The sequence below is a fragment of the Tenrec ecaudatus genome, chromosome 9 (genome assembly GCF_050624435.1).
Source record: "Tenrec ecaudatus isolate mTenEca1 chromosome 9, mTenEca1.hap1, whole genome shotgun sequence".
Lineage (NCBI taxonomy): Eukaryota > Metazoa > Chordata > Mammalia > Afrosoricida > Tenrecidae > Tenrec > Tenrec ecaudatus.
This window is the reverse complement of record NC_134538.1, coordinates 103676302-103748390: the sequence shown is the minus strand read 5'-3', so window position 1 is coordinate 103748390 and position 72089 is coordinate 103676302. Positions and strand designations below refer to the sequence as shown.

Here is a 72089-nt window from a genome sequence, read left to right as displayed (position 1 = left end):
GGAAAAAAAATATCAACTTTCTTTGATCTTTTTCTTTAAAAAGGATCTTTAAAATGCCTAGTTCTAAAGAACAAGTATGTGTTTTCCTTTGAAATTAAAATAGATATATAAGTACACACTTGTTGCATAAATTCTAAAAAGGAATTTTTTTTCTTTTTGGTAAGCATAGTCCACAAATTTTCTCAAGATTCCCTGCCAGGCCCAGGTCTCCAAGACACAGAGAGCACCTTGCTGAGGGGCTGGCGGCCACTGGGTCCTTACTTCCTGCTCACTGCTTGGACAGACTGTGTGGCTGTGGTGACTGATTCCCAGATGAAGGTTTATAATGGTTGGTTATTACTTAATGGGGCTTCTCACAGCCCTTTTCCATCCATTACCTCATTTGCCCCATTAGGAAATATATTTGTGTTTTACTTAAAATTATTTTATAATATACCACCAAATAATGGGTATGTGTGTGTGTGTGTGTGTGTGTATGTCTGAATCCACATAATAAACTCACAGTGTGGCTCTCTTAACACAGGAAGCATGCTTTTTTATTTTCTATCAGAGTTGTACATTCCACTCCTATTTTCTTCATTATTTCTATTTTCCGCACTTGTTGAAGTCATATGCGTTTAGTTCTTGATGATTTCCTTGCCACCTTTTCATCTTCTGATGATTTTCATGAAACTTTTTTATCCTTCAGTTTTCTTAATGTGCTTCCATATATATATATATCACAATGATATATAAGTATATTTCACACACGTACACACGCACACACATACATATATATACACACAATATATATATGTCTATACATATATATGAGGGGGCTTCAAAAATTCTGAGAAAATTCCTTTTTTTTTTTAAAAAAAAAAACATTTGATTAGGGGCTCATACAACTCTTATAACAATCCATACATATACATACATCAATTGTATAAAGAACATCTGTACATTCTTTGCCCTAATCATTTTCAAAGCATTTGCTCTCCACTTAAGCCCTTTGCATCAGGTCCTCTTTTTTTTCTCCCTCCCTCCCTGTTCCCGCCTCCCTCATGAGCCCTTGATAATTTATAGATTGTTATTTTGTCATATCTTGTCCTATTCGGAGTCTCCCTTCACCCCCTTCTCTGTTGTCTGATCCCTGGGGAGGAGGTCATATGTAGATCCTTGTAATCGGTTCCCCCTTTCCAAACCACTCACCCTCTACTCTCCCAGTATCGTCCCTCACAGCTCTGGTCCTAAAGGTATCATCCACCCTGGATTCCCTGTGCCTCCAGCTCCTATCTGCATCAGTGTACAGCCTCTGCTCTATCCAGACTTGCAAGGTAGAATTCAGATCATTCATTTTCCACAAACTTTTTGATGTTCCCTGGTATACTCTGCCTTACTGCTCACCCCAGCACTGTGTGATGTAAGGAATAAAGACATTATCAACCCTGCTCTACAGAGGAAAAGATGTGTGAACCCACAAATGAAGTGCCCTTCCTCAAAGTTAAAAAAAAAAAAAAGTGAGCCAGCTGCCTGTTGGGAGGCCATCCCGGTTTCCACTTCTTCCTCAATCTCCCTCATTTACCAAACACTGTACATACCAATTTTTAATCTAACTAATGGGAACCAGTTTTCAAAATCAGTTGCCTTTCCCTGGACTCCAACTCTGGAAAAGTCCATGTGTGCCCAAAGACCAGTGATCCGAAGGGTTTAGGGCTGATCTTACAGGAGTAGATTCCCATGTGTGTCGGGGTGGATTCAAACTCTGGAGTCCGCTGTATGTTTGTCCTTTGCAGGACTAGTGGGAGGAGGCAACATCATGGTGGCTATGTTAAAGGCTTTTGGAAACTGCTGGGTAGAACTTAGGAAGAGAAATTGAGAGGAGCCCAGGCCACCTCAGTTTCAGGCTGTAGGCATGTTTGAAGAGAAAGAAAGGTCCAAGCAGGGTTGTGCTATACTTTATAAAATGTTTACATTTCACAGGTAAGATGTTGGAGGGCCAGAAGACCCAAAGTTGCCAGTGTAGAACTGTGACCATCTATTTCAGAGTAAGGTTAAAAAAACATTGCTACAAAATCATAGAAACTTTGATTACCCCAAAAGAGGAAACTGTGAAGCTACTATCTCTTGATATACCCCGGGAAGTCGGGCTTTCCTCTCTAACCGTCCCTGGTCAAACAGCACTGTTGGCGTCCTCAAGGGACTCGAACCTTGGTTTTTCAACATTATTTGCACTGGGGGAGCAAAAAGAAGTCTGAAGGGCAACACCAGGGCCAGAGGGTGGGTGGAGTCAGGTTTCCCAAGGAAATTCTCAGAATTTGTTGCCCTGAAAGCATGAGCTGGGGCTTTGGCTGGAGGTGCAAACTCATCGAAGAAACTCTCCTGGTTATTTTCTCACCAATACCGTTTTCAATTTCCTGAAAACTTCTTCATAATAAGTCTCTGTGATCATGCTGTTTTTGAGAAAATCTATCAAGATGACCCCTTTGGAATGTCAAAAAGACAGTTCCTATAACCTTCCGAGCTGACCTCTCTCCCTTGAATTTAACTGGCCCAGCGTGTCTCCCTCAGAAGCAACTGTTCAGGCTGGACTGTCTGGGGCTTTTCAGGAGACACCCTAATGAGACCAGACAAGTGTAATACTGAGAGGACTTCTCTGTGGCCCCCTACGGATCGCAGAGACGTGTTTGGACATGTTTTGCTGGGAAGAAACCCATACATATTTGAACTGGGACCCCGGTAGCAACCCCCCACCCCTTACCCTTGCATTTATCTTCTATTTGTAGAGTAGCACCAAGGTGTTTGGTTTTGCCCCTTAATGAATTTGGGGTTCCGACCCAATGCCACTTTGTTTCAACATAGGACTTCCCCAATATGAACGTAGATCTTTTCTTCCCCAGACAGGTACTATTATGACCCCCCTTTTTAGGGAGGAAGGAAGAGGCAGAGAAAGAGCCAATGGGGTGCTCAGAGCTACACCAGTAGCAGGGACAGAAGCCCAGGCTGCCGGCCACCATGCCGCTTTCTCTAGAGCACAGAAAACAAAAGACTGAAGAGGCCTGTGAGTATCCTCCACTTGGAAGAGCGGCAGGTTGGCAAGACCAGCCATGCAATTCGGTTATTTGTTTCTTTTCTTTTACGCTTTGTATTGTGAATCGAGCAGGGTTCCAGAACTGATCATCATTTTCCCATTCAACCTCATGAGCAATTGCTCAACCTCCCAGGGGCTTTCCCTGCTCCCTTTCCATCTGCTACCCTCATCTCCTGCTGAAAAAAACCTAAAACAGAAACCTTTGTATTGCGGATTAGATGTGTGTATGTGGAGTGGGTGTTTCAGGTCATACCCTTATTTTCGCACTCAACAATGTAAGCAACTTATCAACCACTGAATGGCTTAACAGAGCCCCTTCTCCACCCTCTGCACATCCCTCTTACAGACCCCCCTGCACATCCCTCTTACAATACAGTATCCTCCCCTTCACCCAAGTGAGCACTGTGTGCCTTCTAGCTTAGTCCTTCCCGCCTCCCTCCACCCCTGGTCACCATCAAAGTCTGTTCCTTTGGGTCTGAAAGCATTTTTTCCTGTAGTGGTGGTCTCATTAGATATGTATACGTTTTGTGATTGACTAACTTCACTGTGCATATTGCTCTTCAACTCCATCCACATCATGTGGTGTTTCACAGATTCAACATCTTTAGCATTTCACAGCATTCCACTGTGTGCATGGACCAAGTTTATGCAATGTGCACGTGGGTCGTTTCCCTCATCTGGCTATCAGGAACACCTGCCGCAATGAACACAGGTGTGTATCTGTTTTCCAGAAACATATTTCAGTAATTTCTCCTTCCCGTGGTCTTAGGCAAACAAGGTTTATAACCGTGCCCTTATTCTCTTCTATGATGCTTCCAAATCAAAATGGAAAAGGACATTTTTCACCCACCCCATCTTCAGAATAAGGACGGTCTTGATGGGCATTCGACCTGTGTGCCTGCCTGCGATCTTGCTCTCAGAAAGCTCCCTCTCCACCTTGTACTAATGCTCTGGTGTCATCATCTGGAAAGTCTTAAACCGATTTTCTGCAAGGGACCCCACAGATCAGAGAGTCTGTGCTGGGCAACCTGCAGAAGTTTGTATCTCCTCTCTGACAGGGGAGTCGAGGCCCATTTCCCCACGAGGCCTTTGGATCCTCAGCGCTCTACATCTGCAGTTCCCTGTTAGTGGATTTGCATTTTACTGCCATGAAATGCAGTTCACACGCAAGGCAAATCGATCCCTTCTCACTAAAGGGCTGTGGCAGTGATCTGCCAAGGAGCACCTAGGTCTGTAGCCTCGATCCCAAAGGCTGGGATTGGGGTGAGGGTGGGGGAGTGCGCTCCCAATTCTGCATCAAAGTGAACGAGAAGGGACCCACTTTGTAGAATGAAGCATGCTTGACCTCAGCTGGGTTGGCAGCTAGGCCCCTAAGGAGACCTCCAGGGGAGTAACGACAGGCTTTGTTGGGACAAGTTCAGCTCTGACTGTCCTGCAAATGTTCATTTCCCGGGACCACAGAGTGTGTACGATCGCGGCACGCAAATGTGAAGTCAAGATTTGCCCAAGCTCATGGAGAAAACCAAGCTGCCTCCATACAAGGAACTCCGTATGACAACCCGACACGTCCTCTGTTTCCTGGCGCCATGCTGGAAGAGGTTGCCGTTAGAATTACAGGTTGGTGACCAGTGGCGAGCCTCCCTGGGGCTGGCTGTAGCGGAAGCCTGTGCCAAGTTGGCGTGCACTTGCTCTACCAGGGCAGTATAGACACCAGGGAGCCGAACCTTCGGGTGGGGGTGGGGTGCAAGGGAAGGAGTGGGTGGACCAGCCAACTCCTTACAGACCAAAGGATTTCGCACCTCTATCTTCCCAAGGAGCCCGAACGCCTCACCTTCATGGACCTAAGGCCTCGTCGCTGTGTTGCTTGAGTGCTGGCAGCTCACAGCTTCTGTCCTTTGCTGTGCTGCAGACACCCTTGTGAAAGGCTTTACCAGGGTCCACGACAACCCAGGGAAGTGTGCACTACGAGGGTCTCCATGTTAAAGGGCCCTAGGGCTGGGGGAGCAGGGCCTGGCTGGTGGCAGCTGGGAGTGGCTTCCTGTGCTTCCTCACAATAGATGCCCAGTCATGAGGGCAACCCAATTGGTCTCCCTCTTGTCACTCAAAAGGGCCTATAGAACACTGACACATTTGCGGTGGCTTTAATAATTTGGAGGTTCCTTTAAAAAAAAACAATCAATGGGCTAATCAACCTCTCTTGTTTTTCCGTGAGGGAAGCAGTAGCCACCCCTGTTTCTGCAGCTTAGTAACCATTGTTGGAAAGACAGAGTTAGCCGATGGGGTGCAATGGGGGGAGGGGCCCTGTGCTGTGGCCTGCCAAGTGAGGTGGGCTGGGGTGGGGTGGGGAGGGTGAAGAAGACACTGGGCGCGTTTCTTCATCTTTAGCCTTCATGACCCTCCCCTGTAGCCTCAGGCCTGGGATAAAATCATTGCAAAGATGCCTTTCAGCTTTAGCGTTCTATGAATCTTGACCTTTCTGTAAAGTTAGAGCCGTATGTGCGGTATTTGCTAAAAAAAAACAAACAAAACAAATACATCCATAATTGATTAGACCCAGGATTGGCGATCGCACGGTCAGATGGATAGTTAGTTACCTGACCTCATTTTACCTTTCAAGTGTACAACGGCGTCCTGGACTTGGCTTTTTCTTTTTTAGCGATTGAATTTCATTATTGCCACTGTTGTTTCTATTCATTTTTCCCCTTGGCTATTTATATGGACCTATTTTTCTTTATTATTGTCAAAGTAAAACAAACAAACTACATGCATGTAGCACTTAATAAGGAGCCCTGGTTGATTCTAGCCAGGATTGGCAGTTGAACCCCACTGTCTAACCCCCAGGGAGAAGAGGAGGCTGTTTGTTCCTGTGAAGATCTGCAGTCTCAGAAATCCCAGATGGGGCTGCTATGTATCAAGGTTGGTAGCCTTGAATAATGATTCGGTCATCTTTTTGTGTCACCATTTAAATTTCATGCATGTGTTTTTGTATTCTTTCAGCATTTTAAGTTATTCTAACCACAACCACTGTTCGGATTGCTTGCAGTCTGCCCCAGGTAGCATCGTCAGAGGGGGGGGGGGGACACCAGAAAAGATTATAAACATGTGGAGTGGGTCAACGTGAATTTATTACATTTCATTAAAATACCCCTGAAATTAACTTTAACAGCAAAAACTTTGTCATAAACTCAGCTTCCATGCGAAGGAGCTTCAAAAGTTCCTGCAAAAATTCCATGAACTTTTCATTCCATTTTTATGGATTTTTTGGAAGTCCCTTGTTACCTACAAGGCTAAAGCTCGATGCTCCTCTACTTATTGGGCTTCCTCCGAGACTGTGAGCCGAACTGTCACTATTGTCCAATTACCATGACGCATGGAATCGTGTGGCTTCATCAGCATCGGTTATAAGCATACAACATTTCATATTTTTTAGAGTCAATAATTTTGTCAAATTTTCTATTTTTGTCAATTTTTTGGTTAAAAGTTTTGTCAAATTTTACCTATGAAACTGTGGTCATTAGTATTTGTGAATCTATACCAAACTCTTCCCCTGCTTTTTGAGAATGAAGCAGTAATTAAAGGAAAATAAGAAAATTTTTAATATTTTTGAATTTTTAAAAGAAAATTTTAAAAATAATTTTTATTGAAGAAATGTAAAACCTTTAAAAAGAAAAAAATTTAAAGTTAAAAGACTGATCCTTTGCTCATACAATAATTAGCAATGTAATTCAATTAGAAAGATTTCACAAAACTATTTTGCTGTTAGTATCCACCTAACCTAAAAATTATTACATTTAAACAATTTACAACTATACCTACACGTACCGTTCTATCATTGAAACTGAAATGAACATTACTAAAGATTGCCAGAGGAAGAATGATTCCTGGAGGAAGTACAACCAGGGCGCTCCTTACAAAGCAATGATGTCAAGCCTCTCTCAAGTACTTTGGACATGGCGTCAGGAGAGACCAGTCCCTGGAGAAGGACATCATGCTGGTAGAGTGGAGCAGCAGCTATAAAATGAAGACCCTCGGGGAGGGAGATATATTGACACAGTGACTGTCACAATGGGCTCCAACATAACCATCGTGGGGATGGATAGGACCAGGCCATGTTCTGTCACCGGCACCTCCCAACAGTTGGTGTGGGAGGAGGTCAACTGAGGAGAGGCACTATGAGTTACCAAGCTGGGTGACACTAGCTCTAGTCTAGTGATTCACGATAACTTGTTAACATTTGTTTGTGACAGAGATTAAACAAACTTAGAAATTCATTTTTATATAACTAGATCTGTCATGTTTTTGCCAGAAAAATGGTTTGATCCCAACTAGGAATATAGTTATAAAACTTTAATGGATGGTCATGTAAGAAACAATAGTTAGGTATGAGAATCCAGGAGGCATGTTTGCTGGGTCTTTCTCAGAATTGAGGTGCTCTCCTAGGTTTGGTTTTCTCCAGCCTTTAGAGTCCATTGATGGTGGTTCTACAAATAGGGTGCTGGCTAGCAGCCTTGGCGGTTTCTCCGAGTCAGGCCGATTCTGAAACACCTTTTTGTTGGAGAGCTGTGGTTGTAGACTGCTTTGCCAGTGGATCACACGTTACAATAAATTGGTATCTTTGATGACATAATCCCTCCCCAGGCTCAGATGGATATATAAGGTTTGGAAGCAAAATCACAACTCAGGGTATTGGCTATCTACAAGGACTTCCCCCACTGTGGGGTGGATTTGACAGGAACTACTACATTTATGGGGGTCTGGAGGTGGCATGGTTGGGTCCCTAACCCCACGGTCATCAGTTTGAAATTAGAATCTGAGGGGAAAAGGCAAAGCTTTCACGCCCGGTTGTCGCGAGTTCCGTCTCGGAAACCCACAGAGGTCGTTCTGTAGGGTTGCTCCCAGTCAGAATCAACTCCGCGGCAGTGAGTCTGGTGTGGGTTTGTGGACTCCAGTTACATAAGGCTTTCCATATTTCCCAAACGATTTTCCATGTTATCTTCTACTTCTGCTGATCGTGTTCTTTATTTTAGTGAAATTAGATGACCATTCTCTTCCCTGAAACCCAGCTCCCTCCAGAGCATACATTTTAGCATGGGAAGGGCCTTTGATAATTGAGTTTTAGGGTGCATCCTGATAGATGCCACAGTTAATAAAGATACCATGTCCCCTGAGGCTTATTAGTCTCTGTCACCATTATTCTGCATACAAGGCCACTTCTATAAAAATCTCTCTCTATTCTTCAAGACGGGTGTGACTTTTGTGCTTTCTAAAGGCCCCACTCCTTTGTTCTCTCACAGTACATTGTTGTCCAGCTTGCGGTTGACTTTGGTCAGATTGGAAGTGTTTGTGATCAAAGGTTCCACTCACCTTTCTGCCTCTGCCATGCGTATCACAGTGCCAGCCAAGTCACCATAACGCAGTCAACGAATTATACGCAGCCACATCACCATAGCGCAGTGGTAATAACGCAGTCAATAGTGGTCTGCCGGAGCAGGGTTTAGAGCCAAGTCCAGTCATCAGGTATAGACGTGCACTGTACCTATCCATCCCCAGTATTCCTTGTGGGTGACCAACACTCCTTCTGTTAAATGTTGAAAGTACAAAATCCATGTAAGAGGGATCAAGACATGGAAGGAGGATCTGCCGGACAAGCCTCGCTCTTTTACTCCTCTGGGGCTATCAAGGGGTAGCACTGAAGCGCTCATTGGGTGAGCAGGCAAAAGGCAACACATCTTTGATTTCATAGCCATGTTTGCGGCCGTGACTGACAGCAGCTTCTGCTGTAGCCTCCAGCTGTGGTTTCATGCCTTTTTAGAAAGGACTCAGGAAATCGCAGTCTGGTTTTACAGGGAATATTTTCAGCCTAAGAGGACAATCGTGAGCTTGAGAAGCAAGCATGGCTTGCTTTCCCACATCCAAAAAAAACCAGAGGCTCCTAAGACAGTCACGGTCTGGGAGGAATCTGAAGGCACGAGGCACAAAAGACATTTAGTTTATTATTATGAGTGGTCTTCTTTCAACATCGCAGGGAAAGCAAACAATACATGGACCCCCTGCAAACAATGTTACATTTGAACTAATGCATCTGCTACTCCTATCTTGAAAAAAACAAAAACAAACCATGCTTGAGACACTCTGAACAGAGAAATTCACGCTAGGAAAATATGATCAGAAAGGACGTAGTTTATGTGAATTTAATCTAGATCACGCTTTATCTGTATGGACTCAGAATCCTCCTCTCACAATCCCACCCCCCACCCCCACCCCTGCGGGAACTGCAGCTGGTCTTCTGGCTCATTTCTCAAGGAACACTGCCATCAAGTGGCGGGTATGCGCAAGACAGCTCGCAAAAGGAGACTGGCCGCAGGGTTTTAAAGTTTTCTCTCTCTAGAAAAAAGGAAAAAAAAAATCCGTAGTTTCAAAATGTGCCCGATTGTTCGAGGCTGTACTTATTGCTTTCTCCTTGAAGTTGAAATCGTAGTTTCGACATGTTTGGTAAGGGATGCACGTTGGACCCTCCGCAGCATGGACAGCACTTCGCACAGACGCAATGCAACAGATCCAAAGTACGAACTGATGATGGCCGATTTTAAGTTTGTGAAGTTTTCATACATTTCTCCACTTCGAAGCTTTCTCATATACACTGTGACTGCCCATGCTTCCTTTAAACACTGATAAACCCGTTACAAAGAGGACACCGGCACAAACCACTGGGAAGAACATTAGGCAGCTATGGAGCCTGACACCAGGTTGGAGCCTCTGTTTGGCCAGAAGAACAGAGCAAGGCGAGTCAAGCGATCTGGTCTCCTCGTTGTCTTTCTAAAATGGGTAGGTTTGCTCCCACCCCCAACCTCGGAGCCCCCTTCCAGCTTGATCATTCCGTGGTTCTACATGATCAGTACACACGCTCTGAAAAACTACTCTCTGGGTGAATTCTTCCCCTGGGGTTTGCCTGAAAATATGCCCCCCCCTTCCACCCCTCTCCCCCAACTCCAATTGGGATTTTGCCCGCGTGACTCTTCAGGCAGAAGGTTCTCTAGAAGCGCCCTGAGGCTGCTTGTGTGTTGTACTTGGCAGTGCGAGGTGCACTCGTGCATTCTATACGTGCATTCTATAGGCGCTCTCCCTTTCGCTATTTCCACAGCTACCAAAGGAGGTCAGTGAAAGTTTGCAATGGCAAGCAGCCTCGCGGCGTCGAAGGACCGCGGGCTGGGTATTTGAGAACGGTCCATGAGACGCTTCAGAGCATGGTCCCGGTTTCTTTCGCGATACCCGAAAGGGGAGGCTGGTTTTCCTTCACCTTTCCTACATCTTTGGTTCCATGAATTAGGCTATAAAGTAACAAGTGGAGCATCGTGAGGCTAATGTTCTGATCAGGCAAAATTATGGCAAACCATTCCCTTGAGTTGATGTTGTGATCGGTTAACAGGGTCAAGGACAGAAAAGGCTCCAAGGAGCTGGAAACGCAGGTCAGTTGCTAGGAGACCCAGCAACTAGTGCCCCGCGCTCTCGGGGGCGCGTAAAAGGGCGGCTTTTCTCCCAAGAAACAATGTCTTTACAGTCAGGGGTGATCCCAAAGTTCGCCAAAATTCAGATGGACCAGGGCTTGGTTATTACTTGTGTCAATCTCACCACCCCTAAAGGGACCACGGATAATAGCGTGGCGCCGGTCACCACGATGGGCCAGAACCCCTCAGAGTAATTAACTGCAAATTCCGTTGAAATATAGGAAAGACAGCGGGGATGGTCGCTGAGATTGCTTCCAGACGCGTGCAGCGGCCGCTATAGCAATCCCTCCGCGTCGCAGACAGCCGGGTCGCTAAGCAGCGCTGGTGGAAGATGGGTTGCAGAGTAGCTCCAGCTCCCCCAACTGGTGCCAGGCGGAAACGACCCCGGCTCGCGAGGGCCACTGTACGACCACTTACTGCCTCGGGAAGTCTACCAGGAAACTCGCGCAAAGACTTCTGCCCTGTGGGTGTGGGGGTGGGTGTGGGGGTGAGGGGGACGCTGTCAAGTTTGGCCGACTGCCAGGACACCATATGCGACGTCAGCGAAGCTGACTGCTGAGGAGTGGCACTAGTGGGTCTCATTGCGCGAAGAGGAAACTGAGTCACTAAGCAGTGTTTCCACATATGCCCTTGACAGTAGGGACGTCTTTAGAGAAATCATTAACACTGGCATAGGAAGGTAGCCAACACAACAATATGACAGGCGATGCGGTAAACGTAAGTAAACAACGAAGGAGAAAGGGTTACTAGATCACCTTATCCTCAATTTCTCTCATAACAAGCCATCCTAATTCACCCGTCAGCAAGATCCAAAGGTTGGCCCCTGTAGGTATATTTTCGAAGCTTTGGCTTCTCATTTCTTTCTCCAGGGTTTCATTTGATAAGTCATTGTGGCTCGGTGACATCAAATTCATGCTTAAATACCATAAGGGACCAAGAATTATTTGTGCTCCAGAGAAGAGACTCCAAGCCAGCGGGCGAGTTGTTCGGTCCACAATCATGGAACCAGCAAGCTGGCGTTTGGGATCTGCGGCCTCTGCCAGTCCCCTGAGAGCACAAGAAGGTTTTGCAGGTCATTTGCCAGACATCTCTGACTTGTCCGAAGGCTCTTCATCGTATTCCAAGAACAGCAGACACGGTATTGGGCATGTCACAAAACACTAATAAAAACCCCATCTTACAGGATGGAGAGTTTTCATTTCTGCGAGCCGAAGAGACAGTGTGAAACATGGCCACAGTGTAATTTGGTCTCCTGAGAACAAGAGAGAAAGTGAATTGAGACAGTGGTCTGTGTAATTTAGGCAGGTCTCAAACCTCTTGGAATGACTTTGATGGGCAATTTAATTAAACAGCAGTTTCCTGGTTTTGTTAGTACCAATAATCATATGAATGCTTTGAACTGTGCTGCTTGCGTAAATTAGTCAAAGATCAGTTTTTAGCAGAACGATCTAGATGATTTTCTCAATTTGATATATTACTTTATGAAAACGTGTTTTGTGCTCTCAAATTATTCCACAGAATTTGGGCTAATGCACCCGCACAGCTAGGGGACAGGGCTGACATAGCTCTGAAGGTGGGGAGCGGGTGGGGGGGTGGAAGAGGGGTATGCAACCCCTTTCTTCAGGTTCCGATGTAAATTATCAATACTATTTAAAATATATTTTATATTTTACATATGCTAATAATGTGGGATTTAAAATGCATTTAAATTGTAATTTTTGATCATGTTCTCTGTAAGCTTCAATGTTCAGGGCCAACGCTGGAGGCTTGGACCAAGTCAGAAGGATTGGATCACAGAGCTCCTTCCATAGGACAGAGATGATGCCCAGTCCCTTGATGGAGGGAGAGCAACAGGCTTACAGACCCAGACCCACAGCGAAACAGGCAAAGTTAAAGATAAGTAAAGGCAAAGCAAGAAGTACATAAAGCTCTGTGACAAACTCTTGTGTAGAGAAGATGGGAGAGATACAGGGATTTCTGCCTCTACTTAAATCCACTACAATGTTCGATTCTAGATGGATGGGCATTTTCTCTGGTTTTGTTCATGGCTGTATCTCCAGGGCCTTGGGCAGTGTCAAAGCCCCTGGTCATCGTTCAAGGCACTACAGCTATAATATGAAACAGCCTCAAAAAGTTGCTCCCTGAGAACTCCAGTATGATTTCAACCACAGCAGCGAGACTGCTCTCATCCATCTGTGGTTGTCGGTCCTCTGGGAATGCTGTGCTCCATGCAGACACCAGACTTGACTCAATAAACTGAAAAGGGAATCCGGAAAAAATAGGCAGGACAAAGGAATCCCGAAACAAACAAACAAACAAACAACCCCCCCTAAGCAAACCCCATGCCCCAAGTGAGGGACGGGAGAAGTTACTAGAAGAAAATACGATTGACAACAGACTGAAGCTATACACAAATGTTAGAAAGACTCGTGGAAGCTGCGTCTGGACTAAAGGTACTGTTGTAATGAGACCATTTGGAAAGAGATTATGGATAGACACATTTTGGCCCAACATATCAAAACCACTCCAATTTTCCATTAATTGAGTAGATGGCTCTATGGTTTAATATCAGGAAACAGGTGTTTCTCCATACTCATTCACCATACTCATTCACCATACTCATTCTCCATACTCATTCACCATACTCATTCTCCATACTCATTCTCCATACTCATTCTCCATACTCATTCACCATACTCATTCACCATACTCATTCACTATACTCATTCACTATACTCATTCTCCATACTCATTCTCCATACTCATTCACCATACTCATTCTCCATACTCATTCACCATACTCATTCACCATACTCATTCTCCATACTCATTCACCATACTCATTCACCATACTCATTCTCCATATTCATTCACCATACTCATTCTCCATACTCATTCACCATACTCATTCTCCATACTCATTCACCATACTCATTCACCATACTCATTCTCCATACTCATTCTCCATACTCATTCACTATACTCATTCTCCATACTCATTCACCATACTCATTCTCCATACTCATTCACCATACTCATTCACCATACTCATTCTCCATACTCATTCACTATACTCATTCTCCATACTCATTCACCATACTCATTCTCCATACTCATTCACCATACTCATTCTCCATACTCATTCACCATACTCATTCTCCATACTCATTCTCCATACTCATTCACCATACTCATTCTCCATACTCATTCACCATACTCATTCTCCATACTCATTCTCCATACTCATTCACCATACTCATTCTCCATACTCATTCACCATACTCATTCACCATACCCATTCTTCATACTCATTCACCATACTCATTCTCCATACTCATTCACTATACTCATTCTCCATACTCATTCACCATACTCATTCTCCATACTCATTCACCATACTCATTCTCCATACTCATTCTCCATACTCATTCACCATACTCATTTACCATACTCATTCACCATACTCATTCTCCATACTCATTCTCCATACTCATTCACCATACTCATTCTCCATACTCATTCTCCATACTCATTCACCATACTCATTTACCATACTCATTCACCATACTCATTCTCCATACTCATTCTCCATACTCATTCACCATACTCATTCTCCATACTCATTCTCCATACTCATTGTCCATACTCATTCCACTTGCATCCTGAGCAAACACTATCCTTAACAATATGAACATCCATGCATTCATTTTCACTCATTTATCCATGTTTTTTTTACCAGAATGAATTTGTACATGTCGTGAAGCTTTAAAATGTACCTCCTTGCAGACTTCAACCTTGCTAGCCTATATGGAGAAGAACATCACAGGTGGGCAAGTGGAGGGAGGGGCATTGGGAAAGGGGAAGGCCCGGCAATTGTGGGCTCAACATAAGAATAACCATGAGAATGGTGCCAGGTTTTTGTTTCTGTTTCACATAAGGGTGCTAAACGTCAGAACTGACTTGACAGAACAACAACAACAACAACAACAACAACAATCAAAGAAGTCTAGGTGAATCTCTGTTTTCTTCATTCCGAAGGTTCCTGACTTGCCTAGATACCGGTTCAGGACTTAGGTATCTCAGAAGAAGTAGTATGGATAAATATTTCCAAGCGTGCTTGTAGATCAGTTTTATTTTCCTGCTGTTACTTTTTTTTTTAACAGTTCCACAATGTAAAATTGAGTAGTTTTCCCAAGGCTTTCCATCCCCCACCAGATTAAAACCATCAAATAATAAAAGCAACACTAAGATAAAATAGAAGATAAGCAAATCTTTCCGCTATCAAGAAAATGGTTATTATGGGATATAAACCCAAACTCACTGCCATCGGGCCAATTTGAACTTACAGTCACCCTATAGGCCAGGGGAGACCTGTCCTTGCTCTTTTCCAGGGCTAGAAAGCTCTGCGTTTCTCCCCTAGAGATGCTGGTGTTTTCAAACTGCTGGCCTTGTGGTTAGCAGTCCAGCTTGTCACCACTATGCTACCAGAGCTCTTATAGAATGGTATAAAGATCAGAAGGGGATTTGAAAGCGACTTCTGGAAGCTTGAGATATTCTTTCACTTGGCCTAGTGTCATAGTGGGTTATGAATTAGGCTGCCAAATACAAGGTCAGCAGTTCGAATCCACCAGCTGCTCCATGGGAGAAAGATGTAGCGTTCCACTCCTGTAAACAGTTACAGTCTTGGAAACCCACAGGGACCATTCTGCTCTGTCCCCTAGCGTCACTATGAGTTGGAACTGACTCGATGGTAGAGAGCTATTGTTTACAGGCATGCTTAATTTGTGACAAATGAACAACTGTACATTTATGATGTCTTACTTTTATTTATGTCACCCATCAATAAAAAAGTTAAAAAACATATGTTGCACTTTTCACCCATGTTTACATCCTTAAATGAATGATAAGAATCAAATGCTACGATCATTACAAGTTTTTGTTGTTGTTGTTGTTGTACGAGTTGCTAATCTTTCTGCAGACAGCATCGGTTTGGACTCCCATCAACAACAAATAAAATCCTACTTCCTTGTACTTGACTCAACTGTCTCCACGACCATGTTTCTAAACTCGAATGGTTTCAAAGTAAAAAAAAAAAAAAATGTGATTTTTTTCCCCTTCAACTTTTTATTTTGAAGATTTTCAAACTTACCGGAAAGCTGAAAGAATAATCAAATTGGCACCCATCTAGTCTTTTGCTTCGACAATATTTAACTTTTTGCCCATTTGCTTTCTCTCTCCCTCACCCTCTTTACACGCCAGATGTTTTCAGTGAGGGAGGGGGAGAAGAAAAACAAGCATTAAGAGTGTTACCAGCTTTTAAATCTTACATGATTCCTCTGACCGTGTGACAAATAATGGGGATGTTACACTCCCTTCCTGTTGACACTATTTATCCCTGAATGGATCAGTGAGCACAAACCTAATTGTAAAGACCCGGAAATGCAGTGACAGTCAGAAAGGATATTTTGACGTTTGAAATGATCCCCATATAAATAGAACGGAGCAGCATAACTTTGGGATAAAATTAGCTGCCAGTCTGTGGGCTCTCCAGCATGTGCGCCTGCTTGCTCGCTGCTGCACTCCTGATAAATCGCCACAAAGCTTCCCGGGGGAGAGGAAGCATGGAAGGCTCCGGCACCCCGAGAGCTAACTCTGCGGCTGCCAAGTTAGTTAAGAGAAATTTCTTTGAGGCGTTGAAATCAAACGACTTCGGAAAACTGAAGGCTATTTTAATCCAAAGGCTAATTGACGTGGACACAGTGTTTGAAGTTGAAGATGAGAATATGATTTTGGCATCTTACAAACAAGGTAAAGATATCTATGTAGAGGTGTAATTGTAAAGTTAATAGAAAGCGGGTTTATTTTCCCCCTTAAAATGCACTGCCGTGGCCACCCACTCAGAACCAGCCGCTTTTACTGTTTCTTTAAGTAGTTATTTGGAAACTCTTTCTTAAGTTGTTGCTTTCTTGAGGGCTGATACAGGTCTGTCTCCGCTCCTTTGCCTGGAATTTGAAATCCTGGGCAATCCTATTAAGGAATACTCTCCCCTCACTCTGCCCTGACTGTAGAATAAGGAAAACAGCTTGGAATTAGGACTAAATAGGCTGTTGTGGGCGCAGTGCCGGGCGCTGCTGGCTTGAGTACAGGCTGCTAATTCACTGTTAATAGCCACTTAGCAATATTTCATCTCCACGACCCTCGGGTTGGAAAACAGGGCTTTTCCCTCATTAGGAGGGGAAATGAACGAGCAAGGCGATGCCACAGGTACGCTGATGGTTCTTAATGCTTTTAAAGAACTTTAAGTGCAGGCACGGAAGCGGGGAAAACCCCAAATCTGAACTTTTTTGTTTCCTTGTGTATTTACCAAATAGGAATGACAGGTGTGTTTACAACAGAATACCTGCCTTCTAAAGAAAGAAGAGTAAACATTAGAACAGATCTTTTTTTCCTCCTTTTTAAAAATCACGGCGTTTTATAGGACCCGTGCTCGATAAATCAGAAGGAAATTAGAAATGTGTTGAGTCTGATTTCTCAAATTGGCTAGTTATTGGCAAACTTGAGTAGCGACGCGAATTTGTGAGCGGATGACACTCAAACACTCTGTTTAAAATCAATGTGTGTGTGTGCGTTTTCCTTAAAACGAATGTTTGGAAACTGATTGTGGGAAACTGATTGTGGTAGCAATTGCATAATTCTGCTTGATGTGATTGAACTATAGAATGATATACGAATTTACTCCCAAATAATATTAATTTTTTTTAAAAAAAGATAAGGTCTTTTGTGTAGCATCAGACAGAGAAACTGTTTCTCACCTTCAAAAATATTTTCTGTATCTATATAAATCATCAGCACCATCAATGTCCTTTTACAAATGCCAAAGGTATCTATTTCTACGCTCACTTAATATCCGTTGATTGTCAGTTCTGAACAGGTACAGGAGAGTTGCGGCCAGTTTCTGAGTTTATGGCTTGTCCTTGTGAGCTTTAGTATAAATTGCATTGATCTGTGTGAAAGAGGGAGGAGGAGTCTAGATTTCAAAAGCAGTTGATAGGAACTCCGTGAAGAAGAAAAAGTAGGTAACTGTTACTTTCGTGCAACTGGCTTTGTTGAACAAAAGAATTTCTGGATGCTAAATGAAGTTTTAAGGCTGAACTTTGGGGTGTATTTTTACCCACTGTAAGTGGCTTAGGTGTAAATCCGTGGGTTATTGATTGGTCCTCGGGTTGTGAAGACTTTCTCCTTTCATCTCCTGGGCATGTGCAGGTCATGGGCAGACTCTCAGATTATGGGCATGGACGTTTTAGGAGACAAGGTGGAAACAACGGGGTCTTTTCCTTGCTTCCAATGCCAACTTCACCCTGGAATGAGAAGACAGTGCCTTTGCAATTCCTGTTTCTGTCCTTCTGCGTGGACTCTTACGGCCTTCAGAGAGCGCCACGTTCATTCACACGCATGGGGGTTTTTATAGTGTCAGGACCATGGGATGTGGCTTTCAATGAGGGAGTCAGCAAATGACACCCTCTGGGAACGAAAAAGAGCAACTGCCTTAAGAAGCAGGCTGCGTGGGTGGATGCAGAGAAGTCATACTCTGGGGTCACACCATCGGGGTGTAAGCAGGAAACCATGTGTGTGCATCCGTAGACAGAAGCACCCCCCCACCCCCCACTGTTTCGCATGGGTAGGAGTAAGAATCTAGTTCTAGCCTCTTCCGGCTTCAACCACAGATTAAAAACTTCATCTTCCTTCAAAGAATGTTTTTGTTGTTCACCTGCCATCTAGCCTAATTATCAATCCTTTTAGTATTTCAGTTAGGAATGGAAGTGATCAATCAAATCAGAGTTTCCAGCCAAGCAAAACTGTCCTAAGTGATAATATAACATTTTCAGACGTCACAAAGGAATTCTCAGTGACCAGTGCAGGGAGCTGTCTAGTGAGTTTGATGTTGTTTTCTTAGTGAGTCCGGAAGGCAAGTCACTGCTGTGTGGCTTTGAACATACATTGTGCGAGGCTTTCTTTTATCAAAGCAGATCTTTTAGCTGTCAAATGGCATTGAACTGGGATGTCTTATGGAATTTATAAACACACTTCTGAAGGGCCCTACCCAGAAATGTGCATAACCTTAAGTGTGCGCGCAAATACTTTTCCCGGAGTAAGCAAACTTAGCACCCTTCTCAGGAAGCAGAGCATTCTTTTTTGACCTTTAAAGTATGGGGATTTTCAGGTCTTCTTTACGTTTTGGCCTACTAAAGAAGACAGTGTGTAGAACCGGTAACACATAGCACGGAGACGTCAGGCTCCCCTTCAGTGGACTTGTGTCCTCGATAGTACAATTCTATATGCAACATCTGATTGGCCTGATGGAGATCCTCTGCAGTGAGGAATGAGTACAACAAGAAGCTCAAAGCCATTTCCATTTTATTTGAGGGCATACTATTTCAGAAAGTGACCAATTTTTACCCTGAAATGTGGTAAGTCTGAGCCATGGGTCACTATGAGTTGAAGGTGACCACCAGCCCACATGAGAGCACTTTCCATCACTTCTTGACCTTTGGGGTAAGATCGAGTGAAGAGCGCTTTACAATTTGGAAAGACCACTCTGGAGTGTGTGGGTGAATAAATCAATGTGCATCCAGTCTAAAGACTGTTCATGCAAACTCGTAATGTAACTAGTACAAACACCAACCTCATAGACATATCTGGAAGGTGGATTTTTGATGAAGGTAGAACTGGATGCTTTGGTTACAATGATGCCAGGGAACTCCTTTCTGTTTGTTTGCTTGCTTTTCCGTTTTCTGCGGCCGTGGGCTTCCCCTCACTGAGGGGCTTCTCTTACCACCCCGTGACAGCTGATCAGAGGCAGCTTGTGGACCTCGTGATCAAACAGCGGGCTCTGCTTCCTGCTAGCACCAAAGGGAAGTTTTTAATGTTGCAGAAACCTCATTTTACTTTTCTGATTTAAGTTCTGACTCTAATCTCCAGGTAAAATCATGGTTTACCAATTGGAAAATATCTCTTAGAAATGTTCTGGCTGTCATTTGAGATACCTTTAAGAAGTCAGGTGAGATAGAAATCTGAAAAGCAACAGCAAATATGCAAAATGGCACCTACCGGGCAACCACTTTGATGTAGTGGTGCCAGGAAAACACACACACAAACCTGCAACTGCTGCCCAATGCAGTAAGACAAGTGAAGGGGTGCCAGTGACATCACGTGCGTTACCAACCCAAGCACCCAGTATTGAAAGTGTAAGCTGGGTCGTTTGGGGAGCTCCGAACCATTCCTAGTGGGTCTCACTGGTGACATCCGTGTTGGCTCCAGGGATGTTTCTAAAGGTATCGCTGGCTACGCACTTCAATTTTCCTTCCCATAGATGAGCCCTGCCTCGTTAATGATACAGACAGCACATCATACTTATCTCTTTGGTACGAAATCCCTACTCAGCAAGGTTAATCAGAGTCCTTTGATTAATCAGTGTAACGCACTTTAAGTACTCCATTTATGGCCCCCGGCCGCAGGTTCCTTGGTTGGTAGTCATTTTCTTAATTAAAATAATCACTGAATGATTTCACTTGAAAACTTCCTGGCTGGTACTCTCTCCTTTACTGAGTGGCAACGGCGGTCCAAATATCTTAAAAGTTCGCATTTCCACTCACTTAATGAATAAAGCCTCTGTCACCTAATTTTCCCCGTTGCCGGAATATTACTCTCCTGTTTTTCTCTCTTTGGGTCTCGCACCCCACCCACGCTCTTTTGAAAGCTTCAAACTTCACCTCTTTTAAACTTTAGATTTCAAGCTTGTGGTCCCCGGCCCCACTCCTTTGGCAAGCCTTCCCTGGGAACTCTCTGAGTGTGAGCTTGAAAATATTGGCTACTAAAAAGTAGCCAAGAAAAAAAATGGGAAAAAAAGTCGCCAAGAATTGGACTGCAGTCTATAATCCATCAGGACTGTGTAAATACGCGGATACAGGCAGAGCAGATGTCTACTAATCCAGCCGCAAGCAGCCCGTGTCACCTTTGGCTGTAAAAACAAGTGTTTTGTTGGTAGGTCTTCCCGCTCAGATAACTTTGTAGCTGATAACTGTCTCAGAGCCAGGACTTAATGGCAGGTTTACCAGAGATCCAGCCTCTGCCCAAATGCTGTGCATGGAGCGGAACCCTTTCCCCTCCGGAAGGAGGGCCCCAAGCCTCTCTATACCTGCTTTCTTCAGCTTCTGCTGCTGGTAGAGGGGCTTTCTACATCGCCACTCAGGCCTGCCTCCTTGGTCTGGTTACTCAATCGACAAGGTAAGTACAACCTGACTTATCTTTACTTACCAATCTGTAGTGAGCAGTTTCACCTCTTCTTTCACCCTATCTAAGATGTTCCTTCTAAAGGTGGCTGGCATATTTCTATTCCCTCTCCTTCCTTCAGAATCAAATTTACAATTTAAAATTACATCTTTAAAAATTTACATCTCTGCCAGGGAGAGAGTTCTCAGAAAACGAGGTACGTATGCACTTCCCCCCAAAATAAACTTAATGCTTTTCTGTTGACTCCGACTCATCCCTACGACACCCACTCCCCCCCCCCCCCCCCCCGCGTAGACGTGTGCGAACTAGCGAACCTACAGTGGATTGCTTCAACTCGTTCACGAGGGATTAATAAGTAAGCACAAGTGAACTCGTGTTTATCTTGTTGATTGGGCAATCTGCCCCTGGGTGAGTCATTCAGTGCAAACTGTTTGCTGCCACCTAGTGACCTGAGGAAGAAAGATCAAGGTAACTGGAAACGCACCGGGCAGGGCTTGAGTTAGGTGGTCCCGGGTGGGACGTGGGTTTGCAAAGGAGAAAGAAGCAGTATGGGCCGCCCTCACTGCTCAGAGCAATGACTCCAACAGCCGGGAGCCGGGTGCTGCCCCACGGACTGCACGCCAAGGCCTCCAGTGTGGGTCTGGGTGATCGTACCACGCAGCCTGCAGACCTGGGTTCAGGGCACACCTGGCTTCTCCTGGGTTCTGCTCCACAGCCGTGCGCTCTGCGTGACCAGCGGGAGGGCGAAGTCTAGCACCGAGACGCTCCTGCTAAGGGGAGCCAGGCACCGTCGTGTAGATTCACCTGTCTCCATCAGGCTGCAGGTGTGCGTCGAGGCTGATTTACGGGAGTAGAAAGCCAGGCGTTTCTCCCGCGGTTTCAAACTGCGGACCTTGCGGATGGCTGTCCAACGCGTCGCCACTGCGCCACCAGGTCGGCAGTTCGAAAGACAGACCAGGCTTTCAGCTCCCGTTAACGAGTACAGTCTCGGAAACTCGCAGGGGGGGGGGCAGTTCTACCCTGTCCTAGAGGGTCGCTGTGAGCGGGCGTCAACTCGATGGTAGTAATTCCCTTGTTGAGTTGATCCTGATCGCCTGAGCTCGCTACCTGTACACCCATGTGTGGTTTTCAGGATGGGTAGGTGTGGTGGAAAGGCTTCCCCTGCTCGTTGACTTCCTTGCTGCTCGGTAGCCTGTGGCCACGTTGCTCTGAGGCTGCCAGGACTTTGCTCAGAGCGGCAGGCTTTCCTGCTGTGCTCTGGGCAGAATGACTCCGAACTCACCACCCCAGAAGTGGACCGCGCTGAGCGCGGGTTGCGGTTGGGTTGGCTCACGGCGACCCCTGGTGTTGTAGCGTAGAACTGCACCCGCAGGTGACCTCTGGGGGCCGACGGCAAGACTGCTCATTCAGGGCACCTGGGGGTGCCTTCCGATGACTTCCAGGTAGCCGCCGAGCTCCTCATCATCATTGGTGTCCTCTCCCTTGGCCGCCTCCTCCCTAACCCCAACTCTGTGTGCAACAGCTGCACCGCACACTTCAGCGTACCACGTTCATAGCCTGCGGCCTGCCCTCTGCCATTTCTTGAGCTTTCCCCGCTCCAGTCCCCGGTCCGCAATGCGAGTGGCCTGAGGCTACCACCTCTCAAACAGACCCACCTACAGAAAGGTGAGCTGTTGGCCCTCTTCCATCCTGAGGGCCAGCTGTAGCCCAGCGCTCCGTGGGTGGGCTGGGGATGGGGCGTGGGGTCGGATTCGATTGTTAACGACTCTAGCAGAGGTCGATGAAGTCAGGGGTGACTGGTTCACATCATAAATGGGCAGGGTCCCTTCTGGGGGCTAGTGGGAATTTGAGAGGAAGGGAAAAAAATCTCTCAGCCAGAGCAGGCATTTCCATATCAGAGAGGTGATGTGGTAGAGCTGAGGTCAGGGTGTTGTTGCCTTCACTGTGATTCGGGAAGGGAACGAACTGGGAGCTGACCCGATGGGGCTTCCACGGAGACAAAGGCAGATGGAAACCCCGCACCTCAGGCCCCCTGGTCCCTGAGGCTGGGCTGAGGCAGGCCACGTGGGGCTCCAGTAGCCATTTTTTGTTTGGAAAATGAAAGCCTGGGACTGGATTCCCTTCTTCTCAGCACTACCATTCTGTGTTTAATTTTTAAAATTTTATATTGAAATGGTGTTTTCGTAACCAACTCTGCTGCTTCCTTTTCCAGGCCATTTTCCTTCCCACTGCTGAAGCAGGCAGTGATTTCCACTCCAGTGCTACAGAGAGCAGCCCTCTCTGGGCGGCTAATGGTAGGAAATACACCGCGGCTTTAGTTGGGGAACCTGCCTCTCCCACCAGCTCAGTAAATAGCCTCTTGAGGAAACTTGAGGATTAAAATAACTGGTTAAGGATTAGAATTAATGTGATTCAATGAGGCTCAAAAGTGGATTGTATACCATGTAGTTAAAAAAAACTCTGCATGGAACACAACACAGATTCAATACACAGAACTAAATAGAAAAAGAGACATATATAAGCATACACGTGTACATGTTTGTGCGCGCACACACATGCTCCTTAGAGGTATGATGTTAACAGTCTTCGGCTCTCTGTAATAACAATTTTTTGCTGTGCCAGAAGAAGTTCTTGTCAAATACTTTTCTTCTCAGAGTCTTGGATTTCAAATTCATGTCTTAGAACTTAATTTGATTAAATACAAATTTCTAGATACATTCCAATAATCCCAAGGGATCCACTTTAAATAATCCTCAGTCCATTCAATCTTATTGACTTTGAATTTCTTTTTGAAGAGATGATTTGGCTACGTGGAGGGTTGGTAAGAGAAAGCAAGATGGCCCTAGAATTCTGAATAGGGATGGAATGGAACGGTGTCTGTAGAGAGAGAGGGAGAGATAGGATTGAAGGTGAACTGCAGGCGTAAACTTGAAATTGGGTTCTTCCATTCCTAGAGCACTACTCAGCACTGTGTATAACACTAAGAGTAGCCTCCTTGAATAAATTATTTTCCTCTGGATGCAGGCATAGCAGTCTATTTTCATATCACTTATCTTTTATGAATAGAGGTAGGCCTATATCATGAATGCCCAGCCTGAATACAAACTGGAGTTATGAATCACACTTATAAAAAAACTATTATATTAAAAAGTTAAGGTCATAACAAATAGATATTGCTTTGTGGCACATATCAAAACTTTATTATTTTTACTGCTGTTATGACTGTATTGTTATCTTCAAGATCTTTTTAGATGATCTCAAAGTGTTTCATTAATATGTTTTTCATTTAGAGGAAGGCACATTAGATACTACATGCTAATGCAAACATTTGTCTAGCTGATGCTAGATAAGAACTCTACTAAAGTATTTTAATTTACACATACATTCAATTTAAAGACAGGCTTAAGGATGGAGCTTGCTCATAATGCAGGGACTTCCACAGTAGTGTAAGAACAAGATATGAAATTTCAAAATGATGAAAGGGGCATTCAGGGACAAGTAAATGTGGGGCCTTGTCCCCCAGCCTCCAGGCCTTCGTCCAGAGCACTCTGGGTTCATAACTCCAGGGACCACATTCACAAAGAGGGTAGTGCCAATTGTGTCCCCGGTATTGTGCACTCAGTGCCCCTGAGCTCCTGTCATCATGAACATGATGAATATGGAGGGGTAGAATTGTTGGGTCACAGAGAGGGCACATTTTGAGTTTTGATAGTTCCTGGCAAATTTGAGGCTATATGAATTTATGGAACTACCATAAATGTAGGATAGTCGTTTTCCTGAGCCAGGTAAGGCCTGACTGAAAGCACACTTGGAAGGTTGGGGCATCTAGGATCTTGGGTGGTAAAGGGAGGGCAGGTTCTTTCTGGGCTACGTGACAGGTGGGCAACTGCACCGGCCTCCCAGGTATTGTCAGAACCCAGGAGCGTGAAGAGATCAGGAACAAGACTGGCACAGACAGGAGAAACCGAGTACAAGGAGTTCGGCTTCTGGAACAAAGGGCGATGGTTCCTGGGGGCGGATGGGGAGCTTGCTCTGGAGGGTGATCCAGCTGGAAAAGAGTAGCTGATCTCAGATGTTTCCAGATTGCCTGGGCAAAGAGGGAGGCCAGGGGGTTATGTTCCTATGGAGGGGTAAGATATTTAATTTGTGCTCATTTGTGGTTTTCACGTGGCTTCTGTTTTGCTCATTTGCCACTTTTAAGCCCCTTCCCATATCTTGAATGGGTCTCCTGCCTCCTGAAAGGCAGCAGTACGGAGTGCTTACTGTGCACTACGTTCTGTCCTCAGCACTCCCCACAGAAAGGTTCATTTGCCCCTCAACAAGTTAGGGATTTTTATATCCCCACTGCACAGAGAGGGCAATCGAGGCACAGAGTGGCCAAGCAGCCTATTTTAGGTCGAGAACTAAGAGAGCCAGAATCAAGCTATGAGCAGGGACAGTGTAGTGGCTGTCAGATCATATCATGCCCTTATCAGCTCAGGATCTGAATAAGTGACTCAATAGCACCAGGTGTGTAATACTTGTTACTCAAGTGAGAGAATTTTATTCCTCGCCGGATCATCAATGTGGTCATCATCCTCAGATTGCCTTTCAGATGGCCAGAGCAAAGGTGGTCCTTAGAAGCAATCACAATATTTCAGATTCATTCTGCCCTTTGGTGTAGTGGGGCTGCTAACTGCCAAGTCAGCTGTTCAAAACCACCAACCACTCTCACAGAGAAGTTGAGACACTACTCCCATAAAGAGTTCCAGTCTCAGAAACCCACAGGGGCAGTTCTATCGATTCTGAGTTGGAATCCACTCAACGGCAGTGAGATTTTGGAGCCTGCCTTTGGAAACCGAATCAGCAAAGGATGTCTGCTTTTCTTGCTCTGGCCCTTCTCTTTTAAAAATGTAACTTACAATTATATACTAGCTTTTTGTCAGCTCCAACTTGCTCCGAGTGGGCAAGCAGGATTTTCATAATCTGAAACAAAACTCCTGACTTATGCACGATGAGCGTCACTCTCCTGTGTCAGTCCTAGAGACGCCCCTGGCCTTTTGAGCCAAGGCGACATCGTCATCTGGCCAGCGGTATTCCATCTTTTGGCACTCATTTTCCCTGCCCACTCAGAGCCATCTTAAGTTCCACGCCTATTGATGTTGTCATTGAGATAAGCTTTCTAAAACCGTCAGTGGTATAGTTTTTCAAATATGGCCACCCCTTGGGGACTTGTTAAAAAAAAAAAGGAACAATTTCAGTATCTAGAAGTCAGAGGTCAGCGGAAGAAAGGAAAGAGATGAGAGATAGAGAGAAAGGGCTTGTACATTGTCAATGACTGATGGGAAGATTCATCTCAGATCTCCATTCTCAGAACAGCTATGCTTCTTGGGATGATTCATTTGTGTTTGGCTTGTGGGGATGGTTGCTTGTGCAGCACCTCAGGTTTTCCCCGCTTACGCTGGCGGCTAGAAAAGGCAAAGGCAAATTCTAAGCCCAGTGCTAGTGCACAGTACGCAATCCAGGCTTTGTGGGGTATCGTACCCTTGTGCTCTGGCGATTTCCCCATTTTTTCCTTTGCCATTATTTTCTAGATGATTAAAAGCAGCCACCACCGGCACCTTGTGCTGTCTGAATTTGATGAGTTGCCTTAAATTCTGTCTTTGAAAAGAGATATTGTATAAACCAACAAGCCGGCCAATAAAATCTTAGCATGGCATTAAGAAAAGACACTAAACACATCCACAATCGAGTGTGATAACAATAAGAAATAGTCATATTGGAAAAAAAACAAGTGTGTAACCAACAGCTTAGGAATCATACAAGACAAACTCTCAATTTGAGAGCTAAAATAATTTCTAAAAAGTGTAACTGCATGAAAAAGCAATCTCTCATCTGATCGTATATGAACTCATCAGATGACGTACATAAAAGAATGGCATTGTACTACATGTTCTAAAGATCTCATAGGACAGGGCAAACTTTTTGTTCTATTGGCTCACCCTGATTTCAAGCCAACTCCACAGCACTGAACAACATCGCAAGGAAGAGCAGAGACAATGAGAACTGGAAGGAATTGGACCCATTTAAGTCCATCCAAATATGCCACTTGGAGATATATCTATCTATCTATCTATCTATCTATCTATCTATCTATCTATCTATCTATCTATCTATAGATAGATAGGCCTGTTAGCTACTAGTTTACAACCTCTGATTCATTTCCTCCCAATTTTATAAATGTGACTGAAATAAAATAAAACACTGTGAAAACCCTTATCAGACAGAGATCAAGAAGTTTTTGTTTTCCCTTTTCTTCTTCAGGCTATTGGTTGCCGAGTTATAAACTGAAATCTTCCTGGGCGACAGGCCTGCATCTTTCGGTGCTGTATGGCCACGTGGAATGTCTTCTGGTGCTTCTGGACCACAATGCCACGATCAACTGTAGACCCAATGGGAAAACCCCTCTCCACGTGGCTTGTGAAATGGCCAACGTGGAGTGTGTGAAGATTCTCTGTGATCACGGAGCAAAGCTGAATGCCTTCTCCCTGAGCGGGCACACCGCTCTGCACTTCTGCACAACTCCAAGCTCCATTCTCTGCGCCAAGCAATTGGTTTGGAGAGGTAAGTCTTTCTGGGAAGGCAGTGATGGGGTGGGGACAGCAGCTGACATTATATTCTGCTGACATACTCCTGACTTTGAACCTTGATGAGCCTTACTTCAGGTAATGTAGCAAGTTTCCTCATGTTTGTTCCGGGGACCTGGTTTAAAAAAAAATTTTTTTTTTTTTAATGAAATGGTTTGGAGTTCCCTGCTTGGTATAACCGATGAATATGCTTGGATGTTAACTGAAAGGTTGGAAGTTGAATTCACCCAGAGGTCCCTTGGCAGAAAGAACTGGCCCTCGACTTCAGTAGCTCCGTTACAGAGACACACTTAGCTCTGTCGCACAAAAGGCTGCAGGGAGTCAGAGTTGACGACGGCCAGTGGCTGGTTTACTATCTCTATGTAGTGCAGATAGATATAGTTTAAAAGAAATACATTTTATATAAACACACACATAGCACATTGTTTATACAAGTACAGGTCATAATAAGCTGCATTTTAATGTTTACCTAAACTATATTATTTATTTTATGCATCGTATGCGGATAGTGTCCTATCACTGGTAGTGTGCCACTTCTGGCTAGATCGTGAAGTTTTCTGTTGAATGTGAGTCCGTTCCTCTTCAATTTGTCACGGCGCGTCACACGAGGCCGCCTTCCCTGTGACCATCAGTAGTCCCCTTCAGCTCGCTAATGCCTGGAGTATCCATCTTTCTGGATTCTGCTTTATTTATTAATTTTCCTTTCCACTTCACAAATAGTTCAACTGACATATAATTCGCACATCGTGCGATCCATAGGGAAATGCGTCGGGCCGTCACCTCCGCCCTCCATTCGAGAGTCTTTTCTTTCTGGCGCTCATTGTTAGCTCCCCCTTTCTCCCCGCCTTCGCTGCCACAGCCTCCGGAGACCATGAATCCAGCCACTGTCTCTGTAGATTTGCTCAGCCTGGGTTTCATAGACCCATTGTACATTATCTTTAAAAAATCATTGTCAAATTATTGACATTTCAGAATGCGGGCATAGGGATATTATTTATTAAAATGGGGGAAATTGATGAAGAAGCTTGTCTGTGAGGGTTTTTTCCCCCCCTTTAAACTGGCTTTATTTAGGTGTGGAGCCCTGGTGGGATAGTGGTTATTGGGCTTCGATCTGAAAGATCAAGAGTTTGAAACCACCAGCTGCTCTGCAGGAGAAAACGAGGTTTTCTACTTCTGAAAAACAGCTACAGTCCTGAAAACCTGCCGGGAAAGTTCTGTCCTGTCCTGTAGGATCACCATGAGTCAGAATTGATTCGATGGCAGTGAGTTTAGGGTTTTTGCATTGTTAAATTTAGGTATAATGTACCTACAGTAAAATGCACTATTTTTGACTGAGACATGAACCTATCACCAAAATCATCTCAAAAACTTTCCTGCCGCCTTTTGTAGTGTAGCCCCTCCCTCCACTCCTACCCCAACGACCTATGATGGGCTTTCCATCCCTTTTTTCAGAACGTCATTTGAATTAAAGTAGACTACCTATAGCCTACAGCCTCTGTGGTCTGCTGTCTCTCATTTAACCTAATGCTTTGGGGATTCATTCATATTGTTGCAAGCACCAGTCAATCAGATATTTTTAACATTCAGTAGTAGTCCATTGTGCAGAGGTAACCTTGTTTTCTGTTCACCTACTTCTGGTCTGGTGTGGACACAATGTAAATCTCTTTCTGTAACTGCTCAGTAGAAGTTGCTGGGTTGAATGGAGATTTAGAAGGAACTTCTGAGCATCTTTCAGAGGGGCTGTGTCCCTGCCCCTCACTAGGTGACAGTTCCAGGGTCCCCTCCTCGGTGCCTGGACTCAGTGAGGCCACATTAAAAAAGATTCCTACAAGGTGGGGCCATTTTAATTGGTAAGTAATGATAGCTCACGTGGCTTTAACTTGAGCCTCCCTAGTGACTAAGGTCTTTGTGAATGTTTTTGTCTTTTTATTTGCCAGTCATGTACCTATTTGGGAGATCTCACTCACTCACTCACTCACTCACTCACTCACTCACTCACTCACTCAACTCACTCACTGCCATTGAGTCAGTGCTGACTTATAGTCACCCTCTCTGGGTTTCTGAGACTAGCTGTTTATGGGAGTAGAAAGGAGCTGCTGTTGGTTTTGAACTGCCAGCCAGGCAGATCGCAGTGCAACATATAATGACTATGCCACCAGGGCTCCATTTGGGAAATGTGTCTGTTTATATACTTTCAAACGTTATTATTGATATGTGAGATTTTGGTATATATTCTGTATACTAGTCTTTTAGGAGATATGTCGTTTCCTCCCCCCCCACCCCCAATGTCTTTCAAAGAGCAGAAGTATTTAATTTTGGTAGATTCAATTGATTAATATTTCTTTCATATGGTTTGTGCTTCTTATACTCTGAAAATCTTTGACTCCTAGCATAACATATATTTTTGCATATCATATGAAGTATTGATGAAAATGTATCTTTTTTTCCTTCTTGGTACTTGAGTGCCCAGTTGCTTTAGTGCCATTTGTTGAAAAGACTATTCTTTCACCACTGAATTATCTTGGTGATTTTATTAAAAATCAGTTAGCCTTATGTGGGCTTATCCCTGCACGTGCCATCAGGGAGGATCCATTGCCAAAGAAAGACACCATGTTTGTAAAGGGTCAGCAGCGAAGAGTTGGACCCTCGGGGCGAGGGACGCACACAGCAACTCCATAACAGACTCAGACATAGAGACAATAGTGCCGGGGGGAGGACTGCTTCTTTCAGTGATGTCCTTGACCTCGATGAGCGGAACTGAGTCACCCAACCACCACCACCACAAACAGAAATACGTGATGGAATGATCAACCTCATTTGTAATCAGCAAAATGCCAATTAAAATAGCTAGATGTCTTAGTTGTTGTTTATGGCATTAATGAAGATGCAAATGGTGCCATTTACCCATATATATGCATATACATATGTGTGTGTAAGGTAAAAGTATTTTATAGTGTATATATAATGCATATATTTATATGTATATTTTATATATGCAAAGTATGAGGATAAATCACACAGTATGGAGACCGTGTTCTCGTTATTAGGTGCCATCCAGTGCGTTCTGTCTCACAGGGAGCCCACGAACCACAGAGCGAAGCCCTGCTCGGGCTTGCCCCAGTCTGTTGGAGCCCATGGCCGCAGCCACCTTTTCAATCCAGCTCGTTGCAGGCGAGCCTCTTTTTCAGGGCCTTCCCATTGCAAGGAAAGAACAGCTTGTTGTGATGGGCAGAAATTCCTTGGATCAATTTTCCCAGTGTTTCTCTCACAAATGGAGTTTTCCTAAATCTTTTTAATAAGCTCTGTGATAGTCTTGTGTCTTAAATGAAACACTATCAAATTACTCTGTTGGGATCAAGATCACTCCATTGGGATCCCCAAAATAGTCATCATGACCTTCTGAGCGATCTCTCTGTCTTGAATTTAACAGTCCCTGAAGCCTCTGTTGAGCTCGGACCTTTTTTGAAGGTACCCTAATGAGACTAACGATTGCATTTATCAAGAACTTGTCTGCAGCCCGTGACTGATGGCAGAGACATGCTCGGACATGTTTTATTTAGGACAAATCCCTGCAGATGTGAATTGCAACCCTAGTAGCAATACCTTTTCACTTACCCTCAAGTGGGATTACATCTACACATCTGAAAATAACATCTAATTGACCCACATCAACATGATGTCATGGCTAATACTTAACTATAGCTAATTCATTTTTTTAAGAAAAAAGATATTTTAAGATCCTTCTTCCTAGAAAAATACATGTTTATTTTAAGTGTGGTAGCAGGCACTATATCAAATACAAAACAAACTGACACTTGAAGACAAATTGATGACTGGAGAAAGAAGGCAAATGTTTGCAGGGTTGTCTCATCTGGAAAGTCAACATTGAGAGAGTCTTGCATCTTTCTTTTGCATGTTTAAGAAACCAAACTGTTAAACTGTGAATTAAGAGAAAGTTTACAGAGTAGATCATAGTTTTACATTCAGCTTCTCGGTCAAGGTTTGACATATAGAAAGGCGTGCCAATGGCTCCAGGAGCCCTTGACTGCATGGATGGGACCTGCTTTCATCTGCTAAAAAGAAACTGTTAAGTCCAAGGTTAATGAAATGCTACTGTTGATCAGTTTTATCCTTTCAGTCTCTGGGGAGATAGCCGAGGGCTGACTTTTCTCTTTGCGATTTAGTCATAGGCTTTGTGGGAGAAGTACGGATATCTGTCTCTTCATGTCTGCACAGAAAGAATGGAGAAAGCACATGGACCAGGGCAGGAAGTCAGCTAACACAAAACTTTGGACCTGCGACGTCCATTAATGGAAAAACCGATGCCATGGCAACTGAAAACGGATGTAATTTCATTTGCTATTTGATGGGGTCCTTGTGGAAAAGTGCTCTTATGTGGAAAAAGGCTAATTGAGGCTAAAAAATTGCATGCAATTTTCTCTTAAAAGATTCTCCTCTATTTTTCCAGTGTTGCAGAGCCAGCTCTGTCCCCGCGCGGGATTCTGTCTGTGATTTTTCTGTTTGCCTTGTTACTTAACGCCCCCCTCTCCTGGCCCTTGCTTCCTGTGGTATTAATATAATAGTGCCTATCAGTCGAGACGGCTTCTGTAGCTCGGTGTAAATGTCCTCTCTGGGCATGCTGCATTCTGCTAGGACGGAGGCGAGTCGGGTCAGCTTTGGCTGGCTGAGAGCAGCGTGGTATTTGTACCTCTGCCCTTTCCTTGCAGGAAATGGGGGCTGCTTGCTTTGCTCTGCATGAAACACGTCCTGCCGGTGCATGGCAAAGCTGTCACTGGAGGAAGGCGTAAAAACTGAAATATTTCCTGGTAGAATGTAGCATGAGGGCAATGTAAAGGAGGGCGTGCCTTTTTCACGGCCATCCCCTGCTGCTCGTGTGACAGTTACACCAGTCTCCTGCCTGTTAGGAGCGTCCCTATTCGGTGAAAAGGACCCTAGTAAGGCAAAATGTCCATGACTTTGATTCCTATTCAAGGAAATGGACACTTCTCTAACCTTCTTCCTGTCTCCCGTGCTGTACATTTTAATAACATCTTAGTAACCGGCAAGCCACATTGAGGATTTTTGCCACATTTGCAGTCATCACAGCGGTACCGAAATAATACAGTGGCACAGATTCTTCAAATTGGCCTTATTTATTAAACTTACTTTTAAAAGGAAACTTTACAGCACTTAAAGAAAGAAAAGAACAGAAAGAAAACTGACAAATGAAATTCTTCTCTTTAAATAGAAGGTGCCATTAGTGACAGAAAGTCCCGAGCAAGAAAATCTTGGACTCCATTCGCCCAGACACTCCCTTCTATCAGACGGCGGTGAATGACTCACGAGGCTGGGCGTCTGCTAACCGCCCGTCTCTAGAAGCCTTGCCCTCCCCACTTTGCTCTCAATGAGTGAACTGGAACTGAGTGTTCAGGTAATACCACATAGCCAAGTGGGCAGCGGGGGCCCCAACCCCATAAAGAATGTCCCACGAAAAATCATACCACACTTCAAAGTTAACAAAACCCCCAAACTCACTGCCATTGAGTTAATTAATTCCAACGCAAACAGTCTAGTGACATTTTAGAAACATCCCCTTTAAAATCGAGAATAAAACAAGCTTATTGCCCTCGCCATTTCTCTTTAGTGTTGTATTAGAGGTCTTACCACCGGAAAAAAGAAAAATAAATATCACGTAGGAGGATTGGAAAGACATAGAGCTACTGTTCTTTTGCAAATAGTTGTCTCCATAGAAAAAAAACAAAGAAAAGTTATCGATGGTTAGAATTAGTTACAGAGTCCAGTAGAAGCACTGTCTTTAAAATCAATATTAAAAATGAGCAGCAATAAATTGTGATTTAATAAAAGTTAAATTCATGATATCATAGGAAATGCAAGTAAGAAAAATATTTAACAAAAGAAATGGAAGAGATATAAAAATTGATTGAACACAGAAAATTTCATACTTGAGTCTTACTATGAACACGTCCTTTCTCAATTATCCTTCCATGAGACGACCGCTTTCACGTCTGTAAGCTGATGCTTGTGAAAAGTTTTCCATATTTCTAAATACATATGCATAAAATTAGAAAAGCTAAGTAGTAAAGCAAGCAATTAAAAAAATATTAACCGGTTTGCAGTAATGAAAGATGCTGCCTTTCCCTCCCATCTGCCCTGCGCAAACACACACAGCTTTCCCGTCTTCCCGTCTTCCCGTTATAGATAGATTGTATCCACAGGCTTGTCCTGAAGTTGGATAACTTTTCCTTTCGTATACAACATTTTGTCTTCCCTGGAGTTAATTGTCTTGGCCTATTCTTTTTCTTAATTTTCTGTCCACTCAAGTTTATCTCAACCCCAAACTTTCACCAATAGTGCTAATCTTCTCTCAAAATATTTTAAATGAATGGTTACTGTAACAATTTAATTTCCTTTGAAAAGTCCTTTATTATGCAACCTCTTGTTTTCCTTTCCTAGAGTTTTAGAATTTTCTTTTCTCTTTAGTGTTCTGAAACTTCATGTTTGTTCACATCCATTGTCGTGGGTCTTCTCAGCCCCAAAGCCCATGGCTATCCGTTCTCAGATAGATCCTTGAATTTGTTCCTTCCTTCATTATTTAAAAATGCTTGGTTTTAGGTGAAGGTTTACAAAGCAAATTAGGTTCACATCTAGCAATTTTAATGCAACTTTCTCCATAGCATTATTTACATTTTCACAATATGTTAACATTCTCATTATTTCCATTCTTTTGAATAATCTAGTTTCCCCGCTTCTCAGCATTTCGTGTTTGTTTTGCTGAGAATGTTGACATGCTCGTTTCATGCAGGTGATGGTTTAAGAAACCACAGTATTCGTAGGTGGGATTGTTTCCTTTGTAAGCCAGTCCACCTTTGAGTTCAGTAGCGGATGCTCCGCTTCTCACGGGCTCAGTCTCCTTCTTGGATTTCTCCCTGGAACTTATGGGGTCCTGGACTCCGCTTTGCACCCGACAAAAAGATACCAAAAGTGGTTTCTTAGATGGCCGCTTTTAATACCCAGATGCTACTCACCAAATTAGGGCTTAGAACATCTCTTGAAATCATTCTGAAGTTGCTGCATGAAAGAGGCCGCTGTGCCTTCAAACCCAGTAAACCAATCCTGTGATGCATTAACTTATGGCTTGGGAGCACCTGAAACGATGCCTCCCCTGAGGTTTAATATATATGCAGTGTACATAAACATGCATTTACATATACTTGCTGATAAACCTATATGTGCATACCCATATATATGTACCTTCCCAGCCACATGCATGCATACACATCTACCGATGTAACCATATACATGAGTTATTGTGGTTAAAAATGCATGTTACAATATTTACCAAAGTTGCTCCTTTTCCTTATGTACATTTTAGTGCCTTCACTTACCTTGCACATGTTGTGCAGAGTGAAGTTGGCACAATTTTCCATCATCTAAAATAACAAATGTCCACTTTCTAGAAAATGATTTGTCTTCCCTCCGATTCCAGTCTCTGGTAACCATCAGAGATCATTGTTTTCTTTCTTTTAAAACAAACACACATTTTGATTATTAATTGGATGAAGCCTGACAGAACAGATCAGGTTACCACTAAACAATTCATATATTTGGCTTAATGTCTTGATTAAAACCTCCCCCAATGTCAGGTCACGTATCCTGCTTCTTCCCTCCCCTCCCCCAAATCCATCCCTTCTTTTTCTCCGTCCTTCTGAGCGTTTCCTTGGAGAAACACTGCCATTCCGTCGCCATTGGTTGGTAATCGTAAGATGTGAATATCTCAGTAGTGCTATTGTTCGTATAGATGTCTCTATCTATTGTTTGACTGAAAATTGGGCCATGGGGATCAGCTTATTTCCAGATGTGTAGGGTGACTAGTAGCTATCATCTCAGAGATTCCATCCATCTCCATCCAACCTGTGAGCCTGGTCTTATTTATGATTTTGAGCTTTGTTCAGTATTTTCTTCCACTCTATCCAGGACCCTCTCAGGCAATCCCTGTGGTAGCCAGGCACCATCGAGTTTTTCTGGTTTTAAGGTCATGGAAACTGATGTTCATGTGGTCCATGAGTCCATTGGACTAATGGTTTCCATCTATCTTTTATTTTATTTACTTTCCTCCAGATAGGGAGAGACCATGATAGCACGAGTTTTTAAAAAACCCAGTAACTATTCACCAAAGAAGCATGTCAAACATGGAAAGTTCATTATTTTCTCTATGTATACCTATTCTTCATCTTTTATAAAGGTGGGACCATATGATAATATATGTTATCTTATAATGAACTTATTTCGCTCATGAGATTAATTCATGTTAAAAGATATTCCATAAAATCCTAATATTTTCAAAATTAATCGTGTTTCATTGTACATATATGTACCACCATATCTTTTCCACCCATATGTTGATTGACGCTTTGGTTGGTTCCATATTTTTGCTATTTGAATAGCACTGCAACAAACATTCATAGGTAGATGCTTATTCATGCTACTTTTCTTCTATATGTAAAATATATATTTAGGAAAGGGATGACTGGATCAAAAGGTATTTTTATTTTTAACATTTTCAGGAAAAACCATACCACTTTTCACAGAGGTTATATTTTTATATATTTACAGTTTACATTTTTACCAATAATGTAAGATTCCCAACCCACCCACAACTTATGTCTTTTGATTATTGCCACTTTGTGGGGTAAGATGCTAGTTTTGACTTGCAGTTCCCGTGACTAATGATAGTGAGCCATCTTTCATGTGTGTGTTGACTGATTGAATAGCCTCTTTGCTCAGATGTATGTTCCTGTCCTTTGCCCATTTTTTATTGCACTGTTTGTCTTTTTACTGTTGAATTGTTGAAGCTTTTGGCATATTTTAGTGATTAATCCCTTATTACATAGGTCCTTGCTAGAATTTTCCTGTAGTCTATAAGCACTCTCTTTAGTCTCTTGGTAAAGTCTTTTGAAGAATAGAGACAATTAATTTTAAAGAGTTAAATCCAACATTCTTCATAAATTCCTTTCTTCTGCTTTCCAAATCTATTCTTTCTTGGTTGTAATTCAAGAGACTGGATGGTGCAGTGCCCGCTAACCTTGCTCACATCGAGTTCCATTTTATATTTCTCTCATATGCGCCCCTTCCGGGGACATAGATTCCAACTCGTTTATCTCTGTTTGTATCCATTGTACGTACCATATTAGAAGCATTCTTGAGATGTATAAGCCATGGTTGTCTGTGTAGATGTCAACCTGGGTGATTAAAAGCGGATTGGGGATCTCAATGCATGGATAGGGCTTGTTGACTGTTTGCTTTACTATAGGGGTCTGACGGGACATGTATTTTAGACATTTCTAACATAGTATATTTAATTTTTTCCTCCTTGTTAGATTCTTCATAGAAAAATCTATCTGGTTTCTTTCTGGAGGGTGCTAGCCTTTGGGTGCCAAACTGGAAATGCGGGCTGGGGATACCTGTGTGCATTTCACTCCTCTCAAGATCAGGCATTTCTGCACAGAGACCCTCTGCTTTACCCGCTTCAGATAATGCAGCAGGGCTGTTTTATGTTTATTGCTTCTTTGTTTTCCCAGAGAGGGGGAGGGGCAGTAGCACTGTGAAAATGAGGGAAGAGGTCTTGGAATATGACTCTTTTTCAACACTCACCTAGTTCTACCCTTTACCTTATCCCTGATTACACCACGTATTTAGTGGTGCCGATTCATGAGCCTTTGGGACTTCTACAGTGATATTTGGGTTCATTTTGATTTTCCCCACTGCTAACTCACGCCTGGGTTTTCTTGGATCTGCTAAACCACTTCCAACTCACCCATATGCTCTTCCTCTGTTGGAGTGTGTTGTAGGCGTCTCTCCTGCTGGCGCTGTGGGTGATGTGTTGGGCTGCTAACTGCCAAGGTTGGTGTTTCAAACTCACTAGCCACTCTGCTGGGGAAAGCTGAGTCTGTGTACTCATACAGAGACCTACCGTCTCAGAGACCTGTAGAGGACCACTTTGAGTCGGAATTGACTCAATGGGAGTGGGTTCGTCGTGGTTTGTAGAGACATGCTTTCTAAAATAATCACTAGACTATCATTTCGTGAAGCTTCCAGAGGGAATAAGGTGGATTTAAGTGTTCTATATACCATCTCAACCTAGATATCCTGCCTTTACAGACTATGTGCTACATAGGCTCACGAGACTGTTCTTCCCACTCCTTTTTGATGCTTTAACTTCTGTCCAAAACCTTGGTCTATGCTTAATTTTCTAAGACATATTTCCCCCAGTTCCTTTAAACTTGGGTCCCTATGTTATAATCTATATCCCTATCTTTCCGGGTGGCATAGTGGTTACAAGTTGGGCTACCAGCCATAAGGTGAGTGAGCAGTTGAAACCACCAGTCCTGAAGAGTCACAGTCTCAGAAACCCACGTCTGCTCCTATCAAGAGTTAGCCTTGGGAGCCCCCAGGGGTGGTTCTGCCTTGTCCTCTGGGGTTGCCACGAGTCACCATGGAATGGAAGGGAGGGGGCGAGTGGCGTGGAGTCGTATGGCATTGTACTGTTCTTTCATGACTCTTATTTTCATGTTTGATTCTTTGATTAGTGGCTGTCTCCCTCGCTAGACCACACAGTTTATGACAGCAGACACTGCCTCGTTGAGCTTAGACCAATACATCGTACATATTGGTTGTTGATTGCTGAATGCTCAATTATCAACAGTTATCAAAACGAGACAAGGAAGAAATGATCCTTGATGTGCAGTGGATTAAGAAATGTACCTATGCCTTTGACACAATTGATGTATGGATTATTATAAGAGTTATAAGAGACCCAAATAAAATGATTTATTGATACAACAATAAAAATAAAATAAATTAAAGAATTTAAAAGGCAAACAAACAAGCAAAAACTGGCCTGCTAACTCCAAGTTCAAACCCACCAGCTGGTTGGTGAAGAGAGAGGGGGCTCTAGAGTTACTCCCATAAAGATTGACACAGTCTCGGCAACCCTAAGGACACGTTATACCCTGTCTTACAGAACTGACTCAACAGCAGTGGGTAAGCGTGCAAGGCAGTATGGCTCCACTTCATTACTGGAAAAGAACTCCATCCCATTACTGACGAAATGACCCGTGGCTCATGGTCTAGTGTACAGGTTGTTTCTTTCCTGACATCAGCAGTCTAGTTCCGGGTAAAGTCAAGTGTGTCCAATACAATGGAGAGATCAAGTAAGTTGAGAGCTTTAAAATGCCCCCAGAATCAGTGACATTAAAGGAAATGGATATTTTAAGAATCAAAATGAATGGACTTGATGGCGAAAGAGCGAGTGGTGGTGAACATGAACAAGGCTTTTAGAGAATACTCAGGACCAGGAGAGAAGCTGAGTAGATGCTGAGGGCAATGGGATCAAGAGTTTGAATTCTTTCTTTTTAAATGGCAGAAATCTAAGTATTCGAAAAATTGGTTGTGAAATCTACTCATGAAGACGTGGTCAAAGGCAGGGGCTAAGAAGAGAGACAATTGATGGGGTGAGGATTCGGAGAAGGCTGGCAAATGGGGTCTAGAATGGATTGGCTTTAGGGAGAACACAGAGAAGAGGTTTCCACATGTTCATGGAAGTTTGGTCATTAAATATAATGGGAAAAAATGGCAAGCTTTCTGGAGTTCCTTCAATTGTACTGTATCAAATTGAGAAGAGAAGTGGATGGGAGATGATTCATGTGATAATACGGTTTTAAGTAAGTTTCTGTCTTAGGGTACACACACACACAGAGATGAAGAGACAATGAGATCAGAGAAGGGGAAGGATGGCAGACTTGCGAGGGGTACGGGGTTACAATCTTTATTATAGACAATGGGAGAACGGACTCATCAGAGAAACACTGGATTTCTGAGCAGTCTTGAGGGTTCAATTACACTTTCGTGTTGAGCTTTAGGGTGGAATCACTCTTCCCTGACATGTGCTTCTGCCGCGCTGTATCCGCTGCTGGCCCGCAGATACGGAGCAGTGGGCTTGCCTTTCTTGGGGTTCTTTTCTAACACCAGGCTGGCGTTTGGTAAAGACACAGACCTTAAGGTTTGGGCAAAAGTGTTAAAGAGAGTTTTCTTTTCAGTGATGCAAAATGGAATCTAAGCTCAATGGGGTTAGGGGGATAAAGCCAGAAATGTTAATGAACAAAAAAGAACCGAGAGAGGGAGGGGTTCTACTGTGTCCTAAGAATAGTTGTTGTGGAAGTTGAATGGGCAAGACACAAAGATAGGAGATGCTCGCCAGAGAATCTGATGAGAGACTAGGCGATGTCTGTGGCCCAACCAGTTTTCGTTCCTAAGCACGCCGGAGCTAAATGCTTAGCGCCTCAGTTAAGAGCTGGGGCAGTTAACCCACGAGCCAAACTAGTGGCAGTTTGTTCCTAACGATTCACCTGCCATCAGGCAGTTCCAGCGCACAGTGGCACTGTTTCCGAGGCTGCAAGTCCTGTGGGGGCAGATAGTCTCAGCTCTCTTCTGAGAAGCAGCTAGGGAGTTTGAACCGTTGACATTGAGTTTGGGTGTCCCATGCTTCCCCGACCGAATCAGCTCAGGAATCAGAATCAACTCCTGACAATAGAATATTTAGGTACTGACTTAGGTAATGACACGGATGGTCATTAGGGCAGAGGAGAGAGGAAAGTCACTGGAGACAATGAGATCCGCAAACTTGGAGACCAGGACGTTCATTGGCTGGGCCGTCCTGAGAGTGGTTTGAGTCTCCCAGAATGAAGGCAAGAACTTACACGGTGAAAAGTAGTGTGAGTCAGTTGTCAACAGCACCAGCAACTAATGGGAGGTTATTATGTTCAGAAAAGAGGGGAGGTAGTTTTCCTGAAAAAGCTAATGCCCATAGGAACAGGGATGTTCTTTTTATTTATATTTGTTTTGTCAAGTGAGTCAGGGTGTAATTGGAAGCAGCAACGGGGAACCAGCTATATGAAAGAGAACACCCAGCTCTGTACTGTGGGCCAGAGTGAAGCATCCCGCCTCTGTTGGGTAGGCTTCTCACAGAGCCAGCTAGTTTGGTTGCCATGGTGACCCATGCCGTGTCTCCAGGCTCATTAATCCTGTGTTCCAAACGAAGCACTTAGCGATGGCGTCTGAATAAATGCAACAAAGCTCTGCACACTGAAAAGGGCACAGCCATGTTAAGCAGGGAAAAGGTTTTCAAATTCATTCATTAAACTTGAGTAAATAATTTAATATCTTTGTGCGTCAGTCCCCCTAGCTAATGAATAAGGAGAAATGCTTAATGGAAAACCTAGTCTAATAAAGTTAACAGCATCAACTTTACATATAAAGGAAATTGATGTTGCTGGTCTATATGCATATGAAGGGAAAGTGGAGAGGAAAATGACATGTATTAAGCATCTGTGATGTGTCAGGTGCTTTTCTCTAAAATGCCTCATTGAAGCTTTGCAACAACAATGTGAGGTGCATATCGGTCCCTTTGGTAGGGGACGAATTTTCTAATTCAGCGAAGTGAAGTGAGGCCCTCTGCCTTACAGCTGGAAGGATTCGAATTGGCTTGATCCCGTATGGTGTAGGTCCATGATGATCCCACTGAGTTGGAGATTGTACAGTGTGCACCAGTCGGAGAGATCTGGCTCATTGAAAATTCAGGGGGGCATTTTTGCACAATGGTGAGACTACTATAAAAAAGGGAATCTTTAATCCCTTTTCAGAATTTTACTAGCTTAAAAAAATCCTTACAGATGTTTTCCAAAACTCTCCTTAAAACAAAAACAAAGCCAAAAACAGATAGTGAAGACAGGTGGGTATATTGGAAGTGTGTTTAATTAAAATATGTGAGGAACGAAAAGTGCTTGTTCCCATGGGAATTCTATCCAGGCAATCCTATACCCCTATTGGCTGTTCCCTGTCATTTAGAAAGTTTTAGTCATGAAGCACGCCCTTCACTAGGAAACACTTTTGCTCCTTCTAAACAAACTATGTTTATTTGAGCATGCAGAATTTGCTCCCACTAATGTGCAGATAAATTATTGAAAACTATATATTAAAATCCATTAATTCATTTAGTCTAACACATTAACTTTAATTAAAAACAACACTTTGATCAATTTCTAATTTCTGCCTATACAATCACGAGGTGGGAAATCATAGACACAGCTAAGCACTAATTGCATTTGCTTGTCTCTAAACTTAGCTGATACAATTTTTTTTGCTTGTTCAGGATTACTTTTTGTCTCTGCCTCCCCCCGCTCCCCCCACCTCGATCCCACCTCCTGTAAGACTATCCTCGGTCTATTTTCTCAAAATCTGGGCTGCTTATTAGCTGTCCCAAGAAGCCCCTGAGTGATGTAATTGATTAAGTGCATAGCTAATGGTTAATGCACCAGAAGTTTGTAGTTCAGCCTCCCTACTCAAACCTTGGGAGAAAGGCCTGAGTCACATCCATTTCCAAAAGGCAGTGTTTTTATTAGGAGCCATCCTGTTTATTTATATTTCACAGTGACCTCAGGCGACAGAGTAGAACTGTCCCTAAGGCTTATCTGGAAGTCTTTCTTGCCTGAAGTCACTCCGTGGCTCAGACAGCCCTAAAGCTGAGCAGCCAGGACTCCTCTCTGCAGGGGACATATAGTGCTGTCATGAATTGTCGCGATTCCATGAAAAAACGAATGAAGAAGAAAGCCGTTTTTCTTCCTGAGACAGTTCCCCAGTGCACTTTCAGGGGAAAAGGTGATGATTACAGTCTTTCTCTCCCCCGTGGGCATTATAGATTACCTTCCTGGACTGGCTCTCTCTCATTTCTCCTATGTTTAACTTGCCTTCTGAGTTTACAGCCTGAGAACATGACCCTTTGTTCTATAATCAGGCGTGTCTGAAATTGGAAACAGAAAGGTAGCATTTCCTTGGGTCTGTACTACTTCATTATCGTTATTATTTTTTCTATCAGTACTTCCTCTGTAATCGGTTTCTCACTTAAGCGGAGTCTGGATCTCATGGTCACCGTGAACATCTTAAATATGTTTTCGCAAACATCAGATGTGTACACAGAAACGCAAGTGTTTTCGCTGTCATCTCCGTGAGTACTAAGTTATGGAAGACACTCTAAACAATGTTAGAATGAGAACCAAGGGCCGCGAATTGGAGGGAAATGAATAAATCAAACAATAGCCAGAGACTCATCTCCATTTTCCATTCAGTCTAGAAAACACACAAATGGTGGTGGTGTTGGGGGGGCGGGAGATGACCAAGGAATCAGAACTAGAGGCGAAGAATCAAGCGTGCGCCAGACTTCTGAAGAGTGTCCACCTGAGAAAGCCTATGGGAGCCGCAGAAGAGGGGACGTCTCTCTGAAATGAGATCAAACATGAGGCAAAACATGGTCCGAAGCGGTACTGACCAACCTCCACTGAGAGCCCCCGAGGGCTAAGTGGTTCTTGGGGGACCCGTTAGGAAGCCTGCTGACAGCGACTCTTTTGTCTATTGTGGCCTTAGCGGTTCTGTGGCTGAGAAATACTCTTCTGTTCGAGGGACACCCCAACCAAGGTCCCTGGGTGTTAGGAGCTGGAATCGACTTGACGCCAATGAGAAAGAAAAGTTGAATGAACGTGGGGGGGGGGGTGCCGGAGGGAAATCGGGTCAGCGTGCTGAGAGCCCCACTTGACCTTAACAATGATAGCGACTGGTAATGGCACTTTCTCTGCATGTCTGGCGCTATCCCTACTCTCACGTAATCCTCACAGTGCCGTCAGCACTGCCGTTTTTGGATTGAAATGCTGAGCCTTAGGTGTGTTTCTCTATAGTGAAACCCCGGCTTTGCCCACCTGGCCCTCTCAAGGCAGAATACCTGTCTTCCCCACTGGGTGGTGCTGCCCACCTGGCCCTCTCAAGGCAGAATACCTGTCTTCCCCACTGGGTGGTGCTGCCCACCTTTATTACTCAGACTTCGCGGGAAGCAAATTAACCTCGGGAGAGCCCGGGGCCTCTCATGACTGCTTTCTGTGAACTTAGTCCCGGCGATGTCATACGGAAAAACTGCCATTGAACCCCCCCACGGAGCCCATCTCTATTCTGATACCCACGTGGTCACCGTGAGTCAGTGTCAGCGTGGTGGCCACTGTCTTCCCTCTCGGCTTCGTTTCCTCCTTCTGGCAGCGCCTGCAATGGGCTTCCTCTGCAAAGCTTCTGCAATTGCTGCTGCGCATGGTTGCCTGCGTATCACTAGTGCTTGTCCCTCCTCCATTTGGTTCTGCCGTGGACACTGAAGTCCCACCTTTCATACTTTGCTACCCTCCCTGTCTTCATCTCCACCCTTGCCCTGAGTTCAGAACAAACTGGTTGTGACATCGATGAAAGAAATCCTTCCCAACTTCCTCCCAAATCATAACCATTAAATAAAACAAAACACCCGCCCCCCGGAAAATTCCCCAGAATTACCCTCCCCTTCAATTGTTTGAGAATAATAGAATTTCTTAATCTTCAATGAAAACCCACCCCAACCCTAAGATAGGATCTACCTCTAGCAGCCCAGCAAGATTAGGGCAAACTGGCGTGGTACATATTCCAAAACAGAATGGTATGCATTCCAATGTCTGTGTCATTTAGTCTTATCTGTGGTCACTTTGGTACATTCTAATCGGTGGGTTTGCAACATTTATTTACAAGAATAAATATAAGACAGTGGAGTTGGTGCATCAATTGTGATCACTCTCCAACACCAGCTCTAGAAATATCTCTTTTCTTTAAAGTTGGGTGATTTAAAAATAAGTACAACAATAAATAAACGTGGAATTTGTAAAGAAACACAAACAACCTGCCGTCCCAGGAACGGGAAGCCATTTTCTGAGGAATTGACAGATAAGCTTTGATATGAAAAAGATTCATGTCAGGAGAGAGAAGGAAACGGTTTGTGATTATTTGCTTCCTCTTTTCAGTGTTGTTAATCACACACACACACACACACACACACACACACGTGGCTGTTAAAGAAGAGGAAACATTACATGAATAGACTGCATGAAAGCATTTTTAATAAGCATTTATAGATTCAATCTATTTTCTTTTCCTTTACGGGGCCTTTCTTCGATGTCCTTTGCTGCATCTGTTTCTGGGTCCCAACTTTAGATCTTGGTATGTCCTGGGCTTACTCAACGATGCCCCTCTCCCATCTGAACTGAGACCTGCTTGGTCCCATCTAGTCCCTTGGCTCTCATGGCATCATGGTTCTGAGTTAGGCTGCCAGCAGCTTGAAGCCACCAGCTGCTCCTCGGGAGAAAGACGAGACTTTCTACTCCCGTAAGCAGTTACCGTCTGGAGAATCGGCAGGAGCAGTTCTGTCCTGTCCTCTAGGGTCACTGTGAGTCAGAATCAACCTGCTGGCAGCGAGTTTTGAGTGGGAGATGTAAGAAACTATATTCTCCATAGATTGTGCACTGAAAAGGTAAAATGGAAACCAGAACATTACTGGAAATAAGCTTTGGGTGACATTAATAGCAAGTTTGACACTGCACAAAATTTCATCTGCGAAGAAGATGTCAACTCAGCCAGCAATCCTGGGAAGCCCAGAAAATGAGAAAGCCTGGCATATGATGAAAGAGAAGCCCTAACTTCTGCATAATAGACAGAGATTTCTCTCACACATGCTTGCTGCTAACAACGAGCATGGCAAACTCCATGTGAGTGCTCCAAGAGCCGCGGGCATTATTGATATTTTCATTAAGAAACGCGGAGTATGAATGTGTTGTCTTCACCTGCCTCGCCGTCCTTACACACGCGGGCATGGTTTTGAATGGAGGCCGGGGCATGCCCAGTCACACGCACACAGGGCCACGCACACACAATCTCACGTGTGGTTTCACAACACTGTTAGACTTGGGTCCCCAAACCTTTATGAAACCGCTGATTATTTCTCCACTGATTGGCGCTGCCTGATAAGTCATTACAAGTGCTTTGTGCAAGTGAGCCTTTTTCTGGGCCCTGAATGACCTCATTGGTCCTTCATACATCAATACCACAGTGCAGTCATTAGAGGTTGCTTTGATATCTGGTAGGGTAATTACGACTTACCCGTCTCTGTCCTTTGAATTCTTCTTCCTTTTTTCAAAATTGGCGTGCAACGTCTCCCCTTTACGCTGCAAATTCTATGAGGGAGAAAAAGGCAGAATTACACTGAAGCTATGGGTTAATTCGTGAAATATCGGCATTTTTACAACATCATCTTTCCGTCCATGAATGTAATAAACATCTCTATGTATTTTAGTCCTTTATGTTGAATAAAAGTGTCCAGGTGGCGCAGGGGCTTACGTGCTGGTCTGATAGCCGCACTCAGAAATGTATTTGGGAGTTTGAAGCCGCCGCCTGCCCTATGGTGGAGCGATGAGGCTGCGTGTACTTCTGCAGTTTCAGAAACCAGTGGAAGAGTTGACTCTGTCCCAAAGGGTCGCTAGGAATCAGAGTCAACAGGAAGGCAGGGGGCTGTTACCTTCGATAATATTTGTATTATTGTCTCCAAAATGATCTTATTTATATTCCTGAAAATGAAAACAACACAAGGAAAAAAAGAACTTATGAATAGGTAATTTCATACAAGTGAAAATCTTGCGACCGCCAACAGGGGAATACAATAAACTTTCCTGGGAACCTGAGGAATGCAAATTGAATTGGAGTCCCATCATACCGCCTAATTAGCAAGCATTGCAAAGTCTGAGTGTCAAGTTTTGAAAATGATGCAAAGTCTCCAAACCTTGTTGATGGAAGAAAAAATCGATATACTCATATATGAGTCTAATGTAATAGATTGAAAATGTTCAGATACTACTACCCAGTATTTTGCCTTTTCTCACAAGAAACCAGTGCAGAAATTGAAAAAAAAAATGTTATTGTGAAACTAAAACAATTTAATTCTTTCATGGTAGAGAAATAGGTAAACTATGATTTAATTGTGTAAAGCAATATGATTTAGCATTTTTTAAAAAACCAACTACTCATTAAAAAAATATCACAAAACAGGTAAAGCCAAGTGACTGATGTGAGACACCATTTGTTCAATTTTTAAGACTATAAAACAATATTCTGGATCTACGTATACATAGTTGAATAGTGAAGTAGTGAAAGAAGAAAAATTTAGAAGGAATTGATTATCTTTATAGAGACAGAAAAGGGAGGAAGAAAAGAGGGGAAATGAACTGTGTTTGAAATCTAAATTTTTATCTTAGGAAAAGAAAACAAAATAACATCTGTTAAATATGAACAGCGCTATAGTAAAGACAGTTAAGATATATCTTCTTCAAATTTGCTGTATGCTTGAGTCATTTCACTTAACGAAGTTATTGACTTGGTGTGGATGCTATCATAGATATTTAGATCAAACAACAGAATAGAATTTACCATATGTAATTTTGTTTTACATATAAGCACAAAGCACTGTGCCTGTTTTAAAATAAATATGAACACTTCCAGGAATTTGATCCCTGACTCCAATTCGTTCAGAGCTTTACCGAGTTGGTTTCTCATTTTGGAATAGCATTTATTATGGCACTGATACTGGTGGTATCTGGACCACGATGAAGCACGCGAACCAGTTTGAATACACCGCTGTCCAATCCTGGCGATGCTTCATACTGGCATACGCAAATTGAGATTTCATTCTGTTTGCTAGGGCCGCTATTCGTAAGCACTATCATATTGCATTTCATATCACACTATTGTAATTTATTCATATGATCTACCATAATCATATTTCTGTAATGTAGTTCTTAGAAATGACTTTTATTTTGCCCATACACGATATAGGCAAGTAGAAAGTATTATATTGATGTGTAAAGAATTTCATTGTACTCTGGTTCCTTTCCAGAATGTACTAGTCTTTGGTCTTTTACCAAGGGTGTCCTGGACATGGAGCTGTTTTGAGTTAGAAGAGAATTTCATTGTCGAATATGAAAGGATGACTGAAAGGGCCGGGAAACACTGCTCTGAGCTTTTCCTCCGTCTCATTTTTCCTCCGGGCTCTGCCAATTGGAGGCTCTCGGAGAAGGGAAGTCTGTCTGGGCAGGGATGGTGGACAGGGAATCAAGTTTCCTGGAATCAAGTTGTCCTGTCATTCTGTGTCCGGCACGCGTACCTCCGATTGGAAATGCTAGGTTAAGGATAGAAAGTGGAGGGTGTGGATGGCCTGAGTCTGGTCAGATGGAAGAGAGTTTCTGCTGTGATAGAAACCTCCTTCCCTTTCCCACGTCCTGCTCTTGGAGGTAACAGAATGAGATGGAATGGGATACTTAGGAGATGATGGCCTTGGGGGCATCTCCAAGTCTGCAGAAGCAGCCAAGTCCAGTAGATGGAGCCACAACGATATCTGCTAGTGGAGGAGCAGCCAGGGCTAACCAATGGTGGCAGTATAATTGTATTGGGGCAAACATACACGAGGAAATGTGAGATCTTAAAGCCAGGAGTCATGAAATAAATTCTCTTGATTGAGGATCATGGTGGCAATCAGGATTCAGGAAATTTCTCAACAGCTCTTTTTCCTTCAGACAGACCACCCGACCAACCCCCGTTTTTGGTGACTAGGTCTCATCCTCTGTATTCAAATTCTCGCCCTCGCTCTCCTTTCATTCTGTTCCTAGCCATGCCAACTCCTGTTCCTTGTCCGCAGACACAATCTGAAATGTCCTTGGTCTTTTGCATGCAGAGCAAATTTAAATATTTGTGTCTCATTTGAGACTTTCCCCAACTACTTTTAGAGGCTCCCTTGGAAAAAATCAATAGGCTTATGAAAGGGCTTTCCTCAGTAGAAGTAAGCATATTGTCATTATTAGTAGAGGTAATTTATATTCTTTTTTTCTAGACTAGCAATGGCTGCATGCTCTTTGGGGGAAAGGTTGCGGTTTATAGCTATGTGCAAAAAACCAACAAACCATTCTGAGAAACAGATCATCTCTCTGAATGAATAGACCTCATACTGTAAGAACGTCAAGTTTTCACAATGGCTACCTCAAAATACATTTCAGATAAAGCAGATGTTAAGCATTCATAAATTTATACAAAACTAGATGATAACCAAATCAGGACAGTCACGTAGTAGCTATTGGTTTGGACTCTGGGTGGCCTGAGGCTGTGACTTGGGGAAACAGCTGCCCGGCTTGTCTTCTGGGCGGCTCTGGGTGGGTTTAACCACCAGTGTTTCAGTGAATAGTAGCGCTTTTAACGACTTCTGCTGCTCAGGGACACTTAGCATATTAGAAGTACTGTTAAAAAAAAAACATCTCGTACAACCTTAGGGGTAAAACAATAGGAGTTTATTGAAGAAAATACAGCTAGATCTAAGTTGAAACACCCCCCACACACACACTCCCTGCCAACAAACCCACCGTCATTGAACTGATATTGACTCATGGAAAACCTACGTAGGGTTTCCAAGATTGTGACTCTTTACAAGAGCAAACAACCTCGTCTTTCTCCTGAGGAGCAACGGGTGGGTTTGAACTTTGACAAAGGGGCCAATGCTCATCCCACACCACCACCAGAGCCCTGGCAGCATAAAGGCAAATGCAGAGCATTCTACCAGTTTAAGCAGAGGCAACCCTGGCGGCAACCCACTGCCACCAGTCAATTCTGGCTCGCAGGGACCGCTGGATGGTTTCTGAGATTGTAAATTCTTTCTTGGAGCAGACAGCTTCATTTTGATCCCGCTCAAGTGACTGGGGGGTTCACAAGGCTGACGTTGCCGCCACCAGCCCAACCCTGAACCCACCAGGACTCCAGTGGGGTTTTACACACAGAGCACTAAGGAAATGCAGGACTGAGGGCTGATCAGATAGGTAAGATCAGCTTCATCTGGAAGGTTGGCCTCTGGGTATAGGGAGTAAGTCACTGTGTTAGTCTGGGTACTTTAGAGAGACAAATCCACAGAAACTCATGTATGAGAGTTTTATATAAAGTGTTAAGTGCGCATCAAGAAAGCATCCCAACCCAGTGCTGCCCAAGCCCACAAGTCCAACATTAACCCATTAGCGCATATGTCTAATACCAATACACAAAGACCTCCTCCATTTCACAAAACACACACAATGATGCCAACTTCAGGAGGAAAGCTGAGTCAGTGAGCATGCAAGCATCTCAGTGCTGGCAGGGGTCTCCACATGGATGCTCCAGCACCCAGGGATGCATTGGGGTAGGCCCATGTGGCTTCTCTTCAGGGATATCTTGCAGGAAGGGAACCTTGCCAGCTAAAGCAGGGAACTGGCTAAGGCAGCTGCACCATGGTCCGACCATCAGAAAGCAAGAGACCCGAGAACTAGAAAGGCGAGGCTCACCGAGCCATTTATCCCTCTGCCCTTCAATTAATCCCACATGTGTTTATCAGCCAATTTGGCACAATAAACTAACTACCTCAGTCACTACCGAGGCGAGAGGCGCCAGCCGGTTTGATTATATTGCTTGCAGTCAGAACCACATTTTTTCCTGGGGACAGATGGTGCGGGTTTCCCATAAACAAATGGGTTTATATCCTGACTTTGTGTTTCCTGGAATCAAGTTGGCCTGTCATTCTGTGTCTGGCACGCGTAGCTCCGATTGGAAATGTGTCTGTTTACAGAGCTCTGCAGTCTATCTCGTGGTCCCAAGAGGTCAAGGCGTCATTGCGAATGTCCCCCCACATTACAATGAAGGATGTGGCTTGGTCCAGGTTAGCCTGGAAACATTTCAACCTGATCTTTTGCTTTCCCTCTTTACTGGAAATTCCCAGCATCGGAAGCTAGGATGCATCTGCCTTCCATTTCACTGCGGAGTCAAAAAGGGCTGACCCAGGAAGAGACCCGACTCAGGACTTCTCCAGAGCAGAATACTGATGAACACAGATAACTTCATGAAAAAAATGATCCTTGGTTATCATTTTGCTTTCTGCAATTTAGAAGTGGAGACATTCATGGAGCTTCCAGAGCAATGTACTCTTAGAAACCTGAGGGGAGGGTGTATGTGGGAGGTGGTGGTGGTGAGGAGTGGGGGATAGGGAGCACTGATTTCAAATAAGATACGGCGTGTGCTCACAGGAGCACTGTCTTCCTCTAATACATCCATATGATGAGAGGAAGCTAGACATTCGGGCAGAAAGGCACCAAGACAAGGGAAGCAGATTTTGACAATGAACAAAATGCAAAGTGATTTCTCATCTGCTTTCAAGATTTTGTATGACCAAAGAGAACAAAGTACAGACAACAATAATGAGGTAGAATCAGGCAACAGCAAGAGCTTTTGAAGCCGGGCTGTCTGCTTTCAAACCTCACTTGCATTGCTTACTGGCTGCATGTACTTTTAGCAAGTGATCTCTTCTTTCTCTGTGCAAACGAGACAATACTTGCACTTACTGCAAAGGGATACTGGCGTGATTCCATGAGGCAATATAGAAAAGCATTTATCTCACAGTGTGGCACTGTGCTTAATAAATTTATCAACAGAAATAATAATAATAAAGTTGCTTCCAGATTTATGCTGAAGGTAGAATTGATAACGTGGGTCATTTGGTTCATCCATTAATTTAGGCAGAAAAGGGAAATGTCAGGTTTTTCACACTTACCATGGTACTATTTGCCCTTCCTTGTCAGAAAACCCAAATTTTCTTCCATTTCCTACTCTCTGAAATAAACACGTGGAAGACAATCATCATTGCGGTGCTTGATCTCTGAAAAGCACTGAACATTTGTGGTTCTAATGTCCTCCTTCCCCCAACTGTACTCAAAGTTGTTGCACTGTCATATTCAATTTCCTTCTTCAAGTTTCTGTTACACTAGATTCTATCCTCTTTTGTTTTTTTCCCCCAAGGGAAATACTATTCCCAGGCTAGTTTGCCAGTGTGCTTGCACCCCTCTCCACCTGGCTGTTTCTCGAAGAAGCACAGAGACATTCACCGCAGCCTTGGGGGAGCTGAAGGCTGGCATGCCAACCAGGGTGCCAGGCAATTTCCATACCATTCACTACTGTTGGCATTGGGAGCCCTGGCTGGTGCTAATGGTTAACTCCTACTTAACACTGGTGCTTCTGAAGAAAAACCTGGTGATCAGGCAGCCATTCAGTAGCCTCTGTAGATCAGTTCTCCTCAGGCACACAGGGGTCTCTATGAGTCCCAGGGCACCTGCCCACCACTGATGAACATTTACGTGCACAAACATTTAAGAGAGGTCTGGCAGCCCAGTAGATGGCCCATTGAGCAGCTCAGCACAAGGTCAGCAGTACGAAGCCAGCAGCTGCTCCTCGGTAGAGCGGCCAGGCTTTCACTCGTCCTGAAGAGTGACAGTCTCAGAAACTGACACAGGTCACCTTGTCCTATAGGATCGCCGTGGGTCTCACCGCACGGGAGCGCAGTGAGTTTGGTTTGGTTTTTGGCTTGATACCAAACGTTTAGGGTTAGCAGGTGTGAGAGGGAAAAACATCAGGTGAAACCTTCAAGACCATTGATGAGTCTTCAAGCCACTCTCTGGGCTTTACTTTCAATGACATTTGATGTTTCATTGATGGAAACTATTTGGTTCGTAGGAACTGCGTTGTATTCAAATCCAGAAGGGAATACAAGACAGGGTAGAACTCCTTTGCTCGTTCCCCTGGGTCCACCCACTGGCTGTCCAGGAGATGGCACTGGCGCTCCAAAAGAACGGTTACCCCGAGCGCGGAAATACAGCTTGGGATGTTGGACCACGTCTAGAAAGAAACCAGACGTTGAAAGAGGGGATGAGAAACGCTGTGCTCCCTGAGCCCGGATCAGGCTAACTAGGTTTTAATCCATTAATCGTCTTTCCCAATTCTCCGTTGTAGGGGCGAATGTGAACATGAAGACCAACAACCAAGACGAGGAGACACCGCTGCACGCAGCAGCCCGCTTCGGCCTCTCGGAGCTGGTGGCCTTCTACTTGGAGCACGGGGCCCTCGTGGACAATGTCAACGCGCACATGGAGACGCCCCTGGCCGTCGCATCCTACTGGTCCCTCCGCTTCAAGGAGCAGGAGTACAGCCGGGAGCACCACAACATCTGCCGCCTGCTGCTCCGCTACAAAGCCGAGGTCAACGCCCGCGACGACGACTTCAAATCGCCCCTCCACAAGGCCGCCTGGAACTGCGACCACGTGCTCATGCACATGATGCTGGAGGCCGGCGCAGAAGCGAATCTCATGGATATCAACGGCTGCGCCGCCATCCAGTACGTGCTGAAGGTCACTTCCGTGCGCCCCTCCGCGCGGCCCGAGATCTGCTACCAGCTGCTGCTGAACCACGGGGCTGCGCGCATCTACCCGCCACAGTTCCACAAGGTGAGGCATGCCCCAAGGTCACGTGCAAAACTCTACGTCAACAGGGCAATGATCACAAATGCAGCGCGGCCCTAAATGGCCAGGTACCTCCTGCTTAGTTGAAGCTCAGTCCTCACAAGATACTCTACCCGATCTTCCATTCACACGTACAACTCCGTGATGTCATCACACACACGCACACACACAGCCACCGAGTCGATGCCAACTCAGTTACCCTATAGCATAGGATAGAACTGCCTCGTTGCGTTTCCCAGGCTGTAACTCTTTACGGGAGCAGAAAACCTCATCTTTCTCTGAAGGAGTGGCTGGTGGGTTAGAGCTGCTGACCCTGTGCTGAGTAGCCAATGGGTAACCACGACACCAGGATGGCATCTAGGGAATCCTTAAGGATGCTCAACTAGCTGAGCGTATAGTGGTACATCAAGAGGTGAATGTAATCTGCCAACCCAGGTGGTTTGTATTATGTTGACTGTGGTAATGAATGGGGAAACCATCTGCATTCCACCTGAAAACAAACAAATAACACTATATCTAGAATCTTTAAAAATTAATTACAAAGAAGTAGAGGAGATCCATGCGTAAACCAGCTAAGTAATTAATGTAGGGTCACAGAAACCAAATTGATGTCCCATGTACTAAATTAATAGCTAAAAGTCTTTTTGCCTTGGTCAATTAGTATGAGTGTGTCTGAATTCCTACAATGTGAGGGTTAGTTAGCAGAAAAGTTTCATGGACTGCTTTAAGGGATGTGCACTCAGTCCGGGAAAAAGTCAGATGGACAAGCCAGCAAATGCTCAGACGCAGGTACCCAGAGTGCAGCAGCCCTGTGCTCTCTGGCAGGGATCTTCGCTCTGTCATCAGTGTTTTAGTGGAAGACTGAGTTATTTTTACCTTCAAATTATACGTGGTGCTCACAATTCTCTAATTCCGAGGATTCCAAATGATTGCTCTGATGATGAGGATAAGATTCCAAGGCGTACTGCAATCGGGAGGGATGGGAGCCAAGTACGCAAGTGGAGTTGGTGTTGCCACAGGAGGCCCTTAGGTGGCGCAAAAGGTTTGCACTTGACAGCTCACCTCTCCTGTGGCCTTTAGAAGACATCCACTGGTCCTGTGGAGAAAAGGTCTAGTGATAGGTTTCTGTTCCCAGTACAGCCAAGAAAACTCTGTGGAACCTTCCATTTCTACTCTGTAGCATGTGGGGCATCATGCGTCCAGAAGCATGACCCCGAGACACTCGGAGTCACCATAAATTGGCGAAGTTAAAGGGTTTAGGACATGCAGAAGGATTGCTAGGTGGCCTATGCTCCCAAGAGATCCGTAGTCATAAGTTTGGCCTGGACTGGGGTCTGTCCCAATCTGAAGCCTGAACTCTTAGACTAGGTAGGTTCCGCTGTAATTTCTGAAAGCATATTCCTTATGGCAGAAACTACGCCCAAGTGAACATAGGCCAGAAAAGTCCTGAAGAGCCCCATTTGCTTAACTCTTGAGTCTGCAGGGAGAAAGAATGTTCTTGTATTTGTGAACTCCACGAAGGCACATCTTACCACTGTTTGACTGTTTTCCTGGGGTTTCCCTTTGACTTTGAAATGTCCTAGCATTTATATACATATATGTCTGTTATGAATATATGTCCATAAGTGTTGTATATGTGTGTGAATTTCAAAAAGTTTGTGGAAATTTTCACTATATTTGAATTTCATTCCTCCTAGAACTTTTGAAGCCCATATATAGGGTCAGCATTGACTTGATGGCAGTGAGTTCAGTTTTGATTTTTAGTATATGTATTTATTTATGCTAATGCTCTACTTCCTTATTAACAAACTAGAATAGCTCCTATGAAGCTAAGCGAATCATTACATTTTTGTATCACTTTGTACCTCAGGCTTTTCTTTTCTTAGAATCAAACTAGATTTCTTCCAAATAATTAGCTATTAATAATTTTTGACTTTGGATATTTCCAATATCTGAAAAGGTTAAGAATCATGATGTTGTTGAACCCTTATACTTCCATATGATTTTAAAAGAAAGACGACTTCATAAACAGCCTAGAAAAATCATCAATGAAGCTTACTGTTGAAGGTTTCTGTTTGACTTCCTTACGAATTCTCAGTTTCCTTGTCATGTCCCCAACGATTTAAGGAAGTAGGCTTTTGCAGTTTTAAATATTTTTTCAAGTTAAAGCTGGACTCGCATATTGTCATATTAGAACTGTTGTACATACAGCAGGCTCAGATATAAGATCAGATGGGTAGTATCATTTGAAAAATTCAGCAACTTTTATTAAATGTTCAGTGATCCAGAGCTTGTGTGTGAGACGCCGACTGCTCAGGATGCAGCTGGGTCGTGTGGTGGTTCTCCCAGGAGTTTGGCTGCTCACCAAAAGGGTGGAGACGTGAGCCACCCAGAGATACCTCGGGAGACAAGCCTGGCGATTGACTCATGGAAAACCAGTCCTTGAACATCCGATGCCGCATCGTTGTGTTCTGACACGTAATGGGTCACGTGAGTTGGAATCCACTTGATGCAATTGGTTTGGTTGTAGGTTGCGTTCCTTTTCTGGATCATATGCTGGCATCTGGATTTGGCTGAAAGCGAAACACCCAACAAAGAACCACCCACCACAAAAACCCGCTGCGGAACACTGAGGAGAACATACCATCCCGTGTATTAGGATGCATATGAGTTTATCCCTGTTTAAAGGTTCGTCATTGCGTTGTAGCCCATAGTTTATTAATTCCAGACTTAGCCATGCTATCCATGCCACGGGTAAGGCAGCTTGCAGCTGGGGTCAGATAAGCCTGAGTCCTGGCTATGGCTTACGGCAGCATATGGCTTTGAGTAAGTGACGTAAAGTTCCACTGCAGATGTCCTTCCTGCCTGGGCAGTAAGGGGCAGTCTCCGTACTTGACCAGGGAGATCTTTTCTTACTTGTAGCATATCACACATATACCCAGAGTTCGGAGAATGGAGCAAAATACCTCTGTATTCTTTCTCTGGTGTCACTTTCAATAGTCGGAGCTTCTCCTTCAATCTTGTCCCAGCTCTGTTCAGTATCTATAAACATCTTTCCATTGTTTTACTTCTTGCTTGCCGTCACCGGCTTCATCTCCACCCACCCCCCCACTCACACCCACATCTTGGGATACTGCTCACTTCTCAAAGTAGGAAGTTGACAAAGGCTTGAATATACCAGGGCAGGTACTTTGCCACTGTATCCTTGAATAATATGTCTTCTCACAGAGCTGTCGTGAGAATGGAATGAGGTAATATTAGATACGGTGCCTGGTGCTTGGTAACTATTAAATCAATAACGCTGTCACTAATATTAGAGTCCTTGGTGGCGTCGTGGTTACAAGTTAGGCTACTAAGTGCAAGATTCCAGTTCAAAACCATCGGCTGTTCTGCTGTTGAAGGACCAGGCTTTCTACTCCCTGAGTTACAGGCTCGGAGCTCACAGAGGCAGCTCTAACCTGTCCTATAGGGTTACTATAAATTGGCATTGACTCACGAGCAATGAGTTTGGGGCTTTTGCTTATTGTTTTTATTAAATAGAATCAGTGCTTCTAGGACAGGTGAGCCATAAGAGTTTTCCCAAATGTTGAGTTTTATTCTGAAGTGTACAGCCAGCTTACCAAGAAGCATGTCTCAGCATAACTGAGGCCTTTTCTTCATTCCCGTTAGGAGGCTGCTTCAGGGGATGGGCCACGGAATTGGGTTTCTGTCGTTGTCCTGTAGAACATTGTAGGAATGTAAGGATGCCCCCAGGCAAGTCCTTTTCTCAAGGGCAGTCCTCTGAGAGACTCCAGAGAGACGTGCAGAGCAGAGGCTTAGGGACCAAGGGTGCGAGTCTGGCCCTGTCCTGGCTCACTTTCTCAGATCTCAATGCCCTCGTCTGAACAACGGGGCTAATCGTGTCTCCTTTTCAGCATTGTCTGAGGAGCGAGTAAAAGACACGTGCATCTCTACCCTCAGTCAAACGATTTCCTTTCTTCTCCAGATGTAGGTAGTTCATAGTGTCGCCTCCTCTGGTAGCTTCCCGCCCCCCGGTTGCCACTGGCCTGTCAAATGAGCACGTGGGGTGTGTTTCATGAACCCTTTAGTCCCTGCTAACCCGGTTTTCTTATTTAATCCCTCCGAGTCGTGCTCCTCCGAGTGTCTCAGTGCTAAGGAGAGTTAGGCTCTTACAGCTCTCTGGGATTGTAAACATTTGTGTTGCTTCCCTAAAGGCTGTAAGAGAACTGGCCTCCTTCCAAAGGAAAACGAAAGAAAAAAATATTCAATGGACTATGCAGATGCTTCAAGGGGGTTAGAACAATGGTTTCGCAGCCCAACTTTGTGGAAAGCAGGTCATCTTGAGGACAGGTAAAGGCCCGACTCATATTCATCCAGAAGATAAAGTGACCTGCTCTCGGCTGCACGGGGATTCGGTTTCCTTGTTCACAGGGAACAAGGTCACAGCTGAACACGCTGTCTTCCAAAGAGAAAGCAAATTTGGAGAGGGTGCATTTCACTGAAAGCCAATGTATAAATTACATAGGGGGAAAAAGAATTATAGGGTCTGCAATTGCTTCCCAGGGTACAAAAGGACATTAGCCCCCCTCCCCACCCTCTCCCGGCATAATTCAGGAGGAAGTGACACCTTAGGGAGTCAAGATTGGGTTTTCTTGTAGGGCAAGAAAGACATTTCCCTGGGGGGAGGGGAAGGTAACCAGCGCGCGGGGGAACGGTATGGATGGTCTCTGCAGCATGCTGCATATGAAGCCAAGGGTACAAGCAGTTCCTTTTTATCATTAAGTACTTTTGTACACTTCTATGTACCAGTATATCAGAGCAGAGGCATCTTTAGAATTTCTCAGTTGACTCAGAGTATCACTTGAATTGGAACTACACGAAGGAAACTTACCTTGACCTCGTTTTGAATACCGGTGGAACCAATGGCTGTGGAGTTAGTTCTGACTCATGGCAACCCCATGCATGTCAGAGAAGGGTTGCTTTTTTGGAAGTAGGGAACTAAGCCTTTGAGTGGACTCGCACCTCCAACCTTACAGCCAACAGTCAAGCGGTAATCACTTGCAAATCCCAGGAACTTTTATTTTGGGACCAAGTTTACATTAATTTGCCAGGTGAAGACCTGAGTCGAAAGCTTTGTCGATTGACATAATCTGTGATGCTGAGCCTCTTTGTCCACTTGCTCTTCTATGAATGGACAATGAAGTCTCCAGAGATTCACAGGAAGAGGAAGCAGGAACTTCTCCTCTTGAGGTCTGGGTTAGTCCTTTCTCATTTGATGGTCAAGATTCCAGTAGTTCGCATGGAGAAGTAATGAGCATCATGGGGGGTTACAGCCAGTGTCAGAAATAGTGAAGAAGCATGTTTGACCTCCACGCCATAGGGTTCAGCTTTGTGCTGATGGTGATTTTCATTAGACATCTTAAAGGTACAGGACGTCTGATGTTAGATTAAAAGACTGCATCATGACTTGAAAGTTTAAAAAAAAGCATAAATATATTATTGATAATGACCTTGAACTAATTTCAGGCATCACCTCTGTATTGCTTATTAGTAAGTTCAAATCTTTATTTTGGACTCCTCAACTGATCACTGATCTACTTTTCACCTATTATCATCTTTCCAGAAGGCGTGTATATAAAGGTTTTTAAAAGATGAATGCCATTTTCATATCATTACCAAACATTTGTATTTAAAATATACTTCTTTTGAACTCCAGCAAAACCCAGCCTGAAATAATTATAGAAAAGAAGTGTTTTAGCTTAAATGCCTGGGCGATGTGATTTGCATCCTTGAACTAGTCATTCCAGTCCATTGCCTAAGGGCAAGTTAGTACGTCTGTTCTTCCTCCAAGCATTTTGTGTATAGTTACTGGGGCCTTCAAAGCTTGCACATGACCATCCAAGGTACAGCGACTCACCTGGAACAACAGGGGAAGAAGGAGAGACAGGAATGGGAGGTGGAAGCGGGATATTTGCTGTGTCTCCATGAACAAATGCCTACTTTACCAAGAAAAAATGGTGACAAATTCTCGTTGCTGAACAATTTGGCCAAGATGCTGTAGGAGGATCCTAACCAAAGGAGGAAAAAGCAGAAACACATTTCAAATTCTTGAGGACTCCAGATGTTCGGAGTCACTAATGCTGGGTGAACTTCCAGATCGGATAGAAGTTTAAATGTTAAACAAAAAGTATCCTCCAAAGCTCTCTAAACCAAGCAAGAGTTTGGCGTAACCAGAAAAGAATAGCTTTCTTGAAGATTGCGCTTGAAGAAGTGTCTGTTAAGGATCAGTTTACAGCAACCTCTCAAAAGAAGAGATTGGAAATTCAATAGGGTTATGTCAATGAGGATGAGAATGGTTATGCAATAGAAGAATGTCATCGATGTCCCCAAGTGGCACCTATAGAAATGTTGTTGGTGTATGTTTGCTGCATTAATTGCAAGCAACAATAAAAAGTAAAATTTTAAAGCAAAAAAAAGACAATCAAGATTAAAATAAAATGATAAACAATACGTATTTGAAAGAGCACTAACTTCGGGTTAAGAAGACCTGGGTTAAATCACAGTGCTTCCTCTCACGGAAGACCTCTCTGGGTTTCAGCTTTCGCATCTCCAGAGTGGGACGATGAGGTAACCTCTAGTGTTCTTAGTGATTCTGATTTATCATCGATCTTCACATCTATGATATTTGATGGCAGTTATGTTTCAAGCGTTCAATTAACTTCAGATCGTGTCCCTTTGGTACCTAACTACCTATCTGCCTTCCTCATCCGGGCTGCAGAGGACCTATCAGATCCATTTGCCTCAATTTGCTAAGACCAAGGTGCTGGAAAATCAGTTATCCATGCTGACAGCTGTGTTCCCAGATAAACGTCCTTAGAGGTACATTATCTGCAGATTTAGAAACGCTGACTCTTCAGAGTTCCCATATCAGCGGCTGTTTGTCTCCAGCCCACCTGCTCCCCTCTTCTGGATGGATGACACAGGATTGCTCTTTGTTTGCTTAGTCCTGATGGATAAAAACCCATGGTCAACAGCATAGTTTTGTGTACCGTGCCGAGAGGACTGGATCTTTCCAGCAAACCATTTGGATCCAGCCACTGTGGGCAGGATCATTCTGTCTTCACTAATGTGGTGCTTTAGTGCACACAGTTAGTCCGCCATGACTTGTGACTATGCGGCTTAAGCATAAGGACAAATCATATGGACTTGTGAATCAATGATATTAAAAACTAAGGTAAAAGTGTTCAAAACAAGTTACTTTGTAATTATTTTACTTTACATATCTGTGCTTTTGAAGCTCTTTACACCAACCATATCTGTTGGTAGAAGCTCTAGATAGTGGTCACTGGAGACTGTATGTCTCTCTGCAAGTCCACATTCAAGGACCTCACGTTGGTAGCTTACAATGGACTGTGATGGGAGTGCTACAACTCAGAAATAATCAAAGGCTATCCACCAAGGTTTGATTCATTGCTTTGTTGATGTCTAGACTTAAGAAATGAGTAGATAAAACATTAATTCTGCAGATTAAACTTAAAAATATGTCCTTGTGTCGGGTTTTTAACCATCATAGTATGTGTAACATTGCTAGCAAGTTGATTCTGACTCATAGTGAACCTGTTGGACGGAGGAGAACTGCTCCTGAAGATTTCTAAAACTGCGACTCTTTTTGGGAGCAGTCAGCCTCATCTTCCTCCCATGGAGCAGCTGGTGGGTTTGAACTGTTGATCTTGCTGTGAGCAGCCCAATGTTTAAGTCCCTGTGTCACCAGGGCAGCTCCATTATGAATAGCACTAACCTTTTTTTGCTTTGCTTTGAGGATGTTCTTCCAAAATTGTTACCTGATTCAACAGAAAGTAACTCATGGGAGATCAAATGAAAATCTCATCATTGAAGTTCCAACATATGTTTTCACTGTTTTATTTTTACTTTATTCATTGACATAATGAAAATAGTGTGCAACATTCGCATAAGAATTCAAGCTTTCTTCAACACTAGCCATAAAGTGCTAAGGGTGTGAGAATTGGTTAGACAAATGGAGACCCTATGAACTGTTTAGAAGTAAAAATAAAGAGTATAATAGTGTATCTTACTATTCTTTGTAAATTGTGATGTGCCCATCTTTATGTCAGTAACATGTCTACTGAGCCTACTTATGTGTCCACATACGCACACCTCTGAACACTTTCCAGTCCACCACTGACTCGAGCCTTTGGCTCAGTGAGGGATGGAGCTGTGGCTGACGACAGTGATCAGAGACGACAGGGTAGAACTGCCCCTCCAGGTCTGTGAGCTATCATCTTTAGTTCCTCTATGTTTACAGGAAGCTTTTTGTCTAGTGAGTTGGCTGGGGATGATGCAGATGATGCCCCAGAAAATTCATCAAAATTGTTCCGTCTGTTATTTCCTGCTCCGATGGCCCGCTTACCGGCATCACACTGCATCTTGCTATTCTGTTTACCACTGGGCCTGGGGCATTTGAGCTGGTTTGTGATGTGTCATGTTGACATTTTCTAGATCTCATATTTCCATGAGGAAGATGCTGCTAAAATATTTCCCCTCGTAATAACCCCACCTTATCTTCTCACTCTTGTGGTCCGAGTGACGAGTTAGGAGGAACCCACTTTGCTGGCTACACCTTGGGCCTAGAGGCCAGGAAGCATCCTTATGGCGGGGTAACAGAACATGCTCTGCCTGCAGGGAGAGACTGAAGTTTGGGGTGTAAGTTTAACTTGGGGTTGACGTAGTAGGAAGCTCTATGGAGCCACGTAACTACACAATCTGGGGTTGAAGTGGTAGGACGCTTCATGGAGCCACATAACTACACTAACCAGTTTTATCAGGAATAATACTGATATTTTGACCTTAGCATTTAATTTTGTCTTCTGAATTAAAAATTTTAAAACAGACAATAGTAAAACAGAAAAAAAACTAAAATAAATTCAAAGTGGGTCAAAAGAAAGATCAAATGACAACGTGTGACATTCCAGCCTGACTACAACTTCTAATATCCGCCGCACAAGGAAGGGTCTCTGATGCTCAGGCTAGTCACGGTTCTCCACGGTTCTGCACATGGACTTCGGCCCTCCACTATCAGCCATAGCATCCCACAAATGAGGTGCTTAACATTTAGGTTCAGGTACTAGTCCCTCCTCCAGGGATGGATTTTATTATTCGGTATCTTTGGATCCCACAGGCTGGTGTGGTTTCTCTGTGTGGGCGTGGCTAACTCCTCACGTAGATGACTGCTTGTTTTGACGCCAGCCTTGAAGACCCCAGATGCTATTTTCCCCCTGAGAGCCGGGCAGCATGAGCTTTCTTCACTGTCCTCTGCCATAGTCCCCATGTCGTCAGTGATCTCCTCAGGGGGCGCCCACCAAGCAGGGCTATGCCACACCACTAATTATCCCTATATTAGGACTGCACGCGAGTGTAGCCCGTTCACTCGAGTAAAAACCCACTCATATAGCTCTGGTTTACATATGCCCCTGGCTCACTTTAGAGAGAACATTATCATTTTATTGGAGTATTTCACAAATCATCCCCGTGGGGCATAAGGTAATTCTGGTGGTTGTATCATTATTTAAGTCAATGGTACAGAATTTAAAGCATTGCTGAAGAAAAAAAGAACTTACAGACAGTAGTTGTTGATGTGTAGTTCAACACTCAGGTGACTGGACACTACTTCTATAAGGCCCGAGGACTGCTGGGCAATACCTTCAGAGGAATTCATCTAGAGGCAGGGCATGGCCAGTAGAGGAAAACTGGTCACAAAAAGCCCAAAGAGGGTTTGCGTGAAAACAGCAAACATATGTTGATGCTTGGTCACAGTTACCGGGCACCCTCAGTTCTACATGGATGAGGGCCACATCAGTGTTGTTAGACTTCAAGCCTGCATACTATGACAATCAGGCACCATGGTGGTGACTCTATTTTGTCATTTCATCATGTGTGAGTGGCTTGTCTAATAGAGACAGCTCAGCCCTCCTCTAGTTACGGTCTGGCCACCTTCTACTCACCCCCTCAAGCTGCTCTCCTTGTTTCAATCTACCAAAACTCCTGAGTGAAGAGGTACTTTAAGAAAATCTTGTGGTTTGTAATCTGACTTCATCGTGCCAATCTCCATTGTTCTTGGGATAACTTTACTTTGGACAAGCTCTTTATTTGGTAACTTTAATTCTACGTATTGTTTTCTTGTGACTTTTGAAGTTACATAGACCCAAGGGCATGGATATTGGTAATGTGCTGACCACTTAAAGAAGTGAGACCCTCAAAGGCATCTCAGGGGCCCTGGACCCTAGGTGCTCCATGAAACTTCGATGCCTCTGCGAGTAGAGCGAGTGAAGCGCGTGTGTGTGTGTCCACTGAACAATGCAGTGTTGTGCTTCCTCTGCAGGTGTGTGGGTCCACTGAACAATGCAGTGTGTGCTTCCTCTGCAGGTGTGCGGGTCCACTGAACAATGCAATGTTGTGCTTCCTCTGTAGGTGTGTGTGTCCACTGAACAATGTAGTGTTGTGCTTCCTCTGCAGGTGTGTGTGTCCACTGAACAATGCAGTGTTGTGCTTCCTCTGCAGGTGTGTGTGTCCACTGAACAATGCAATGTTGTGCTTCCTCTGCAGGTGATAGAAGCTTGCCATTCTTGTCCCAAAGCAATCGAGGTTGTCGTCAATGCCTATGAGCACGTCAAGTGGGACGTAAAGTGGAAGAGAGCTATCCCTGATGATGACTTGGAGGTAAATAATCCATTCACGGTTTGTGCCGCTGTAAAGCATTTTCATACTGGATTTGCAGTGAAGACCAAGCTAAGCTAAACATTGGTTGAGAATGCTTTTCAGACCTACCCAAATGCAATGGGACAGAGTTAGAATGCAGATGTAAACATGCACTAAACACATAGCACTTGGAAGTGTCTTGGGGATTCTTACACTTACAGGAGACTTGAAGAGAAGAAAGGTTTTACTTTCCTCCCATTGATTTAAATGAATTAAATGATAATGTTATTAATAATATCTGAGAGAGATCACATAACATTTTTACCAGAAGACTAAAGTGTTTGACATAGATAGTTCATTTACTTTTAAATATCTCAAAGCCACTATCAGGCAGGAATCAGAGGAATTAAAACCCTGGCTGGGTGATGCAAATACACTCAAGTACTTACCTTAAAGTTGGGAGTTCAATTCAACCCATCGGCACTACCAAAGACAGGCAGGGCACTTTGAGTTTATTCAGATTGCAGCCAAGCAAAGCCAATAACGTAGTCCATTCTGCAATACATGGGGAGACAATTGATTCCGTGACAACCAGTTTGGTTTGTTTTTGGAGGATCACACAGAAAACCATTGGCAGAGTGGCGCTCACAGTCTCCATGTTGGCTCTGCAGTGCCTCCCTGAGCCAATGTTGCCACGAACACACGAACACAGAGAGGTTGCCGGAACAGGTGGAAGCTTACTATGCTTCGCATTCACTGCCGCCCTTCAGAAGCTACTTAACCTGCTTGAACTTGCTTAATTCTCAGGTCTAAGGATTACATACCTCAGTGTGAGGGTCACACTATGCACATCACAGGTATACAAAGATATACAAGTTAATGAAAAATTGTGTTTTCGGAACTTGCAAGGTTGGATAGGAAATTTGGCGGAAGAAAAGGAGGAGGGGCAGGAAAGGACTCATTGTCGTTGTCCACATAGAAACCGCTGAGCTGGGGTCTGTTTTGCAGTGTTACACTTTCAATAACAATTTTTAAGCTAGTAAATAGATGCATCACATTGCTATTTTGGTTCAGAACTAGTCCAGACTATACATACATCTTCAACTCTGAGATTCCGAATTATAGTCAAGTATGACTTCCCTTTCCATTCTGTTACCCCCTCTTCTCCTTCCCATCTCAATGCTTCATTTGTCTCACTAGAGACCCGGGAAAGCTTCCCCCATGCACAAAGTAGGGTCTGGTGCGTCGTTCTTGATTTGTCTTGATGTAAAGCCAGTGGGCCTTCCCTTCTAACGGCCACGTGTCTTGCTTGCCTTCTCAGCAATACTGGAATTTCTACCGCTCCCTCTTCATGGTCTGCAGTAACACTCCGAGGACGCTCATGCACTTATCAAGATGTGCCATCCGGAGAGCGTTGCACAACAGGTGCCACAAAGTCATTCCTTTGCTTTCCCTTCCTTTGTCCTTGAAAAAGTACCTGCTTCTAGAGCCCGAGGGCATCGTTTATTAAGCCTCACGAGACAGAAACTCCCGCTCCTAGATATTCGCATGGACTCGCTGGGTAGACAACATTTTGCATAAATAAAATGGCACTTAGTTTGATTATAACACTTCAGGGATTTCAAAACACTTTACAAACACCATGTCATTAGTCCTGGGGCATCACAGCAAGTGGGGAATTGCAAGCAGCAATGTTAAAGAGTTTTCAAAGACAAGAAAGTAGCTAGAAGGCGCGACGGTACCAGCAACAGCTAGCTTGTGTAGTGGTCTCTAGTAGGTGCCCGATACACTGTATAGCCTTTGCACCACCACTTTATTTGAAACGGGACCCAGGTTTTCTTACAACCAATCTCATTCTCTACCTTATGGGTAATAAGTTTACATTACAGCTCAGCTTGCAAAATAACAGGCTTTGTGATCAGTGGCGTCCCTAGGGTTGGTGTCCACTCACGTTGTCACCCCTCTGTCCCCCATGGACCTCCTCCTATAGCTCACCATTCAGAATGAGAACTGCTCCTGACCAATCGTACATGACAAGTTTAGTTGTAAATTGTCCTAATGTAATGCTGCTTACATTCTTTGAATCCATACAACAAAATTATTTTGTAAATTCTTTCTACTCCAAATTTCAATATTATTAGTTACAACATTATTTGTAACAAAGTGAAAACCTATTTTTAATTTCCTCCTTCTGTTTCCTTTAATTACTTTCTAAAAAAGTTACTGATATAGGCTCAAAAATATCTGTCACCACAATATCATAACTGAAACATGGGAAAATTTGGCAAAATAAGCAACTGCAAACTCACTGGCAGCAACACAAACAGCAGCATGTTATCTGTAGCAAGAAGCAAAGTAATTTTATTTGGGCAATAATGATAACATTGACTAGCGGTTCAAAGGCAAATTAGCTGAGAGTTATAGCTTTGTAGGTATATTGATGCTTATAAGCTGGGCTTGCAAAAACGTTTTCATTACTAGCTACAAGGGTATTTTAATACAAATAATAAATTTCTGCTGACGCACTGCAGAGGAATTCTCTAGAGAGTCGTTTTGGTGTCACCTCCTCTGACAGTATCTTCTGATGCACCCCAGCCCTACCTCCACCCCCCTCCCCCGCATGCGCCCTCCTTAGTGATGCTACAGTTTGCCTCTTAAATTCCCAGTCTTCTCTCCTTACCGCTAGGTTGACTAGTTATGGAACAACTCCTCCCTGCTCCCCCAGCCACACCACTTAACATACTCTAGTGAGGAAGGCACATGATTTGAGTCACAAGAAGGAGATCTTTAAGATAACTTTGAAATGAAAAAGACCAGTCCACTGGATGCCAAGAATGGGTGTTTCAGCGCACTGAGCCGAGGCCGGAGACGCAGGGAGTCTGTTGCGGCTACCGCCCTCCCTGCCTCCCTGCGGAAACTCCCTAATTCGCAGAACCTAAACGTAGGAGCAGGCCACCTGCTCAAGGCCAGGGGCGAGAGGCCAGGGCAGACTCATTCTTTGCGCTTGGTTTTCAACGCTGTGCTTCTGAGATGGAGTGTGACTTTGATGTTCAACAGGAAAATGAAAGGGAAAGATTTGTTTCCAGAGGAGGCGTCTACTGCTGCTTTTAGAGGAACTGTATCGATGATAAGTTTATCTGCAAATTCCAATGCTGTTCTAGTTTAGTCTCTTTCCGTGCTTAGTGTTTCTCGCTCTGAGGAGCCTGATGGCTTCATAGTTGTGCTCCGCTGCTAACCGAAAGGTTGCCTTTTGAACCCACACGGCAGTGGTTGACTGGGGAAAAGCCCTGGTAATCTGCTTCCACGTCAAATCCCGGTAAGCCCAGTGGGCGGTGCTACTCTGTCACACAAGAGCTCTGGTGGCATAGTGATGGTGCTGCTGTCCAAAAGGTCCGCAGTTCGAAGCCACCTTCTGCTCAGTGGGAGGCAGAGGAGCTTTTCTACTCCAGGACAGTGTCACAGTCTTGGAAACCCCCAGGGGCAGGTCTGCTCTGTCCTGTGGGGTCACTAGGAGTGGGCTCCGCTGGAGGGCAGTGAGGTTTTTATTCCATTTCAGGGAGTCACTTGGGGTCGGAATCAGCTCCACAGCACTAACAACAGCAGCAGGACTTAACAAAAACAGTGAACGCATAAGGACCCCCACTTAGGTGACAAGTAAGCTTAAGAAAGCGTGTGACGGAGAGTTCTGAAGGCTAAACCTTAAGTTGATGACTTTGGTCTTTTTGTGTCACGGGCTGCCATTTTTCAGAGAATATTGTTTAGAGACCAGGAGCGGTTGCCTAGCATAGTTTGGCTACAGGGAGAAAACAGGAACCCTGAAAATGGTTAGATAAAAAAAGGAGAAACTGGGAAAGATAAGTGTGCTCACCAGGCTTGGTTGCTAGTGGTTTGTGGAAAGAGTAATGGAGATGATTGGCACCCAGGCCTCTTGGCTTACAGGACAACCTTACTCTACCCTTTGTTCTTGCCAATCTGGTTTACATAGGCTCACCCCTGTGCGCGTTGCCTTCGCAGGGTAAGGCAGAAGCAGGGAACTCAGGGCAAATCCACTTGCCAGGTGCGAGCAGGTTTCTAGTGTGTGCGTTTCCATCTTCTTTGGCTTTGAATGCCTGCGTTTTGAATGGAGAAGATGCCGCACATCTCTTTAGTACCAATCAAATGATGTTCCTAGGTCAGGTCTCTTACCCTGGTGGCTTCGAGGCCCAATCAGAGAGCCATAATAATGTTTCTGGAGCACACACAAGTCTTACTGGAAACATCTGGAGGAAATGTTTTGTATTGGAACAAGATCTATATTCTACAGTCAAATGCTGTATTTGTTAAGAATTATTATAAAGCATATACAAGGTTGTTTGCAGCAGCAGTATTAGAACATGCCCCAGACCACTGGATGGTGCAGATTGCTCCACCCAGTCGCTTCAGAAAATTTGAGATACATGGATTTGGCACAAGTGAAACGAATGTTGAGGACACAGGAAGAGGATATTCTTTGCATGGGGAAATGAAACTGTTTTTTAGTTGGCTTGTTTCTGCTTAAACATTTTGTGTTAATGTAGTCACTACCTTTTAGTGTACGATCTGCAGTTATTAGTTTTGAATTGTTCATTCGTGGATTTAACATTGTCCCCATCTTTGGACATCTATCTAGAGCGCTTCAATAAAGATCTTCTGCTTCCTTTCAGTTTTGTGAATCTCTTCTTGACCAATGAGATTGCCTTCCCTAAGCTGGCACCGACTTTCCCACAGTTATGCCAAAGGACCCTACGTGGTGAATTGCTTTCTTCAAAATTTAGAATGAAACAGAGAGCAAGGGGCTTTGCCTCGAAATAAATAAAGTTTTAAAAGAAAATGCAAACAAACACAAATAAAACACCGGTGATTACCGGGAAGCAAAAGTGTTTTAATAACAATAAAGACATCGTCACAAATTATGTTCCTCCACCCAGAACCATCGATTCTTTCCCGAGTTTTCCTTTCTCTTCCCCCTCATCCTGCATTAAACCCAGTGCAATAGCAAGAGAAGGTGCTATATCGTCATCGCGCCTTTGATATTTTGGAGGAGTACTTCTTGTAAACGCAAGTCTAATGGCTCAAAAAATCCAACAAACCAAAACACAACAAACTTCTCTCTTTTTAAAATTACATGTGGGGAACGATCTGGCTCCTTTCATGCTGAGCCTGGTGTCTGCCGATACAGAACACAGTCATGTACAGTGAAGTGTAGGCAGAAGAAAAGGGACAAACTATGTGTAATGGGTTATCAATGTTGGGAAAGGCAGCTGAATTTTGGATGGACTTTATTTTATTTTATTTCTCACTAGCTTGCTTACTCACCCGTTCTAACTGGCACATCTTCAAAACTCACAAAAAGAAAAATTCTAATATTCACCTACTGCCTTTGAAATGTGAGAACCCTGGTGGTGTAGTGGTTACCAGTTGGGCTGTGATCCACATGGTTGGCAGTTCAAAACCACTAGCGGCTCTGTGGTGGGATAAAGAATGGGTTTTCTACACCAGTAAACAGTCAGTCTCAGAAACAAACTCTGGGGTTATTATGAGTCAGCCTTAACTCAATGTCAATCAGTGTTTTTTGTGTTTGGTCTTTGAACTATAAACATTATATAACCTCTACCTGCAAGGAATTTATTGCCATTTTCTTTAAGCACATAAGCAGACACACTTTAAAATTATTTCTAAGAATTGAAAAACAGTTTTAAATAGCAATGTATATGTTTTACTATGTGACCAATGATTCATGGGTGAGGGCACACACAGCCTCACGTGTTCCAAAGAAATGCAGTGATTTGAAGACTGGCACCGACAGGGACTGTGGGAGCTCTAGAAAACCAGGCTGTGTGAGCTGATTGGTCAGAGCGTCATTACAATGTCACTGAAATCCGCCTTCTCCAGAATGTTGGTTTGCTTCGGAGGCCCTAGGCTCTTGTTTCCAGGCAGAGGCTAACGCCTGTTTCGAGGAGACGGAGAACCAGGTGTTAGCTGTCTGCAATCCAGGAGTCAGAGAGCAGGAACTGTGAATTATGCATACACCTGGAGACCAGAGCGAAGAACTATTCTTAAGAGTTGGGGGAATTACCTCAAACCTTTGTCCCGTGAAGCCCGGGCGCAGCTGCGCTCGTGTGGTGTGGCATGAGAAGCTCTATGCTGGCTTCTGCCTCCACAGAAACGTCACCCCTCTTTGGATCAAGCCTCTGGGTGGAGGCACTAATCCTTGAAACACGGAGCCATCTTTCTTCTGCAGGGACTTTCCCTTTGTGGTCACCACTCCATGGCTTGCCTTATTTTATCGCCAGTTTACATGCGACTTGAAATGAGTGAGCGCCTGCAGTGTGGCATTCATTTGTTCCAACATCTCAATGGATACGCCATCCATTTCTGGAGCCTTTTGCCCTCGTCTTCAGTGCTGGTTGGACTACACTTGCCATTTTGCATTTTACTTTACTTTCTTCATGTCTTGCTATTAGACCTCATCTTCAGGGTGAATCAGTTTGAGGCTTTTTTAGTGGAAATTTAATTTGAAAATCTCCTTAGGGAGTGAGTTAAAGTTTATTGTGCCAAGCTGGCTGATAAACACATGTGGGGTTAGTTGCAGGGCGGAGAGATAAATGGCCCGGTGAGCCTCACCTTTTGAGTTCTCGGGTCTCTTGCTTTCTGATGGTCGGACCAGGGTGCAGCTGCCTTTGCCAGTTCCCTGTTTCAGCTGGCAAGGCTCACTTCCTGCAAGACACTCATGAGAAAAAGCCACATGGACCTACCCCAGTGCAGCCCTGAGTGCTGGAGCTGAGTGTGTGCCAGTGCTGAGATGCTTACATGTTCACTGATTTGGCTTTGCTCCTGCAGTTGGCGTCATAGTGTGTATTTTGTGAGATGGAGGAGGACTTTGTGGATTGGTGTTGGACATATGGGTTAATGTTGGACTTATGGGTTTGGGAAGCACGGGGTTGAGATGTTTTCTTGATGTGCACTTACCCTTTATATAAAATTCTCTCTTATACAAGAGTCTCTGTGGATTTGTTTGTCTAATGTACCCAGACTCACACAGCCAGCATGAAGAACATTCGCTTATACCAACGGACAAGAAGTCAGACATGATTATTATTTTTCTGAAAAGCACAAGTGATTATCTTTAGTTTACTGCAAGATAAGTAGATTTGAAAGCAGTACCTGCCATAAAAATACACTAGTTAATTAGAGGAAAACATTTTATAGTTAAAAGATGGATAAAAAGATGAACCAGTCAAAGAAAATGAAGGTTTGTTTTCTTCCACTATTCACCAAAAGAACCAAATCAATTCCTGAAGAGATCGGTAAAAGAGGGAACAGAACTTTTGGGATATGATATTATGTGTTGCCCATGGGCAACAGCAATATTAGACCTACTGTCAAGACTATTCTGAATGAACTGGAATTCAAGTCTCAAGCAACAATAAGGAAGGATCATATTGGAAAGATAATGGATGAGGCAGGAAACATCAGGGGAAGATAGAAGAAATACATAGAATCACTGTCCCAAAAGGATTGGTCAATGCTCAGTCATCTTAGCAGGCAGCAGATGATCAAGAATCAATGGCATTGAAGGAAGAAGTCCAACCCACACCAAAGATAATTGGGAAAAATAAGGCTCTGGGAAGTGATGGAGCATCAACTGACATGTCTCAACAAATGAGTGCTACACTCACTGGTGGTGCTCACTCAGCTATGCCAAGAAGTTTGAAGACACTTCCCTGCCTGGCTGACTGGAAAAAATTACTATCTGTGCCTATCCAAAGAAAGACAGTCCTATACAATGTGGACTATAGAGAACAACATGATTGATAGCATCTTCGAGTAAAATCCTGCTGGCGATAACGGACAGAAGAGTTGTAGCCATGCATCAATAGTGAGCTGCCAGAACTTCAGGCTGGATTCAGAAGATGGCATGCACAACTAGGGATGGTTTGCTGACATCTGATGGATCTTGGTTGAAAGAGTGGAATACCAGAAAAATGTTTACCTGTGATTTATGAACTTCGTATGGACATTCATTTGGATAGATCATAACATATTATGAATAACATTGTGAAAAATCAAAATTCCAGAACACTTAGTTATGGTCATGTGGAGCCTGTACGTAGATCAAAGGCAGTTGTTTCATCAAAACCAGGGGATACTGCATGGATTAAAAAATGAGAAAAGATGTGCATTCCATAATCAGGGTTGCGTCCTTTTGCCACACTTTGTGAACCTGTAAGTTGAATAGATAGTTCAAGGAGCTGGAGTTTATGAGGGCGGAAGAGGAGGCTTTCTTCTATGAAGAATCAGTCTCAGAACCTCACAAGGGCAACTTACTCGTCTATGGGCTCGTTTGCTGTGAGTCAAAATTGACTTGATAGCAGTGAGTTTGGTTGTTTTTTTTCCCCACAGACTATATGAAGAATAATTCGACATCAAAATTGGAGGAAGACTTATAAACAACTTGTGGGATGCAGGTGACACAACCTTGCTGAAATCAGGCAGAACTTTAAGCACTTACTGATGAAAATCAAAGGCTCTAGTCTTCATGAAAGATAACTCAGTGTAA

The 72089-nt window shown here is 44.0% G+C and overlaps 1 protein-coding gene across 1 annotated transcript; it reads left to right on the top strand.

The window, feature by feature from the left end:
• The first annotated feature begins 16196 nt into the window (after positions 1 to 16196).
• Positions 16197 to 65021, top strand: ASB4 (ankyrin repeat and SOCS box containing 4). Its single transcript, XM_075557608.1, has 5 exons — positions 16197 to 16383; positions 27169 to 27468; positions 52293 to 52783; positions 63419 to 63532; positions 64833 to 65021. Exons 1-5 carry the CDS (start codon positions 16197 to 16199, stop codon positions 65019 to 65021), a joined length of 1281 nt encoding a protein of 426 aa, XP_075413723.1.
• Positions 65022 to 72089: the final 7068 nt, after the last annotated feature.

Bases quoted from the DNA above. Each gene is read 5' to 3' on its own strand.
- ASB4 (XM_075557608.1), top strand. From the start codon at position 16,197: ATGGAAGGCTCCGGCACCCCGAGAGCTAACTCTGCGGCTGCCAAGTTA. The intron at 16,384-27,168 runs GTAAAGATATCT...TTTCTTCTTCAG, and splicing joins TTTGGCATCTTACAAACAAG to GCTATTGGTTGCCGAGTTAT. The intron at 27,469-52,292 runs GTAAGTCTTTCT...TCTCCGTTGTAG, and splicing joins CAAGCAATTGGTTTGGAGAG to GGGCGAATGTGAACATGAAG.